This window comes from Nicotiana tabacum, chromosome 22 (genome assembly GCF_000715075.1).
Source record: "Nicotiana tabacum cultivar K326 chromosome 22, ASM71507v2, whole genome shotgun sequence".
NCBI lineage: Eukaryota > Viridiplantae > Streptophyta > Magnoliopsida > Solanales > Solanaceae > Nicotiana > Nicotiana tabacum.
In genome coordinates this window covers 129,186,893-129,258,981 of record NC_134101.1, presented here as the reverse complement: position 1 = coordinate 129,258,981, position 72,089 = coordinate 129,186,893, and the positions used below count along the sequence as shown (strand labels likewise).

The 72,089-nt window shown below is 40.2% G+C and overlaps 2 protein-coding genes and 1 non-coding gene across 3 annotated transcripts; 1 reads left to right on the top strand and 2 right to left on the bottom strand.

The window, feature by feature from the left end:
- Positions 1–538: 538 nt before the first annotated feature.
- On the bottom strand, positions 539–645 carry LOC142176952 (small nucleolar RNA R71). The gene has a single exon (XR_012705746.1). It is a non-coding gene; the product is annotated as a small nucleolar RNA R71 (small nucleolar RNA).
- Positions 646–64,164: 63,519 nt separating this feature from the next.
- Positions 64,165–67,122, top strand: LOC107818408 (uncharacterized). The gene is made up of 5 exons (XM_016644412.2): positions 64,165–64,406; positions 65,543–65,669; positions 66,195–66,316; positions 66,427–66,548; positions 66,680–67,122. The coding sequence occupies exons 2-5, from the start codon at positions 65,564–65,566 to the stop codon at positions 66,981–66,983; spliced, it is 654 nt and encodes a 217-aa protein (XP_016499898.2). The 5' UTR covers positions 64,165–64,406; positions 65,543–65,563; the 3' UTR covers positions 66,984–67,122.
- Positions 67,123–67,819: 697 nt separating this feature from the next.
- LOC107818407 (uncharacterized) lies at positions 67,820–71,089 on the bottom strand. The gene is made up of 2 exons (XM_016644411.2): positions 68,475–71,089; positions 67,820–68,327 (listed from the first exon to the last, which is right to left on the bottom strand). The coding sequence occupies exon 1, from the start codon at positions 70,830–70,832 to the stop codon at positions 68,487–68,489; it is 2,346 nt and encodes a 781-aa protein (XP_016499897.1). The 5' UTR covers positions 70,833–71,089; the 3' UTR covers positions 67,820–68,327; positions 68,475–68,486.
- Between the last annotated feature and the right edge of the window lie 1,000 nt (positions 71,090–72,089).

Below are 72,089 nucleotides of genomic sequence, written 5' to 3'. Positions count from 1 at the left end.
CTGAAATTGAAAGATATCTTCGATTGCGCAAGAACGAACAAACATCGTCTTCTCAAGGAGCAACTTGTGAAGAAATAGAAAACCAGGAAGCAGAGGACATTAATCCACTTGGGATTCCACCACCGGTCCATGTAGAGGAGCAATTTGATGAAGTGGCGCCAAGGCCAGCTAACAGAATCCTTAGGGATTATGCTAGACCTGATCGCTTCAACTGTGAATCTATGTCAGGAAGCCCCCAGTGGCAGCCAACAACTTTGAAATCAGGACTGGCCTAATTCAGACAATTCAACAATCTTGTATCTTCACTGGTGATACAAGTGAAGACCCACATAGTCATTTAATTGATTTTCTAGAACTTTTAGAAACTGCTAAGTATAATGGAGTACCTCATGAAGCTATCAAGTTAATGCTATTTCCTTTTTCTTTAAAAGGAGATGCCAAGACTTGGTTGCGAAGTTTGCCTCAAGGGTCCATTACGACATGGGACCAGATGACTCAGAAGTTTTTAAACAAATATTATTCCCCTGCTAAAACAACAAAGTTAAGACAAGACATATCTAATTTCTTGCAGACTGACACTGAGTCAGTTTATTAAGCTTGGGAAAGATTAAAAGCAATGTTAAGAAAATGCCCACACCATGACATTCCTGAACATATGCAATTGTACATTTTTTATCACGGGCTAAAACCCTCTGCTAGAAATGTGATAGATGCAGCTGCAGGAGGTTCTGTAATGGGAAAAACCACAGAGGAAGCATTGCAACTATTGAATGAAATTTCTGAGAATGCTATCCAATGGCCATCTGAGCGTGTAATCATTAAAAAGGATGCTACGGTAAATCAGGTTGATGCTTTAAATACACTAACACAACGAATTATTTCTTTGGCACAAAAGTTTGAATCTTTTTAGGTGAATACACAACAATCAAACCAATCTGAGGCTTGTGACATGTGCGGATGAAACCACCAGAACCATGAATGTCAAGAAACCAATCAAACGGATGAAAAAGTTAATGTCATCGGTTACAAGCCATATCCTTTTGGGACCAATGGCACAGAAGCATCCAGGATTTCAGTGGAGTACCTAAATGGTGCATAAAACTCTCAAAGCTTCCAGAAACAACAGGTACAAGGTCCGCCGGGATACCAGAGTCAAAATCATAGGCAACCGAGTTACAGACCTTATCAGCAAGCAGGATCATACCAGCAGAGGCCCCAACAAGATCATCCAAGTCTTGATGACCTTTTGTACAAGTATATTAAGGTCACTGATGAAAAGATGGAAAGCCAAAATTCATCCCTCAAAAATCTGGAAATTCAGTTAAGCCAATTGGCAGCTCTTGTGTCAGAAAAGATTCAAGGTCCCTTACCAAGCAATACAGAGAAAAATCCAAAGGAGCACCTTAAGGCAATCACTTTACGGTCAGGTAAGGAACTAGATGAACCTTATGCAGATAGACAAGAAAAGAACCAGACAGAACAACAGGTAGACATGGGTAAGAATTTTGAAAAACCATCCAAACCATCAAAGGAGAAAGAAATAAAGAAGAAGGAAGAAAAATTTTCTGAATAAATGGCTGCCCCACCTGTGATAATTTCTTTTCCACAAAAATTGAAATGAGAAAAGCTTGATGGTCAATTTGCAAAATTTTTGGAAATCTTAAAACATATTCTTATTAATATTCCTTTACTGATGCTTTGCTGCAAACACCTTCATATGCTAAATTTTTAAAAGAAATTTTGTCAAGTAAATGGAAATTGGAAGAAGTTTCTGTGGTAATGCTTACTGAAAAATACAGTGCTATACTTCAAAATAAGCTACCGCAAAAACTTGGTGATCCTGGCAATTTTACCATTCCATGCACTTTGGGAGGTGTATATTTTGAAAAGGCATTTTGCGATTCTGGAGCTTCAATAAATTTGATGCCACTTTCTATCTTTAGAAAATTGGATCTTGGTGAAATGAAGGACATAAGTGTTTCTCTTTAGTTTGTAGATCAAAGTACTAAGAAACCTAAGTGAATAATTGAAAATGTGCTTGTAAGAGTAGATAAGGTTTTTTTCCCTGTAGATTTTATAGTACTTGAAATGAAAGAATGTCCTGATGAACCGATAATTTTGGGTAGACCATTTCTTGCTACAGGAAGAGCAATCATAGATGTTCATCAAGGACAACTAATCTTGAGAGTTGATGAAGAAAGAGTCATTTTTGATATGCAAAAGATACTAAGATTTTCAGGAAATGAGGCACCATCTTTATGCTTTTCTATTGACATGCTTAGTGATCTTGCAGATGAATTCAAAGATGATCAATTAATTTCAGACTCAATGGAAAGATGTTTGACCAAATCAGGCACCGCACAATATGATGATCCCACAATTAAGAGAGAAGCTGAAATACTGGAAAAAGATTCTAAGGATAAGGAGATGCAATCAGAAGAAGTTCAACCAAAAATTGAACTCAAAGTTCTTCCCTCTCATTTAAAATATGTTTATCTTGAGCAAGAAATATTTCCAGTAATTATTTCATCTTCTTTGATTGCAGAACAAGAAAAAAAACTTATTCAAGTGTTAAAAGCACAAAAAGGAACTTTAGGGTGGACTGTAGAGGATATCAAAGGGATTAGTCCAACAATTTGTACGCATAGAATCCTCATGGAAGATAGCTACAAGCCAATAATCCAACCCCAAAGGAGATTGAATCCTGTAATGCAGGAAGTGGTGAAAAAAGGAGATTGTCAAGCTTCTAGCAGCAGGTATTATTTACCCAATTTCAGATAGCCCTTGGGTAAGTCCAGTTCAGGTAGTGCCAAAGAAAGGAGGTATGACAGTTATAAAGAATGAAAATAATGAACTCAATCCTACGAGGACTGTTACAGGATGATGAGTCTGTATTGATTATAGACGTCTCAATGATGCTACCAGAAAAGATCATTTTCCTTTACCATTTATTGATCAAATGTTAGAAAGAATTGCAGGATATGGTTTTTACTGTTTTCTTGATGGCTATTCAGGGTATAACCAAATACCAATTGCACCCATTGATCAGGATAAGACAACTTTCACATGTCCTCATGGAACATATGCATACAGGAGAATGCCATTTGGTCTGTGCAACACCCCTGCTACATTTCAGCGTTGCATGTCAGCAATTTTTTCTGACATGACTGAAAAATTTCTTGAAATTTTTATGGATGATTTCACACTCTTTGGCAAAACATTTGAAGATTATCTTTACCACTTGACTTTAGTTCTTAAGAGATGTGAAGAGACAAACTTGATTCTGAATTGGAAAAAATGTAATTTTATGGTTACAGAGGGAATAGTTTTAGGACATAAAATCACTGCTAATGGGATAGAAGTTGATAAGGCTAAAATTAATCTTATAGCAGGATTACCCCCTCACACAACTGTTAAAGGCATTAGAAGCTTTCTAGGTCATGCAGGTTTTTACAGATGGTTCATAAAGGATTTTTCAAAGATTTCAAAACCTCTGACTAACCTCTTGATGAAAGTGTTAAGTTTGATTTTTCAAGTGATTGTATGATAGCTTTTGACACCCTCAAGGAGAAATTATGAACTGCCCCTATAGTTGTGTCCCCTGATTGGAGTCAACCTTTTGAGGTTATGTGTGATACTAGTGATACGACAATTGGAGTTGTTTTAGGCCAAAGAAAGGATAGGATTTTTCGTCCCATTTACTATGCCAGTAGAACACTAAATGAGGCTCAACTGAATTATGCCACAACAGAAAAAGAGTTGCTGGCAGTAGTATTTGCATTTGATAAATTTCGTTCTTATTTGATAGGAACAAAGGTGACTATTTTTACTGACCATGCAGCTTTAAAATACCTCTTAGCCAAAAAAGATGCTCGACCTAGATTGTTAAGATGAATTTTACTTTTGCAAGAATTTGACCTTGAGATAAAAGATAAAAAAGGAACAGAGAATCAGGTAGCTGACCATTTTAGACTAGAAGACCCTTCCCTTGAGTTCAATGAGATAAAAGAAGAATTTCCTGATGAACACATTTTTTCAGTTGACTCTATTGTGACTCAACCACCCTGGTTCGCAGATATTGCTAACTACTTGGTTGGAAGATGGACACCCCAAGATCTCTCTTACCAGCAGAGAAAAAAGCTTATTTCTGATGCTAAGTATTATTTGTGGAATGAACCTTACTTTTTCAAAATTTGTGCAGATAATATCATTAGGAGGTGTGTACCTGAAGAAGAGATGACCAAAATTTTGTATCAATGCCATGATGGAGCAATTGGAGGTCATTATGCTGCAAACCGTACGACATTTAAAGTATTGGAGGCCAGATTTTTCTGGCCAACACTTTTCAAAGATGCCCGAGCATATGTTGCACAATGTGACATGTGTCAGAAAATAGGTAATATCACTAAGAGAGATGAGATGTCATTACAATCAATATAGGTATGTGAAATATTTGACGTTTGGGGAATAGATTTCATGGGTCCTTTTTCTTCTTCTCATTCATTTGAATATATCCTTGTGGCTGTAGATTATGTATCAAGATGGGTTGAGGTCATCCCCACAAGGAAGAATGATGCTCATACAGTGTGTAGTTTTCTTAGAAAATATATTTTTACTACATTTGGCATACCTCGAGTCATCATTAGTGATCAAGGAACTCATTTCATGAATAAGCAATTTTCTGCTTTGCTATCAAAATATGGGGTGAGTCATAAAACTGGAACACCATATCATGCTCAAACACAGGGGCAAGTTGAAGTTTCCAATTGCAAGTTAAAAAGAATTCTTGAAAAGACGATTGGAATTTCAAGAAAAGACTGGTCTTTAAAATTAGATGATGCATTATGGGCATACCGAACGGCGTTCAAAACGCCAATTGGAACATTCCCATATAAATTAGTCTTTGGAAAGGCTTGCCATTTGCCAGTTGAATTAGAACACAAAGCTTTTGGGGCACTGAAAGTATTAAACTTTGAATTAACCTCTGCTGGTAATAAGAGATTTTTTCAGGTTAATGAATTGGAAGAACTGAGGTTGGAAGCTTATGAAAATAGTAGAATATTCAAAGAAAAAACAAAAATATGGCATGACAATTTGATCCGACAAAAAAGTTTTAAAATTGGAGATCAAGTACTTCTTTATAATAGAAGGCTGAGGCTATTTCCAGAGATATTAAAATCCAGGTGGACAGGTCCTTATAATGTTATAGATGTTACTCCATATGGGGAATTGAAATTCAACAGATCAATGGAGGAGACAAATTTAAGGTAAATGGTCACAAGTTAAAGTTGTATTTTGGAGGCCATTTTGAGCAACAACCATCAATAACTTTGATTGCTTAATACACTCTGTTGTTAATAAGTCGAGCTGACGACATTAAACTCAGAACTACAATTTCCTTACCTGTAACCATTGAGGGTGAAGCAATGGAGCCTCATAAGCCCAATATAATTTGTATGAATAAATTCTTAACCAATTGATCTGGTTAATATCCAGATTATTATATAACCGGGACATCCCATGCAGGCCTCTACAAAAACAGAGCCATCTATATAGGAGTAATTCCATGGTGATCGATATGCCTAAGTTACTGGTTGGTTAACCCTCTAATTGTGTAAATTAATTATTGGCTCAGGTAAATTTTCTGGTTTATATCAAAACCCGGACCCCATAACTGATAAGGTCTAAAAGCTAGTCCAGTCTATTACACATAGAACATGTGTAGTTACAGTTTCTTTCAAGCTTTCTTCTGTGACTGTAAATTTAAAAGCTAAAAAGATTTTTAATTTATTTTTTCAAAAATTTCTTTAGTACTTTATGCATTTATAAATTATATATAATTTATATATTCTATACCGTTATGTAATGTTATAATAATTTTTTTTCTTTTTAAATGATTGTGTCGCTGTAGGTTTTTAATTAGTAAAATAAATTCTTTCTATTGTGCCCAAATATGAAGTTTTTTCATTATCATATCAGTTCCATGCCTATGACTTTAATTTGTGAAGGCAAAGCTAGCATCTCTAACTCACAAGATCAAGAGAATTGAGAAAAGTTATTATCACAGGAAGGTATACTCAATAATTTTTCTAGAACTTGCTCTGAATGTTCTTCGAGGCGAAATAATGGATGACACTGATTCTTGAAAAATGAAATTAGGCTTTCTTTGATACACCTTTTAGCCTCTTTTAGTTTATTCTCTCCAAGAAAAAAAAAAGTTTTTACCTCTTAGAACCTATCTTTGAGCCTTTATCCTATTTTTTTGCAAAACACCATGGTCTATAACCTCCCAAAAAGAAAAAGAAAAAAGAGATGTATATTACTATTATAGTTATTACTTCTTCCAGCCATGATAAGTATTGTTTGTTAGAAAAAGAAAAGAAAGATTGTGCAAGGCATGAAACAGGAAAAAAGAAGAAGAGAGATATGGTATATAAAAGTGTGTATATTCTTATATCTCTTTATGTTGATGAAAGCATATATACAAACAAAAAAACAAAAAAAAAATGAAATAATTAGTATCAAGGAACATTTGCTCCAAGTTGGAAGAAGAAAAGTCACTACAAAAATATTTTTATCCTACCAGCCTAAAGCCTGACATTATAAGCCAAGAAAAAGTCCTAAGTAGATTTCAAAAATCAGTGTTTAATCCATATTAGTGGAGATTAACATGAAGAATAAGCCTATGGAAGAAGAATTGTGATATTCAAAACGTGTGATAATAAAATTATCAATTCCGAAAGATACAAGAGAAAAAGAATGCAAATTTTGTTCTTTTCGAAAATAAAATCAGAAGTAAAAGATCTGGTGAAGCTTAAAAGATTAATCATTTGGCATGATGGAAGAAGTTATTTTGAATAAATTTTCTATCCTACAAAGACCAAAAGTTTTGAAGAAAATGTTTTATTTAAAAAAAATAAAAAAAAAATTATATGTATATATATTATCGTTAGAAATGTTTTTTCCTCGAGGACGAGCAAAGATTCAAGTATGGGGGAATTTGATGGGTATAATTTATTCATATATTTTTATATATTAAATATTAAAGATTTTAAATAAAACATGAATAAATATATCATATTCTCCCATATTTTCTAACATACTTCGCAGGAGAAAGAACATATGAAAATCGAAGAAAAGAAGCAAAAAAAAGTAGGAATTGAGTAGCCAACTGGGAATGAAGAGGCAAATGGACTAAAGCACCATAGTTTCAACGATAGCAATTGGGAATCATAAAGGAAATCACATAGTTGCAACTAGAGAACTATAGTTGAAACTATAGCCTTTCTCTTGCAAAAGGAAGCTCCATTGATAAGGCCATAGTTGCAACTACAATTTCCATAGTTGCAACTATGAAGAATCTTAGGCAAAAAAACTCTATAAATAGAGAGTGAATGTTAGAAAGAAGACATAGTATCTTACGGGAGAAAACTAATTTTTGGTCTCTCTCTTTGTCTTTAGTATTTTCTACTAGTTGTCTTTCTTTTAGAAGAATAATTTTCCTTCATAAGTTCTTTGTTCTAAATTAGTTTTTATTACTTAGTAATGGAGTAACTTCTTTGTTGGGATAGTTGATGAAGCTTGATATATATATATAATACTATCTCAGTTTAATACATCTTTGGCTTGAAACTTTCTTTTTATATTTTGTAATGTGCCGTAATAATAGTTTTAATTAAGGAGGTGTGACAACTTCTACATAGTTTTTATCTCTAAGTTATTTTTATACTGATTTTGTAATTCTCACGAAGCAAAATTGATATATAATAACCAATGGATAAAATAGTAGAGTGAGAGTAATTTTTAGTAAACTATTATTTCAAGTTCGTAATCTTGCTTGACTCAGTTTTAATTCTCACGGGGGAATTGTTGTAGGCAAGATTATTGATTTTTTTATTAAAAATATTCTCACGAAGTTTTACTACCTCTTAGTATAATTCAAGCAAGAAAAATATTTCGGTCTAATTGTCACTAGTTTTAACTTAATTAATCACATAACCTCACGGAGTGTTATTAATTGACTACTTCTTAGTGAGCTAAATAATTGTATTAGCAATAAACAATTATTTCTTAGAGAAATACATGTAAAAAATTGAGATTTTATTGTAATATATTATCAAGTGAATTCAACGATTCCCAACTCTTTTAAATTATAAATCTTCCGCAAGTTCTTGGTTTTTATTTAAGTAACTAACAAGTTTTAAACCTCACTCACTTTTCATTAAATTGATTATTTCAAATAGTAGTTGAAATATTAAAAGTCTGTAGCATAGATATTCCAATCTCTGTGGGACGATATCATAAACTATATTAGAATTTGACAAAGCACGAGCAGGAAAATCCTATACATGTTGGCCTCGTCACCGAGACAAATTTGTATTATTTTCCTTTAGACCACTGTTTGTAGTATTCGTAGATAGTCCGTGACATTGTGACACCAAATTCGGGGTAGAGTTGTATGTCGAATTCTGTACTAGTATATGGTTAAACTATTAGTTTTCGTTTTCCGTATTTCTGTTGTTATGATTATTCTGATGTTGATCACCTGTTATATTGAACTATTAAAAAGGCTAAGTAAAAGGGTTAATGAATCTATAATACTCGACTTGCCTAGCTTTCACGTGTAGGCACCATCACGACTCACGAGGATGGGAAATCCGGGTCGTGACAAGTTGGTATCAGAGCCATAGGTTGTTTAGGTCTCACAATTCACGGACAAGCTTAGTAGAGTCTGAGGGATCGGTACGAAGACGTCTGTATTTATTCCAGAGGCTACAGAGTTAGGAAAACCTTCACATCTATTCTTTCATGTCGTGCGACTTGATTTCTCAATGCCAATTGAACTTCCACTCTGTTTTTTCGCAGATGGTGAGGACACGTACCGCTTAATCAGCTGACTAGCAGCCCGAGCCCCCAGGGGAAGAGGCCAAGGCCATGCTAGGGCCCAAGGCAGAGGCAGGTCTCAACCTAGAGCTCGAGCAGCAGCACCAGCGGCAGAGCCTCAGGGTGAGTTTGACGATAAGGTTGCAGCCCAGATAGTTCCAGCAGGACCAACTCAGGTCCCAGAGGGATTCATCGCCACTCCGGTACTTTAGGATGCTCTGGTTCGTCTAGTGGGCCTTATGGAGAGTGTTGCCCAGGCAGGCTTGCTTCCTGTGGCACGAGCTGTCTCTCAGGCTGGAGGAGGAGCCCAGACTCCTACTACTCGCACTCCGGAGCAGATGGCTCCCCAGTTTCAGACTCCGGCAGCTCATCCAATTGGGATAGTTCAGCCTTGTATTGGGGCACAGACCGGTGAGGGGCCAGCTATGTCTGCTGATGCCTTGTAGATATTGGACAGGTTTACCAAGCGTTTTACTACTACTTTGGTGGTACATCTTCTAAGGATCCCCATAATTATTTGGACAACTGTCATGAGGTTCTACGGACCATGGGGATTGTGAACACCAATGGGGTCGACTTTGCTACTTTTTGTTTGTCTGGATCCGCCAAGACTTGGTGGAGAGATTATTGTTTGGCTAGACCAGCTGGGTCACCGGCTTTGACTTGGGATTAGTTCTCTCAGCTATTTCTAGAGAAGTTTCTTCCGATCACTCAGAGAGAGAACTATTGGAGGCAGTTTGAGCGTCTCCAGCGGGGTTCTATGACTGTTACTTAGTACGAAACCAGATTCATTGACTTGGCCCGTCATGCTCTTTTTATATTTTCCACTGAGAAAGAGAGAGAGTGAGGAGGTTCATTGAGGGACTCGTTCAGCCTATTCGACTGTAGATGGCTAAGGAGATGGGGAGCGAGATTTCTTTTCAGGATGCGGCCAATGTGGTCAGGAGAGTTGAGATGGTTCTATCACAAGGGAGTGGTCAGGGGTCTGACAAGAGGCCTCGTCATTCGGGCGGGTTCAGTGGTGCCTCATATGGAGGTAGAGATTCTTTTGGTAGGGGCCATTCTTCCAGGCCGTTTCATTCAGCGCTTCAGGCTTCTCACGGTGCTCTAGGTGGTCGTGGTTCTCATATACAGTATTTTGATCAGCTGCCCTACATTACACCGTCAGCTCCTATCAGTGCACCTCTACTTCAGAGTTTTCAGAGTGGTTATTCAGGCCATCGGGGTCAGCAGTCTCAGCAGCCGAGGGCTTGTTATACTTGTGGTGATACGAGGCATATTGCTAGATTTTTCCCTCGAGCACCGAGCAGCTCTCAGCATCAAGGTTCCCGTGCCATGGTTCTGGCACCGAGTGTTCCACCGCCCGCTCAGCCATCTAGAGGTGGAGGTAGAGGTGAAGGTAGAGATGCTAGAGGTGGAGGTAGAGGTGCTAGAGGTGGAGGTAGAGGTATTAGAGGTGGAGGTCAGGCCGCTAGAAGTGGAGGCCAACCAGCAGGAGGCCATCCCAGAGATGTGGTTCAGAGTGGTGGGGCCCAACCCCGATATTATGCTCTTCCAGCTAGGCCTGAGGCTGAGGCTTCCGATGTAGTTATCATAGGTACTGTTCTGGTCTGTAGTAGAGATGCTTCAGTTCTATTTGATCTAGGATCTATATACTCCTATGTGTCATCTTATTTTGCACCGTATCTGGTCATGCCTAGTGATTCCTTGAGTGCTCCTATATATGTTTCTACACCGGTGGGTGATTTTATTGTGGTAGATCATGTCCATCGTTCATGTATAGTTGTGATTGGGGGTCTTGAGACCCCGAGTAGATCTATTACTCTTGGATATGGTTGATTTTGATGTCATATTGAGGGTGGACTTGTTATCACCTTATCACGCTATCTTGGACTGCCATGCCAAGACTGTGACCTTAGCCTTATCGGGTTTACCTCGTTTAGAGTAGAGAGGGACTCCTGGTCATTCCACCCGTAGGGTAATCTCATATATGAATGCTTGATGTATGGCCGAGAAGGGGTGTTTGGCCTATTGGGCATATGTTCGTGATTCTAGTGATGAGGTTCCTTCTATGGATTTTGTGCCTATTGTTCGTGAGTTTCTTGAGGTATTTCCTTCAGACCTGCGGGGTATGCGACCCGACAGGGACATTGACTTCTGCATTGATTTAGCTCCGGGCACTCATCCTATTTCTATTCCGCCGTATCGTATAGCCCCGCCAGAGTTGAAAGAATTGAAGGAGTAGTTGCAAGACTTGCTTGATAAGGGCTTTATTAGACCAAGTGTCTCGCCTTGGGGTACGCCGATGTTGTTTGTTAAGAAGACGGACAGATTGATGAGGATATGTATAGATTATCGGCAGTTGAACAAGGTCACAATTAAGAATAAATATCCATTGCCGAGGATTGATGATTTGTTTGATCAGCTTCAGGGTGCCCAGGTATTTTCGAAGATTGACTTGAGATCTAGCAACTATTAGTTGAGGATCAGGGCATCCGATGTCCCTAAGACATCTTTTCGCACTCGGTACGGGCATTATGAGTTCTTGGTAATGTCATTCGGATTGACAAACGCCCCATCAGCTTTCATGGAATTGACGAACCGAGTATTCAAGCCTTACTTGGATTCATTCGTGATAGTCTTCATTGATGATATTTTGATCTATTCCCGCAGCCGGGAGAAACATGAGCAACATCTGAGAGTTGTTCTTCAGACTTTGAGAGATAGTCAGTTGTATGCTAAGTTTTTGAAGTGTGAGTTCTGGTTGAGTTCAGTTGCATTCTTGGGCCACGTTGTATTAGTGAGGGTATTCAGGTGGATCTGAAGAAGATAGAGGCAGTCAAGAACTGGCCTAGACCCGCGTTAGCTACAGAGATCCGGAGTTTCTTGGGTTTGACATGCTATTACTATCGGTTTGTGGAGGGGTTTTCATCTATTGCAGCCCCGATGACCAGGTTGGCCCATAAGGGTGCCCAGTTCAGGTGGTCGGACGAGTGTGAGGCGAGCTTTCAGAAGCTCAAGACAGCTTTGACTACGGCGCCGGTGTTGGTTTTGCCCACAGGTTCAGGGCCATATATAGTTTATTGTGACACATCTCGTATTGGACTTGGTGCGGTGTTGATGCAGGATGGCAAGGTCATTCCTTATTCTTCGCGACAGTTAAAGATTCATGAGAAGAATTATCCAGTTCTTGATTTGGATTTAGCAGCCATTGTTCACGCGCTGAAGATTTGAAGGAACTATTTATACGGCGTGTCATGTGAGGTGTTCATGGATCACAAGAGTCTACAGTATTTGTTCAAGCAGAAGGAGCTAAATTTGAGGCAGAGAAGGTGGTTGGAGTTATTGAAAGACTATGATATCACCATCTTATATCATCCGGAAAAGGTCAATATAGTGGCCGATGCTTTGAGTAGAAAGTCAGCCAGTATGGGTAGTCTTACGTATATTCCGATCGATGAGAGACCGCTTTCTTTGGATGTTCAGGCTTTGGCCAATCAGTTCATGAGGTTGGATGTTTCTAAGCCCAGTCATGTATTAGCTTGCACAGTCGCTCGTTCTTCATTATTTGAGCATATTCGAGATTAGCAGTATGATGATCCTCATTTGCTTGTCCTTAGAGACACAGTGCGACACAGGGGTGCCAAGTAGATTACAGTTGGAGATGATGGATTTTTGAGGATGCAGGGTCGAGTTTGTGTGCCTAATGTGGATGGGCTTTGAGAGTTGATTTTAGAGGAGGCCCATAGTTTTCGGTACTCTATTCATTCGGGCGCCGCTACAATGTATCAGGACTTGCGGCAACATTATTAGCGGAGGAGGATGAAAAAGGATATTGTTGCATATATAGCTCGGTGTTTGAATTGTCAGTAGGTAAAGTACGAGCATCAGAGACCTGGGTGTTTGTTCCAGAAGATTGAGATTCCTGAGTGGAAGTGAGAGCGTATCACTATGGACTTCGTTATTGGACTCCCACAGACTTAGAGGAAGTTCGATGCAGTGTGGGTTATTGTTGATAAGTTGACTAAGTCAGCACATTTCATTCTTGTGGCAGTTTCCTTCTTCTGAAAGGTTAGCCGAGATCTATATCCGGGAGATTGTTCGTCTTCATGGTGTGCCCGTGTATATCATTTCGGACCGAGGTACGCAATTTACCTCACATTTTTGAACGGCAGTTAAGCGTGAGTTGGGCACACGGGTCGAGTTGAGCACAACATTTCATCCTCAGACGGACGGGCAGTGCAAGCGTACTATTCAAATTTTGGAGGATATGCTCCGAGCTTGTGTTATTGACTTTGGAGACTCGTGGGATTAGCTTTTGCCTTTAGCGGAGTTTGCCTACAACAACAACTACTAGTCGAGCATCCAAATGGCTCTTTATGAGGCTTTATATAGTCGGCGGTGTCAGTCGCCGATTGGGTGGTTTGAACCTGGAGAGGCTCGGTTGTTGGGTATAGATCTAGTTCAGGATGCCTTGGACAAGGTCAGGATCATTCAGGATAGGCTTCGTACAGCTCAGTCCAGGCAAAAGAGTTATGCCAACCGTAAGGTTCGTGATGTGGCATTCATGGTCGGCGAGCGGGTGTTGCTTCGGGTGTCGCCTATGAAGGGCGTGATGAGATTTGGGAAGAGGGGCAAGCTTAGCCCTAGATTCATTGGCTTGTTTGAGATTCTTGATCGAGTGGGAGAGGTGGCTTACAAACTTGCGTTGCCAGCGAGTTTATCGGCCGTGCATCCAGTGTTTCATGTGTCCATACTTCGGAAGTATCACAGCGATCCATCCCACGTGTTAGACTTCAGCATTGTCCAGTTGGACAAGGACTTGTCCAATGAGGAGGAGCCGGTAGCTATTCTACACCGGCAGGTTCGTCAGTTGAGATCGAAGAGTTTCCCTTCTGTTCGTGTTCAGTAGAGAGGTTAGCCTGCCAAGGCAGCTACCTGGGAGTCCGAGTCCGATATGCGGAGCCGATATCCCCATCTTTTCTCCGACTCAGGTACTTTTCTTATGTCCGTTTGAGGATGAACGGTTGTTTTAGAGGTGGAAAATGTGATGACCTTTTGTGTTGAAAGTAAATTCTATGTTCTAAGACCTTAAAATCCTCTTTTTCTTACCACAATTTGCGTGCAAAGTTCGAGCACTTTTCCGGAAAGTTTTTATGTGAAAACTAAGTAAAATAAGGAAATGGGCTTTTAAAATTGATTAAAGTTGACTTTGGTCAACATTCTTAGTAAACGGACCTGGACCCATGATCCGACGGTCTCGTAGGGTTCGTAGTAAAATATGGGACTTGGGCGTAATCCCGGAATAGAATTCCGAGGTCCCAATCCCGAGAAATAAATTTTTGAAAGAAATTGTCTAACTGAAATTATAAGAGTTTTAGGAAAAGAAAATATGTTTGAAATTGATGGTATCGGGTCCGTATTTTGGTTCCGGAGCCCGGTACAGGTCTTATATAATAATTAAGTAGAATCTGTGAAGTTTGGTAATAATCGGAGTTCGTTTAGTATAAGTCGAACCTTTATTTGAGAAAAATGAAAATTTTGATGTTCTTGAGTGATTTCATGAATTTGAGGTTTAATTCATAATTGTTGATATTATTTTGATAATTTGATCGCACGTGCAAGTCCGTATGATGTTTTTGGACTTTCGTGCATGTTTAGTTTGGAGCCCTGAGGGCTCGGGTGAGTTTTGGATAGGCCACGGTGTGAATTTTGACTTAGGAAAGATTGCTGATATCTGGTATTTTTGCCCAGGCCCCTGATCTCGCAATTGCGAGACTAGGCTTCGCAATTGCGAAGTTCTCAGGCTTGATAATTGCGGCCCAGGCGTCACAAATGAGATCCAAGCCTGGGCAGGCCTTGATCGCAAATGCGACCCTTTTATCGCAAATGCGACTGATTCTTCGCAAATGCGAAGATAGCAGGTTCCAAAGGGGTTCGCAATTGCGAACCTTGGTCGCAATTGTGACATCTGAGACCAGTTAATAGGGATTTTGGCGGAATTTCATTCATTTTTACAACTCTTCAAACCCTAAAAACGTCTTGGGCGATCTTTTAAAGACATCAACTTCTCCAAATCATTAGTAAGTCATTTCCAACTCATTTTCTTCAATCCATAACATCTTTTCACATGATTTCAATTCAAAATCAAGGGTTTTTCATGGGAAACTGGGTGATTTTGGATAGAACTTAGAATTTTCAAATTTTTGGGATTTGGACCTCGATTCGAGGTCCGATTTCAAAATAAATTATAAATTTCAGTTCGTGGGGGAATGTGTGATCGGGTTTTGGTTCGAACCTCGGGTTTTGACCATGTGGGCCCAGGTTCGATTTTTGATTTTTTGGGGGAAATCATTAGAAAACCTATTTTTATGCATTAGAATTGATTCATTTAGCATTTATTGATATCGTTAAGTAAATTATGGCTAGATACAAGCGAATTGGTAGTGGAATCGAGGGGTAAAGCGATAGTTGAGGCTTGATTGTGTTCGTGGTATTGAGGTAAGTGCTTGATCTAACCTTAGCTTGAGGGATTAGGAGTTGTGTCTTATTTGCTATGTATTAATTATTGAATACAACGTATAGGTGTGGTGACGAGTATCTATACGTCGGTGTCAAGCATGCCCGTGAATCTTATACTACGATTGATGTGACTCCGTTTTGTATTGTCCATGCTTAATATGATGATTTCTAATGTTGGACAAGGCTTATGGAAGTATTCTTGGTAATTGAACATTGTAGAGCATTGGCTCAAGTTGAGAATTGAGTTGTGAAGTAATTGTGGAAAAGAAAAAAGGTTTATGATATTGCCTCCCTTGTCGGGATGTTGTTGATTTTGATGTCATTTTCCTTGCCGGGATGTTATTGCTCATGATATTGTTTCCCTTGCGGGGATATTATTGATATACTATTGTTCTCTTGCCGGGATTCTATTGTGATTTTGTTGATTTCCTTGCTCGAATTGCTTTGTGATTGTTGCTTGGGTAAGGAAGAGTGTAAAAGCACGAAGGGTGATGCCGTGCCTATATTATGAATGTAAAAGCACGAAGGGTGATGCCATTCCATTATATGAGTGATAATGCACGAAGGATAATTCCATGCCATGATTTTGTGAGGTAAAAGCACGAAGGGTGATGCCGTGCCGATTATATTGATTCTTATGGTGAGAACGAGAGTAAAAGCACGAAGGGTGATGCCGTGCATTTGTCATTGATTTCCTTATTCTTGCTTATAGTTGAATTTTGGTATTCCGTATGTTTCTTTACTGAATTTCTGTTTGTACATGATATTTCCCCGAGCATGTTTCCCTTTCCCATATTTAGCTGCTAGTTTCTGTCGTTATTATCTGCTGTATACGATATAACTGCACGGGTTTATTTGGTAGTCTTGTCCTAGCCTCGTCACTACTTCGCCGAGGTTAGTCTAGACACTTACCAGCACATGGGGTCGGTTGTGCTGATACTACACTTTGCACTGTGTGCAGATCCCGGTGCTGGAGCTTTTGGACCATAGTGAGGTTGTTGCCTTCATTCCATCAGGAGACTTGAGGTAGTCCTGCAGGCGTCCGCAGGCCTTGGTGTCCCCTTCGATCTATTCATTCTGTTTTTATGTATTTCAGAGACAGATTTGTATTATTTTCCTTCAGACCACTGTTTGTAGTATTCGTAGACAGTCCGTAACATTGCGACATCAAATTTTGGGTAGCGTTGTATGTTGAATTCTGTACTAGTATTTGGTTAACTATTAGTTTTCGGCTTCCGCATTTCTGTTAATATAATTATTCCGTTGTTGATCAACTGTTATATTGAGCTGTTAAAATGGCTAAGTAAAAGGGTTAATGAATCTATAGTACTCGGCTTACCTAGCTTTCACGAGTAGGTGCCATCACGACTCCCGAGGGTGAGAAATCCGAATCGTGACAGGTTATGTGTGTACATACATAAGGTTGTTGTTATAATACCTTTGTAAATTGAGACTCTAACATCATAAAAGTCAAGATTTGGTTCTTCGTCCTTTCCTGTTTCAAAAATTTGACCGTATAATAGCAGTTATATGACCATGCCTATATTTTGAATTTATAAATTGCATAAATTACACATTAACATATCTTTCTATATATTATCCATGATATAAACATTTTTTCATAAAACCTTGTGTAATTTTAACTTGTCTTTTATTTGTAACTATGATCTCTCTCCTTTCGCTCCATCCTTTTTTTAATAAATGGTTTCACTGTTACTAACATGCAAACTATATTTGAAAAATATGAGATTAAGTTGGTGATAAGTATCATGAAACTATGCATGCGAACATTTCATAAATTCCTTTCATGGCTGTGATTTGATTATCGTAAAAAGAGGCGGACCAAAGTTGATGGTTGATGGGTTACAGGACCTCGTTAGCCTTGGCAAAACTTCTGTATATATATCTCTGCATACAACTGGACCCCTTAAATATTTTTCGTGTGCCCCAGACAAAAGAGGCGAACTGGAGGGGTGATTTTGAGGGGGCGTTTAAGTTTCCAAGTCGCGGGTTCAAAACCCAGTTTCACCACCTTCTCCTGCTTAAATTTTTTACTTTTATCTTTTTTTGAATTCAATTATAGTTTAGTTTTAATATATAATAGTCAACTTACTTTATCTTTATTCTTTTTCAAATCCCTCCTTTAAAATTAAAAGCCTCAAATTGCAATTTATCGCGCTTCAGAAGTAGAAAAATACAAATCCTAGTTTAGTTTTAATATATAATAGTCAACTTACTAAATTTTATTCTTTTTCAAATCCCTCCCTTAAAATTAAAAGCCTCAAATCCAATCTATCGGGCTTCAAAAATAGAAAAATGCAAATCCTTCTTCCACAACTTTCTTCAACAATCACTTTGACAAAGTAGCGAATATCCGTCAACTCTGGCTCGGCAATGATAACTAATTAAGAGTTTGAAGCTTTTCTTAAGTTTTTTAACTATTAGTACACCCTTAATCTTGATATGTTTAGTAAGTTTTTTTTATATAATTTTTGAAGTTTGAACACTTTTTGATCATAGACCCCTTTATTAATTGACAAAAAGCTAGAAATTTTAAAGTTTGAAACAGTCTTAAATCAAATACCTTCCCCTTCCGTAACACCTATTTTGCGAAGAAATCTCTCTCTTTGTTCTATGATTTTCATTTCTTTAGAACTTTTTATTTGTACTTGAATGATAAGTCATCATAATCATTGAGTTTTCAAAGAGTTGCCCGCTAAATTTTATCGCTAGTAATTAACATACAATGGTGTCCCCGTCGTGCTCAAATCCTGGTTCCTGACTCTGACTGTAAATGCAGATGATTATGTCATTTTACCGTAAAATTGCTTTCTTTTGGTTACTGAGTATGACTGGTTCATCAGTTCTTTCTAAATGTTGACATATAGTTGTCGTTCTTTGGTAATTCAATTACAATAAGACTTGCTCCGCGTAAGTGATATTTCCATTTAGCCGCCGGCTGATACTTCGATATCCATGACAAAATATCCATTCTTACATGCATGTTATCAATTCCGCAACAAAATTCATTTGGCTAAACTGCCATCCGGACAAGATTCATGAATCAGACGACATAATTTATAACTTCAAAAGTTGTCTCTGTTTCCAAAGCATGACTCTGAAGAAAGTAAGAGTATGGCTATTATACTAGTTTGAGCAAAAAGCGTAAAACCCTTTTTTGTCGAACTAATTATTAATAATAAAGAAGGTAAATCTTAGCCAAACATAATTAATTTCAGATCCAAATATATAGAGTGTAAAATAAAAGAGGAATAAGAACGCATAAAATTTCTTAATGTCATAATCGTATATCAAACATGAGATATGAGCTTACATCTAGGGTGGATATGCATCATAATCATGGGAGCAAGAAAGGGGAAGAGGTGATTGTTGATGATGAAGAGATTCCTCTTGTTTACTCTCTTGTGGTAGCTCTCTTCCAGAATCTCCTTCCTTTATCTAGGCTTTTTCCCCATATATATTGTAACGACCCGACCGGTCGTTTTGAGCTCTAACGCGCCGTTCAACAGTTTGAGGTCATGAGCAGCTTCACTTTAGGTATTATGACTTGTACACATGGTCGGAATTGAATTCCGGGAAATTCAGAGTTGATTTGGAAAGAGAATTCTCATTTCGGAAGCTTTAAGTTGGAAGAATTGACTATGATTGAATTTTTGAGTAAACGACCTCAGATTCGGGATTTGAAGGTTCCAGCAGGTTCGTATGATAATTTCGGACTTGGACGTATGTCCGGATCGGGTTTTAGAAGACCCGGGAGTGTTTCAGCACCTATTGTAGAAGTTAGCATTTTTGGAAGATTTCATAAGTTTGGGTTGAAGTGCATTTCAATGTTATCAATGTTCGTTTGGGATTCCGAGTCTGGGAGTAACTCCGTATGGTGATTTTGGTGTTGGGAGCGCGATCGGAAGTAAATTCGGAGGTCCGTGGGTCATTTTGGAGTCATTTGGCTAAAGATAGAAATTTGAAGGTTTTTGAGAAGTTTGACCGGAAGTGGACTTTTTGATATCGAGGTCGGAATCTGATTCCGGAAGTTGGAGTAGGTACATAACTTCAAATATAACTGGTGTGCAAAATTTGAGGTCAATCGGATGTGATTTGATAGGTTTCGATATCGGATGTTGAAGTTTGAAATTCTAAAGTTCATTAAGCTTGGATTGGAGGTCGATTCATGATTTTAGCGTTGTTTGATATGATTTGAGGCCTCGAGCAAGTCCGTAATATGTCTTGGTACTGATTGGTATGATTGGTTGGGGACCCGGGGGCCTCGGGTGGATTTCGGGTGATTAACGGATCAAATTTGGAAGTTAAAGAAGAAATGATCAGCTGCCTTCTGGTGTAACCGCACCTGCGAAGCTTGGGCCGCAGGTGCGGAGCTGCAGAAGCGGCCTAGGAGGCGCAGAAGCGGAACATGACCGCCCAAGTGAAGGGCCGCAGGTGCGGGGCATTGACCGCATCTGCGCAAGCGCAGAAGCGAGATGGAAGACCACTGAAGCGGTTATTGGCGCAGGTGCGATGGGGCATCGGCAGAAGCAGCGATGAGTTCACAAGTGCGGAAATGCTGGAGGCAGTGTATGCTTTTAAAATAGGGGGTTGGTCATTTTTCCCCCATTTTTCATTTGGTATGGGCGATTTTGGAGAGTTTCAAGAGGGGGTTTTCATCATTAACGACAAGGTAAGCTATCCTACCTATCTTGAGTTAAATACATTGATTATGTACGGATTTGAGCATGAAAATTGGTAGAAATTTAGGATTTTGGTGGAAAGATCTATAAATTGTATTTTGGATTTTGACCACGATTTTGGGTATGAAATTGAGAGTAATATATATATGAGTTCGTGAGGTTGTGGGTAAACATTATCTTCGAAAATTTTTGGAATCCAGGCACGTGGGCCCGATGGCAATTTTGTCAACTTTTCGATCGGGGTTAGGAATTGTTATAAATTGGATTGTAATGAGTAATTGAGCATATATTAATGGATTTGCATAATTATTGGCTAGTTTTGGAATATTGTACATCGATTCGAGTCTTCGGAAGAGCGTGAAATGCCGGTTATGGATCTTCGGAGCGATGTGAGTCTCCTTTCTAACCTTGTAAGAGGGAATTGTCCCCATAGGTGAAATAATTGGTTATGTGCTCCTATTTGTGGGGGATACTTACACACGAGGTGACAAGAGGTCGTACATAGCTACTATTATGTTTAAGTCTGGGTAGTCTAGGAGCCAAAAGCATACTATACTTGGAATAGTTCTAATTTTATTGACAGTTTGATTGCTTAAATCACATCGAATTAGTAAACGAATTTCTAAAAAAAGATTAAACTTCATTTTCTAAAATCTTTAAAAGAGAATTGGTTTTTCTTTGGATAATTGTTCCATGTTGACTTCTTAATTGACTGTTTGTGTGCGTTTAATTTCGGAACGGGCTAAACGCCTCGGTAGATTAAATAGATGCATCTGTGGTTCGCGCCATTCGACCCTCTGGCAGTGCACAGTTTAAATATTATTGGATCGGATTGTACGACCTCGGCATGATATGCGCATGCTTGTATTGCTTGCCTTGAGATTTATTGATATCGATATTTGCTCTCCCTGACTTGAGATAATTGAAAATTAATAGATTATGAATCTGCAGACTTTATAATATAAAAAGGAATGTTTACATGTTTCGTGACTTATTTGAATTTACTGTTGTTTTTAATAAATCCATGATTATTCGTATTAATGATATATTTACCATTTGACCACTAGTAAGTGTCGAAATCAGCCTCTCGTCTCTTCTCATTGGGTATACGTAGTTTTCGTACTCATACTACACTTGCTGTGCATTTTTGTTGCACATGTTTATGTGTGGCCAGTGGCTTAGTGGCATGGTTGATACGGAGACTTAGGTGAGCTACATTATCGAGACGCTCCGCAGTCAGTAGAGTCTCCTTCAGAGTATTGTATTGCATTTTCATTTCTGTCCACTTGTATTCCGGACAGTTACTGTATTTTATTTCATTCACTAGTAAATGCTCATGCACTTGTGACACCGGGTTCTGGGATGATCATGGGATTTTTCAGTAGCTAAATTTTTTAAAGACGTCCTCATTTATTCAGTGGAGTTTATTATTTGTTTGTTTAAAGGAAATATTTTCAAAATAAATTAAATGAGAAATTTCTAGTAAATTGTTGTTGGCTTGCCTGACAGTGGTGTCTGGCGCCATCACGACCCTTAGTGGACTCTGGGTCGTGACAACATGGTATTAGAGCACTAGATTCCCTTAGGTCTCACGAGTCATGAACGAACCTAGTAGAGTCTTGCGGATTGGTACGGAGACGTCTGTACTTATCTTCGAGAGGCTACAGGACTGTTAGGAGAACTTCCTTTCTTGATTCCTCATTGTGCGATTTGATTCCTTGAGGTTTATGCTCTTGTTTCCTTCCTACTCAATCTTACGCGACGCGAACCGCTTGTTATAAATTGAGAATTGAAGAATTGTAATGGTACTACAGATGTGGTGCAGGATGTTCCTCCCGGTATAGTTTGTTGGGCTATTGTTGTCGTCTTGCAGAAGGATTTTTTCTATCGTTTTGGCTCGGTAGTTGTGCTTCTAAGAGCTTGGAGGCATGCACAGGTTGCTATGATGCTCACGATTATCGCACAATATTGACTTGATGGTAGGATACTTGCCTATGTGTTGGGGCGGTGAATGATTTGAAAGGAAGTCCACTCAGTGCACGATTCAGAGATATGATATTTCATTTCCGGCGGAGGAAAGCAATTGGCCTATGAATGTCTAGATTTGGGGTGATGGAGTAACGAGACTTGGTATTTTCGAGCGTGGTGGAATTTTCATCTGCAATGTGGTATTGTCGTCCTCCATTGGATGTGTTAAGTTCGCCGGTGTTATGATCTTCTACTATTCGCCTTTGGGGCATGTTATTGTGCAAAAGTACTGGAGAAGCGGCCATTAGAGATCACGGGGTGCGGTGGTTCAGGATTGAATAGGTGTTTCTAATGTTAACGGCTCGAGAAAGATGATCTTCGGAAAGGTTTAAAGTTAGTAGCGATTTGTGGGTTCAAGTGATATGAAGATAGATTTTATTTAAGGCAACAACTGAGCAACAAAGGATGAAGAAGGATATGTGGGGAGTGTCAGGTGGTGGTTAAAATTTCTAGAAGGCTAGGTATAAGAAGCGAAGGTCGAGTAGTTGATTAAAGGGGTGAGTTCCGCCAAAGTGGGAGGCTGGCGGAGTTCCATGTGGGTTTTGTGGTAGGATGACTACGCACCTTAATGAGAGTTTGGAATGATTTGGGAATTTTAGTGATTGGTGATTGGGGTCTATGGATTTAATTTGAAGTATTAGCTATTACGTGGCAGGAGATTTGATATAATGAAAAAGAGCTGCTTGATATGAAGAGGGATACAACATAACTTTGAATTTGAAGGATATTGTCGCACATTTAATTGATATCCACGAGGGGTGAATGGACTTGTGCAGCTAGAGAGTGAGCTCGGACTCAGGATGGGTTATTGATGTCATAGTGATAGTACCCCGTGCAACAGCGTTGGAAGATGTCGGCACGTAAATTCCATAGGTGGGTTATCTCTAGTGAGCAGATCGGCGGTCTCATGGTTGGCGAAGCTTCTGCGAAGAATTCTATTTGTTATACAACATAGAGATCGGTCATGTGAATGCGGTTGATGATTCAGAGTATAAAAGGTGTTTTACAGAAAGATTCCGAGAATTTTGGCGGTTGATTACGCAAGGTTATGTCAACAAGAGATAAAGAATCTTGGTGGATTCCAGAGTTGTATAATAGTGGCTTCGAGCTAAATGGGAGAGTCCCATCGCCTATGATTTGGGTTGCAGGGTTAACTACTTGCGAGGTTTCTGGTTATTAGCATATTGATGGGTTATTTCAACTATAGGAAAAGAACATAAGTGGCAATTTGAGCAAAAGGATTGTTAACGGTGTGGTATGGTTGGCCTTATTGGCTCATGTTCAGACTTGGGGAAGGGTTCAGGATTTATGCTTTATTTAGATACGGGTTTCAAGGGAAGTGATTATGCCGGATGCTTCGTCGAGAGGGTTTTCATGTGCTAGAATATTCATGGAGTTGATTATATTCGGGGCCAAGTCAAAGGTGGTGGGTCTCAACGATGGTCCTAGTGGATTCAAAGGGGTAAAATGTGGTGCCTAATGATTTCGAGCCTATAGGTACGGTTAAGAATCAAGCTTTGTAGCAGCTTATGAGAAGAGGCCCAGAATGTTCTATGATGTTTTGACTTGCAGTGTAGCGTTTGGGAGGTATGAAATGGTTTATGGGATTTGAGACAACATGGTCTCGTTATTCAAGGTCACTCGGGATGAGTGCAGATGGAGTGTGTTATGTGTTGAATGGAGTTATTATTATTTCTAAGGAAATCAGGGATAAATTGGAAGAAGATAGATTGGTTAGCCATAGTTGAATTGGCGTATTGGTGGTAGTGATTAGTTCCTTCAGCGTGATCAAGTTATGCAAGTGATTGTGATGGTATGCGTGAGGCTTGTCGGCCGCCGTAATTGATGTTATTCAGAAGTATTCTATTGTTATGGCCTGATATGTGTAGGCACATCCCGGAAGGGCTATGGTGGCTTAGACCACTACTTAGAGATTTGCATATTCTACGGTTATGAGAACCCATCTGTGTGTTGATATGGTTCTCCTGAAGTTAGATAAGTGAAAAGTTTTTATATAATGAAGTGTTAATCTGTTAGTGGTTCCGGAGTTATGATGAAAATTGTGTTCTATCGTATATTGGAATGTTGGGTGCAGTGGGTGGTATGGAATTTGAAGTGAGGATCAAGGTTGCAGTTCGGTGTTGCTAAGGATGTCACGAGCTCGGATAAGCAGGAAAGAAGTTTCGATGTCTAAAGTAAGTTGGTATTGTCTTCAGCGTTACCTGAGATCGGTGTTTTATGAAAAAGGATTTGCATACTGTTAAGAATTCTTGATTGCTTTTTAGCATTAGTGCGGCTGGTGGTTTGGAGGTACAGACATGTTATCTATTACGGAAGGTTGTGGGAGCGTGCCCCACAGGAAGGTTGTATAAGTGTGGCATGTAGTCACTTGATTGATTGAAGAGTTAAACCAAGTATGAAGATTGTAGTGATGTCGTTAAATTGAGAATTGATGCTTGGAGGGCACTCGGTTTATTGGGTTGTGGTATGTGGAGGATTACTCCGGTTATGATGGTTGTTCTTGTGTGTTATGAGAAAAATGGGGTGATTATGAACCTTTGAAAGGTTATTAGCTTAGTTCAGTGCGATCAGAATCAGCTTGATGTCTGTGGATGGATTTAAATGTGAATATGGACTCTATATCAGGCCAGATGTGTTCATTTCAGCAATGCGCTCCTTATGGAAGAGTAGTCAGGGGGTTATTTCGTCGTCAGCTATTTTATGTAATGATATATTGCCCCGTGTGAGTTGCGAAACGGCTTGATAAATTTCTTATGTGTTGAGGTTCCGCATAGCGATGGTGTTATGTGAGAAGGATGGCTCTCGAGATTCAGATCATATATCGCACCTTAGTTGTGCTTGAGTTTTGTAGCGTATGGCGCTGTCGGTCCTTCCCAGGGATGGTATTATGCACTTAGTGTGCTTGTGACCGATATTCGGTATTTTGTAATTAATGAGAAATTTAGCTTAGTGTGTTTCTCCTTATGTAAATTTTATGTGTGGAACGGGTGGCATGCCGCCACGGGCATGTTATTTGGATCGGGTTGCACGCCGCAACAGTATGATGTTGAGTACAGTTTTCTGTATTCTAATTTTTGTGTGTTTTGTTTTCCATTTTATGAGGAAAGTCCATATTAGCAGCATGAGGTGAGTAGTCCCTTCCAGAGTTCGTTTTCCTTATGTATCGCGTTCGAGTTTGTAGCTTATTGGCACATTGTGGCATCATATGAGACTTTGGTCATGTCTGCGGTGACTGTTACCTGAGCAACTCGTACTGGGTTAGACGAGATTATTGGATCTAGGATCGGTGCAATCGGGATATATGAAGTATATTAAAGAGCAAAGATCATTATTTGGTTCAGATTGAGGTAATAGTTCTTGTCAGGAGTATAGACTCAAGGATTTGTTGACTTGGCAGTTGGTTATGGAATTCTACACATCTCTTCCGTCGTGGTAGGCATGCAAAGGTCGGGACAAGAGGTATATAGGTAATGAGATGTATTGGGAGCATCAGATTCGTGGAATTTCGGCTATTATGATCAGATAATGTTATTGTGGTTCTGTGAATGATGTGGCACAAGGTGAGAATTCAACAAAGGCATGCAGTTATAGTATGGTACCTCGTGTAGTGATTGATACGGTGTTCGTATGTTGGGATACGCCTGGCAGAGAAATTCGGATGCTGGAATTGGGATCTAAGGCTTATTTGCTTAAGTGAAAAAGGATATCTTCAGATTGATCAATCTAAGGTGCCTAGCCGAGTTGTGGTAGCACGGGTAGGTGCTCGAGGTATTAAACAGTGATTTCGGATAACTCCAGCGAGTTCTTAGCACGTTTGAGGATGAACGTATGTTTAAGTGGGAGAGAATGTAACAACCCGACCAATCGTTTTGAGCTCTAGCGTGTCGTTGAGCAGTTTGAGGCCATGGGCAGCTTCACTTCAGGTATTATGACTTGTACGTATGGTCGGAATTGAATTCCAGGGAAATCAGAGTTGATTTGGAAAGAGAATTCTCATTTCAGAAGCTTTAAGTTGGAAGAATTTACTAAGATTGAATTTTTGAGTAAACGACCTTAGATTCGGTATTTGAAGGTTCCAGCAGGTTCGTATAATAATTTCGGACTTGGGCGTATGTCCGGATCGGGTTTTGGAAGACCCGGTAACGTTTCAACACCTATTGTAGAAGTTAGCATTTTTGGAAGATTTCGTAAGTTTGGGTTGAAGTGCATTTCAGTGTTATCAATGTTTGTTTCGGATTCCGAGTTTGGGAGTAGCTCCGTATGGTAATTCTGGTGTTGAGAGCGCGATTAGAAGTAAATTCGGAGGTCTGTGGGTCATTTTGGAGTCATTTGGGTAAAGATAGAAATTTGAAGGTTTTTGAGAAGTTTGATCGGAAGTGGACTTTTTGATATCGGGGTCGGAATCTGATTCCAGAAGTTGGTCCGTAACGTCAAATATAACTGGTGTGCAAAATTTGAGGTCAATCGGATGTGATTTGATAGGTTTCGACATCGAATGTTGAAGTTTGAAATTCTAAAGTTTATTAAGCTTGGATTGGAGGTCGATTCATGATTTTAGCATTGTTTGATATGATTTGAGGCCTCGAGCAAGTCTGTAATATGTCTTGGTACTGGTTGGTATGATTGGTTGGGGTCCTGGGGGCCTCGGGTGGATTTCGGGTGATTAACGGATCAAATTTGGAAGTTAAAGAAGAAATGATCAGCTGCCTTCTGGTGTAACCGCACCTGCGAAGCTTGGACCGCAGGTGCGGAGCTGCAGAAGCGGCCTAGGAGGCACAGAAGCGGAACATGACCGCCCAAGTGAAGGGCCGCAGGTGCGGGGCATTGACCGCATCTGCGCAAGCGCAGAAGCGAGATGGAAGACCACTGAAGCGGTTATTGGCGCAGGTGCGATGGGCATCCGCAGAAGCGGCGAGGATTCCGCAGGTGCGGAAATGCTGGAGGCAGTGTATTCTTTTAAAATCGGGAGTTGGTCATTTTCCCCCATTTTTCATTTGGTGTGGGTGATTTTGGAGAGTTTCAAGAGGGGGTTTTCATCATCAACGACAAGGTAAGCTATCCCACCTATCTTGAGTTAAATACATTAATTATGTACGGATTTGAGCATGAAAATTGGTAGAAATTTGGGGTTTTGGTGGAAAGACCTAGAAATTTTATTTCGGATTTTGACCACGATTTTGGGTATGAAATTGAGAGTAAATTATATATTTGAGTTCGTGAGGTTGTGGGTTAAACGTTATCTTCGAAAAATTTCGGAATCCGAGCACGTGAGCCCGAGGGCAATTTTGTCAACTTTTTGATCGGGATTAGGAATTATTATAAATTGGATTGTAATGAGTAATTGAGCATATATTAATGGATTTTCATAATTATTGGCTAGTTTTGGAACGTTGTGCATCGATTCGAGTCTTCGGAAGGGCGTGGAATGCCGGTTATGGATCTTCGGAGCAAGGTGAGTCTCCTTTCTAATCTTGTAAGAGGGAATTATCCTCATAGGTGAAATAATTGGTTATGTGCTCCTATTTATGGGGTCTACGTACGCACGAGGTGATGAGAGTTCGTGCATAGCTACTATTATGTTTAAGTCTGGGTAGTCTAGGACCCAAAAACATGCTATACTTGGAATAGTTCTAATCTTATTGACAATTTGAATTGCTTAAATCACATCGAATTAGTAAACGAATTTCTAAAAAAAGATTAAACTTCATTTTCTAAAATCTTTAAAAGAGAATTGGCTTTTCTTTGGATAATTGTTCCCTGTTGACTTCTTAATTTACTGTCTGTGTGCGTTTAATTTCGGAACGGGCCGAACGCATCGGTAGATTAAATAGATGCATCTGTGGTTCGCGCCATTCAACCCTTTGGCAATGTACAGTTTAAATATTATTGGATCGGATTGTACGACCTTGGCATGATATGCGCATGCTTGTATTGCTTGCCTTGAGATTTATTGATATCGATATTTGCTCTCCCTGACTTGAGATAATTGAAAATTAATAGATTATAAATCCAGAGACTTTATAATATAAAACAGAATGTTCACATGTTTCATGACTTATTTGAATTTACTGCCGTTTTTAATAAATCCATGATTTATTCGTATTAATGATATATTTACCATTGGACCACTAGTAAGTGTCGAAATCGGCCTCTCATCTCTACTTCTTCGAGATTAGATGGGATACTCACTGTGTACACATTGTTTTCGTACTCATACTACACTTGCTGTGCATTTTTATTGCACATGTTTATGTGTGGCCAGTGGCTTAGTGGCATGGTTGGTACGGAGACTTGGGTGAGCTACATTATCGAGACGCTCCGCAGTCAGCAGAGTCTCCTTCAGAGTATTGTATTGCATTTTCATTTCTATCCACTTGTATTCCGGTCAGTTACTGTATTTTATTTCATTCACTAGTAAATGCTCAAACACTTGTGACACCGAGTTCTGGGATGATCAAGGGATTTTTCAGTAGCAAAATTTGTAAAGACGTCCTCATTTATTCAATGGAGTTTATTATTTAAAGGAAATGTTTTCAAAATAAATAAAATCAGAAATTACTATTAAATTGTTGTTGGCTTGCCTGACAGTAGTGTCTGGCGCCATCACGACCCTTAGTGTCCTGACAATGTTACGCATTGAGCGAGATCATTCGGTCGAGGTGGCGACATGACTCTTCAATGGTACAATTGGTCCGTTACGTCCGTCCGGAGTCGAATCGTTGTATTGATTCGATGCATCATGAATAGCCACTATCATTATGGCGCACGTTTCCCAGGCATCGTATCGTTTCTTGTGCCCTATTATTTTTGATCGACAGCTCTTGGGTTTTTCGCTCAGGACATTTGTGTTCCTATAAATAGGGGAAACCACCATTCTATGCTACACTTTTCGATTTATCTGAAGAATTTTGCAAACCTTCACCTTTTTCAATATTTCAAACTTCTGAGTTCATTCTCCTACTAGTCAGAACTTGACGCTACCATCTTCTCTTTTCCTTCCTCATACTCATTTATTCCGATCAATCCAGACAAATGGCTGGTACTTCTTCCCATACTGACATACTTGTCAAAGCACTGGTGCCGGAAAATGACACACATGTTTTCGGAGAAGATGTGGCGGCGGCGGAAGATGAGGGGCTTCCAACAGCGGCTGAAATACTGCCCCGTCCGGGGAAACTATGGACCAATTTCAACAGCCCCGCCATAGAAGAACCGGATCCTTCGTCCTCTACCATGGATGAAGCAGCGATTGCGGCGCTCAAGACCAAGTGGGGAATTCCAAATCACATTGAAATGGTGCCAGCGACGGGGACAGACATTGTACATCTGCACCGCCCAGGGTACTGCGCATTCTACGCATACCTTTTTGTTGTCGGGTATACGCTTCCTGTCCCCTCCCTAGTGATAGACTTCTGCCACTTCTATGAAGTGTGCCCGGCTCATCTTTCACCGTACGTGTACAAACTCTTCCTCATGCTGCTCAAGTACGCAGAGCTCGTCGGTCGAGAGGTCACTTTAGGGCATATGCTTAATATTTTTGCCCCTCAACTTATTTGAGGCACGATGATCCACATGCGCCACTGAGGAACAAAGAGGTTGGTGGTGAAGATGGACGACAAGGCTAATCATCATTCTAGGAGTGCTATTTTTACGTACGGACCGAGCACCTTTTGTCAGAACTGCAGGGTTTCCTGAGACGTGGAACTACCCCCGTAAGTTTTCCTTTGTTTATTTTGTGACTCCTCTCAAGGTGGTGGCCGACCGTTCTTCTTTAGGTGGCATTGCTAATTTGTTTTTTGCTTTTGCAGCTAAGAGATTGCCTCCCCTGCCAGTTGACGACATCCTCGAGTGGGTAAATGCTATTCTTCCCCATACAATGGGGGTTCGCAAATGGGCATCCTTCTACAAGAGATACGAGCGTAAGCCTATCACTAGTGAGTCGGCCCGTTGCGATTTCCTTGTTCTTTGCCTTTTAATTTGATCTTGTCACTTATATGATCATTTTTCTCTGTTGACAGGGAGAGTGCGAAGGGCGTGGGCTCCTCCGCTCATGTTCCGTCAACTGGCGCCTTCTACTTAGCCCGCACCGAAGTCTGCTGCCCGACCTACATCTAGAGCTACTCAATCTTCACCCACGGCCGGGGCCGTCTGCATGGAAATTACTTCTAAACCTAAGACTCCGGCTCCTGCCGTCCGCTCAACAGGTGAATCTTCCCGTGCTAGTAACGGAGAGGGCCCGTCGAAGAGATGGAGAGTGGAGTCTGAAGTGGCTCCTTCAACCAAAGCATCTTCGAGGGGTGACCCTCCCTTGGCGGAGTCTGAAGTTAGCAGTGGTGCTAACTCGACCGTAGAGGCAAACCCGGTGGCAGAGGCAAACTCGTTGGTAGAGGCTTCGGCCATTGTGAACGATAAACATGCTATTAAGACATACAGACGGGTCCCGAGGCTATTGTTGTCGTTTGGGGCGGCCCTTCATCATTCGGACTGAATCGTGCTTCTTCTTCAGTCGTAGAGAGGGGAAATGGTGTCATGGTTGATGACCGCGAGTCAGACTCCAACCTCGATCCTGATAATGTTTGGATGTTCCATGAGGGCTTTACCCATACTGTGGTAAAAGCGGAGGTCCTTCCCGAATACTTGAGATTCCATCGGATCTCAATCTTCTATGGGATACGGAGAGTTTGGTGCCACAGTTCGACCTCTTATGCTCTGCTGCCGCAGAGTGTGAGGCTTTTCGTGACATTAGCGACGTTGAATTATTGCATGAAATTGCCGCCATGGACCTAAGGGTAAGTTTGTTCTCTTTTGTTTTTTTTGGTCCCCCTATTGTTTTTGGCAGCCTCGGCCTTCACTGACTTTTTTCTTTGTTCAGTCTTACATGATGGAGATCGAGAGTGCTCTTAGGGCCGAGACTCGGGCCAAGATTTTCTAATGCTGGAAAAGTATCGGCTCTACCGCAACAAATGTCGTGAGATGCACGAGCGGCTCAGGGTGAGCACTGTCAATCAATGTCTCGTGGAGGAGCTGGAGAAAAGGGATCATGAGCTGATACAGTCTATTCACAGGAATAGTGAGCTCGAGGAGTTACTTCATGCAAAGGACGAAGAACTTGAGTTAGAAAAAGGGGTCGCTGCAGAGTGTGAGCATCTTCAGACGAAGGTGTTGTTGTTGCAATCCGAACTTGATCAAAATGCCGTCAGAGTTGAAGCTTTGAGTGCAGAATGGATGGGGAAGTTAGTCGAGCTGGAGAGGAAAGTGTCCAAGTTGGAGAACGCTGAGAATGCTCGGGCGTCAGCCTCAGTAAGGGCGGCGGTGTTGGAGGACACTATCTGTGTCCTTCAATCCGAGAAGGAATCTCAGAGGGAAATGACCACACTAAGGTAGGCGAGGCTCGAAGAGCGCATTGGAAAAATTGACCGGGAAGCTTCAAACTTGGGAGATCGGGTCGTTGTACTCGAGGAGGAAAAGGCGCAATTGTTGGCCCAAGTTGAATTTGCCTCTACCGATGTTCCTTGCTACTCGCATGAGCTTTGGGTTCATGCCGAGGCCCAACGAGACATATACAAGATTTTTTGGGAGGCGGGAAATGTTTCTGAAGCTGCTTATGAAGGAGCCTGGATGAAGTCACAAGAGGCTCATGTCAACTGCGGCTACGACCCTGCGATACCGGAGGCTGGCGAGGATGCTAAAAAGTTGTTGTTGCCTTAGTATATGTTTTTTTTGGTTCGTTTTCGTCTTTCTCTTTTTTTTATTGGGTCTATTTTGGCCATGTGTAAGGTGCGGCTGTTGTGCACGTGTATAAATAAAAGAGTTGTTTCGTCATTGTACGTCCTTTGAATTTATCTCCCTTCCCCTTGCTTGTTACATTTTATGTTTTGGCATAGACCTTCAGATTTTTGTATGGTGAATCCCTGATTTCTCGATTTGGGAATCTGACCTTGATCGGGCCGAGTAGGGTCTCATCGTGTTAGTTCGAATGGAGTTTCTTCGGCATATTTGGGCGAGATTGACTTTTTATTTGTCACTTTAGGCAGAACCATCTTTGATTCAAATGAGGTTCAATTCGGATTCGTCTTTTCGGACGAAGTCGGTTTCGACTTGAACATTTGAGGGGGATTGAATTCACTTGCCGATTTAGGCGAAGTTGACTTTTTCATATGTATTCGAGCGGGGTCGAACTTAGAATTCGGAGCAAAGTCAATTTCTGACTTATTTGAACAAGTTCGAAAAACAAAAATTGTTGTTTGACGATAACCGGTGGCCGCAAAGGCGTTATTTTTTGAGTAAGATCGAAATGTTAACTCGTGTAATTCGAGCGAGGTTGAATTTTTCTTTTGGCGATGGCCTTTGGCCACAGGTGTATCATTTCAAACTAAGGTCAAATTGTTGACTCGTTGTGATTCGAGCGAGGTCGAATCCTTCTTTAGGCGATGGCCTTTGGCTGTAGGGGTGTTATTTCGAACTAAGGTCGAAATGTTAGCCCATTGTGATTCGAGCGAGGTCAAATCCTTCTTTTGGCAATGGCCCTTGGCCGTAAGGGTGTTATTTCAAGCTAAGGTCGAAATGTTAACCCGTTTTGATTCGAGCGAGGTCGAATCCTTTTTTTTGGCGATGGCCCTTGGCCATAGGGGTGTTATTTCGAACTAAGGTCGAAAAGTTAACCTGTAGTGATTCGAGCGAGGTCAAATTTTTCATTTGGGGATGGCCCTTGGCTGTAGAGGTGTTATTTCGAGCTAAGGTCGAAATGTTAACCCGTTGTGATTCGAGCGAGGTCAAATTTTTCTTTTGGCGATGGCCCTTGGCCGTATGGCTGTTATTTCGAGCTAAGGTCGAAATGTTAACCCGTTGTGATTCGAGCGAGGTCGAATCCTTCTTTTGGCGATGGACCTTAGCCGTAGGGGTATTATTTCGAACTATGGTCGAAAAGTTAGCTTGTAGTGATTTGAGCGACGTCGAATCCTTCTTTTGGCGATGGCCCTTGGCCGTAGGGGTGTTATTTCGAGCTAAGGTCGAAATGTTAACCAGTTGTGATTCGAGCAAGGTCGAATCCTTCTTTTGGCGATGGTCCTTGGCCGTAGGGGTGTTATTTCGAGCTAAGGTAGAAATGTTAACCCGTTGTGATTCGAGCGAGGTCGAATCCTTCTTTTGGTGATGGCCCTTGGCCGTAGGGGTATTATTTCGAGCTAAGGTCGAAAAGTTAACCCGTAGTAATTCGAGCGAGGTTGAATCCTTCTTTTGGCGATGGACCTTGGCTGTGGGGTTGTTATTTCGAGCTAAGGTCAAAATTTTAACCCATTGTGTCACTGGTAGATTTTGGAGAATTTCACAGGTCACCGTACTATTTGTACATACGTCGGGGTGAATCCTGGCGTACTCGGTTACTTTTTACTGGAGAATATTGGGTGTTCCCTGGGGGAGTCCCACTTTTGCTTAGCTTCTATGTTTTCTTGGTGAGTCCCAATTTTCTTAATTTTGCTTGCATTGGAGAATACGATGCATTTCCTGGGTGAGTCCCAGTTTGCTTAATTTTGCTTGCATTGGAGAACACGATGCGTTTCCTAGGTGATTCCCAATTTGCTTAATTTTGCTTGCATTGGAGAACACGATGCATTTCCTGGGTGAGTCTCAGTTTGCTTAATTTTTCTTGCATTGTAGACTACCTTGATGGCGAGTACAACATGTTGTTCTGTTTCAGTCACTGGAGAATGTTATACATGTTCGTTTCATACATATATTGGAGAAGTTTCCATGTATCTAGTCCCTTCATCGCCCGGTCTGGGGAAGTAGTCAACATGCGGGGTGATGAATCATACTTGAACTTCGAGATGCCCCTTTCGTCGCCTTGTTAGAAATCTTCCCGAGAGGACCCGACTGGGACAAGACCTGGGTGAAGGAAAAAAAGATACGACTTGAGGGGTATCCTTTCTCAAGGGTTGAAGTATTGGAGGTGGGCGACATTCCAATTATTTTGTAGTAGTTTTCCTTCCATTGTTTCTAGTTGGAATGCTCCTTTATTCGCTTGATCATGCGAGTGCTCGCACCTGTTTAAATCAACAATAGAGGATAAACCAAAATGAAGTTTTACGTACCTCAATCCAACGGGTCAGCGAAAAGAGCAGCGTTGTAGTGTTACTCGCTCTGCCTAATGTTCGAATGGTAGTTTTAGGTGTGGCGGCCATGTTCAGCTCCATTTTTAACAGCATCTAAGCTTCGCACGGGTTGGGCCTACCTCACTTGCTAAAGTGTTGAAATCGAATCCTGGCCCGATCTCATTCAATTTGTACCCACAAAAAAGGAAACATGTCATACTTCGTTCATGGATCATCTGATACGTGGGGGGATGTGAAAGTAGGGCAGGATGTGACCATTCTTTCAAAGGACCATGCAACAAGCTATCGTCCTCTCATGAAGGGTGGGAATGCGGGTTAATATATAAGGTAAATGCGTCAAATGGGGATGTGGTCACGCCAGATGACCATAATCCTATTTTGAACGTGCTTACGTCGTGCTAAACCTATCTCTACTGGCGAGATGTGGGTTTTGCATAGATATTGGTTATAACTTCTACTTTTATGTAGCAGCCTGACCTAGATTAGTACGGTTGTCTCGAAGGTTTATTTACCGCTCTTTCGAGTGGGTGGTGACATTTCGCCGGTTTTAGATCTGAAGGAAACTAAGAAATTTGTCTAAGAAATCCCCACAGACGATGCCAAATTGTTTGAGCAAAAAGAGTAAAACCCTTTTTTGTCGAACTAATTATTAATAATAAAGAAGGTAAATCTTAGACAAACATAATTAATTCTAGATCCAAACATACAGAGTGCAAAATAGAAGAGGAATACCAACGCGTAAGATTTCTTAATGTCATAATCGTATATCAAACATGAGATATGAGCTTACATCTAGGGTAGATATGCATCATAATCATGGGAGCAAGGAAGGGGGAGAGAGGTGATTGTTGATGATGAAGAGGTTCCTCTTGTTTACTCTCTTGTGGTAGCTCTCTTCCAGAATCTCCTTCCTTTATCTAGGCTTTTTCTCCATATATATAGTTCCTTTTCCTTTTATCCAATGGTCTTTGACCGGCATATTTTCTTACGACTGTACCTTTTATCCAATGGTCTTTGATCGACATACTTTCTTGCGACTATACCCCTGGGCATGATTACAGCTTGATCGACCACTTATCATTCCTCTTAAGGACGACCATTCTAGTCAGATTTTGACCCATACAATATTGTTACTATGGTTAATTATCATTTTCGAAAGTTTCATTTTCCTGTTAATGACCCAAGAAGCACGAACCTTCTAATATGTATCTTTAAGGGTGCAAAAGAAATCAAAGGGACGTGTCTTCTCAGAAAATTATGGGATATTTTATAATTGGGGGTATCCTGCGTATTGCATAAATTAACTTAAATAATCTGAAGAATTGCATCCTTTCAAATAATTTTATTTATTTATTTAATTTAGATTATTAAAAGGGTATTTAAGTAATTTGACTTTTCAGTTTAAAGGTTCCTATTTTTAATATAGATATAGATATAGATATAGATATAGATATATATTAAAAGGAATAAGACCCTTATCGAAATATTGTTCGCATTTTTTACCCTTTAAAAATAAATTTCGCATGTAACAAAATTGTAATTTAAGTTATATTCCTAAAATTTAGGACTTTGAAATCAATTACAAGTTTGATTATCAAATCTTTCTTTGTTTAAAATATTTAGGACCTTAAAATCGATTAAGATTTACCTTACATAAATTCTTTCCTAATTGAAATATGTAACATGAGTAGAATTAGTAGTACTAAAAGTTGGGGGAAAAACTAAGACTAAACGTTGGTTGCCACTACTTGTCAAGAAGACGGGTAAAAAGTAGTCCTGGGACATACAATTTTCATCGCAAACTAAGTATAACTCTTTAATTATTATAAAACAATAAAAATAGAAGCATAGAGAGAATTCTTATTGATTTTGGGATGATTTACAATGGAATAGGACCCCTTTATTTATAGGAAAGAGTGACTTAGCCATCAAGTAAGATCCCTAAAATCTCTCTAAAATATAGACATTCACCTTAAATACAATTCTATTTATAACACTCCCCTTTGAATGTCTATTCAACAGATAATGTACCTCATTAAAACCTTAACTAAAATAAAATCCCGTGGGAAAAATTTCTAGTGAAGGAAAAAGAGTACGCATGTTTAGAAATACGTCTTTTGGTTGCCTCGTTAAAAACCTTGCAAAGAAAATCCAATGGGACAAAACCTTGTAAGGAAAAAAGAGTACAACACGTATTAACTCTCCCTGATGAGAGCATCAATCTTGAGTCTTCGCACCATCTTCAAAAGATCGTTGATAGAGATTTGATAAACAAATCAGCCATATTAACTTTAATGAATATGTTGCACCTTGAAATCATCAATATTGATAGATATGCACTGTATTCATATAATGCCGTGGGATGGCCTTTTCAATATCTTCATAGAGATAAAAATTCTCGCTATCACATTATCAAGCTTATAGTTATAACAAGATACATATGTGCACAAATTGCACTTAGGATATAGTACTTCAGGACCAAAATTTGTATATGCTTCAAGCGATTTAAATCCTTCAGGATTGTCATATAAGTTAAGTCATATAAGTCATATAATTGACTTTAATTTATATGCATATCAAGTTTCCATGTCATGCTAGACATATAAGATAGAGAAATGTGATTGCACACACCATTGAATTTATATTTTCAAGTGTTTTAACTACATGTCCAAAACTCCATGCCTTTCATATGAAACCAATTCTATTTGAATTGTTTCTCCTCCACTTGGCAATATTTTTGTGTTTGTATTCGACATACTTAAGATCCTCATCTATACTTTACACTATCATAGATGTCGTCGATGAACATTTTGTATCGGTTCCCACCTCCTTTTCTTTCATAAAGACATAACATAGAGACCTCTTCATTCATATTTTCAGGTACCTGAACCTCTCTTGAGATTTTATGAAATGTTATGTCATGTGATTTTCTAGATCACTTGCCTCCTTATTATGATCATTTGATCATCTTCTTTATCAAGAATTTATCTAAAACTGATTTGTCTATACATTTTAAACGTACCATAGACTAATTCTAATAGGAGCATTTGTAATAAGAATATAGTTACTTTCTTTGGGCCAGCAAATGCGTTTGGCATGATTTACAATATAGTGCAGCTGAATTATATTTTTGTGAACTTCAAGTTCATATTATCTTCGAGGATCTAGAGGTACGAATGATAATTCATTCCACGTAACGTTTTCTGAATTGTTTATCCTATCTTCCCCTCATGTTAGAAAAACTAACTTACTTTCTGAACTTTGAAAACCCACCTTTGTGCGTTATGGTGTCAATCAAAATATACACCACATATCAATAATAATAAGATAAAATTATTTGGTTCCTGACCCGAACCACTTGTGAGGGGAGAATGTAACATAGTTTCGTATATAACGTGTATCAAACTGATATACATAACTTTGTTCTCATAAGTAATAGTTTAGCTATTAAGTGAAGGCACTCAATAATTATTTTTCTAAACTAATTGTGATGTAAACCAACTTATTAAGATGAACCGTCTTGAATAGAAAATCTAGAAATTATGCTTTAATTTAAATTATTGAGCAAGTTACCTCGTAAACACCAAGTTGCGAGTTAATAATAATCGCACATGTAGCCATCTCATATATGCATCTTATGTGGTATACATGGCAAGTGAATGGGCCCATATTCACCTTTGATATTTCCAGCATTCATGAGATTCAATCACAATTTTAATTGGTCTGTTAGTTAATGAGAACAAGCAACATACGAGAATTCGTAAAGAACTTTCTAGTTCTTTAATATTTACCCATGTGAATTCTCTTTTATTTTTGCACATAATACTTAAATTAACATGTCTAAACTAATTATGCCAACTGAATAAATTATCAATATCAATAAACTTCAGGTTTACACCGTGACGAGTGCAATTATGAATAAATTCCTAGTTTATTATGATATGAGTTTTTATATCAATAAACTTATACTTTATTGTGGCATTCTTTTATTTGTGTAGTACAAACTTGAGAATAAAGAGGGTAGCTTTTCACATACATATCATCTCGCTACAAGTTGTAATAATATAAGATATTAAATCTTTTCTTTATTTATAGTCTCAATAAAACCAATCGCTTTCGCGAATACTTTAGAAACTAAATAAGTTTCTTTGAGACTTACTACAACATAATGGTTTATTGATAATCAATTTTGTTCCTCCAAAATAATAATAATTGGCTCTTCCAGAGCTCTCAATTAATTTTGTACTACCACATATTCATCAACATCCATATGGTGAATATCTCTTTTAAAGAGAAAGTTATACCATTATGGTTATGGTCAAAATTATATGCAAGATATGTTTCTTGCATTACCGTTGTCTTTTAATAATCACATTGCCAAAATATTTTGGCGTAAAATAAGTACGTGACCAATGACCATTTATGCCATAATAATGATATATTTTCTTATTTATTCTCAAACCTCCTTCTAGAGGTGAGTGTGGTACATACCACTAGCACGCTCATATTCTTCCATGAATGAATATATATTCATAAATCACATGTTGTCACATTCACATCATGAATGAACCATAATTATCTATATGTGTATTACAAAATCTCATGTCAAATCGATGACAAATATTACTTTCACATAGTGAAGGATTATTTTGAGAATACTTATTGTTCTCATTACCACAATGATGACGATTATAATTTCGTCTATTGCCACGTCCACATCCATTGATACATTCATGGTAATAATTTTGTCTTCTTTCAGACGTATCACATAATACTATCACATTCTCTTAAGGGAATGAGAATGAAGCAAATTCAATGGGACGGGTTTTCTCTTCTTGTGCTCACAATCATACATGAATTTGATTATGCAAGACATAGAAATTTTATCACTTCGCATGGTTTTAGTTTCTTACAAACTCTATTAGGTTTATAATCAAATTTTATTATCTTTGCTTGTATTTAAAATCAAATTATAGAATTTCAAGAATTTAAAAGAGAAAAATACGGTAAAATACTTACCTTAAATCCAGAATTTAATCATGAAGGAAGTTCATGGAACAATTGACAATCATTATGCTTAATCCCAAAGCTTCTACTCAATTGGTTATTGTCTCGTGTCGAAAACATGTTATAAAATAATAAAAGAAGAAGAAGAGTATTACAGAGAAAAGTAGAGAGATAATTCTTATTGATTTTGGGATGATTTACAATGGAATAGGACCCCTTAATTTATAAAGAAAGAATGACTTAGCCACCAAGTAAGATCACTAAAATCTCTATAAAATATAGACATTCACCTTCAATACAATTCTATTTATAACATTAATGTTGTTTTTTCTAATATGGTATTTTGAGATCAACTAAATTTTTTTAAATTAAATTCTCCTTATTTGATCTTAGTTCTTACATTTTAAGATTTTGAAATCAATTAAATATAACCAAAATTAACTAAGCTTTAACCTTATATATATTATGTTCTTATATGAATAATGTATAATAACCTTATATGAAGTAAATTTTGTGTTCCGAGACCTTGAAAACCTCTTTTTGTCTTACCTCGATTTGCGTGCGCAATCAGAGCGCATTTTCGGAAAGCTTCTTATGTGAAGTCTAAGTAAAATAAGGAAAACATTCTTGGTAAACCCGTGATCCGACGGTCTCTTAGGGTCTGTAGTAAAATATGAGACTTGGGCGTATTCCCGGAATCAAATTCCGAGGTCCCAAGCCCGAGAAAGAATTTTTTCAAGAACATTATTTGCTGGAAAATATAAAGGCTTTTAGAAGTGAAATAATGTAATTTCTTGATAGTATCGGGCCCGTATCTTGGTTTCGGAGCACAATACAAGTTTAAAATAATAATTTTGTTGAAGCTGTGGAATTTGGTAATAATCAGAATTGATTTGGTATAAATCAGACGTATAGTTGAGAAAATAGAAATCTCAATGTTCTTGAGTAATTGTATGAATCTGAGGTTGAATTCGTAGTTGTTGATATTATTTTGGTGATTTGATTGAACGAGCAAGTCTGTATGATGATTTTAGACTTGCATGCATGATTAGTTTGGAGCTCCGAGGGCTCGGGTGAGTTTTGGATAGGCCACGGTGTGAATTTAGACTTAGAAAATAATTGTTGCTGGTTCAGAGAAGTTGCAGGTCTCTGAACCAGGCTTCATGGTCCGTGGTGAATCTTCGCGACCGCGGTGGGATTTTCGCGGTCAGCGGTGGGCAAGGCTATATCTTTGTGGTCGCGCTCGATATTTCACGGTCCGCGGTGGAGATCCGCGGCGGCGGTCCTTTTTATGCGGTAAGCGGTGAGGGTCTGAAAGGGGTATATATAAACGAGACTTTTCAGCCATTTTACATTTTTCAAAACCATAAAACATAATAGGCGATTTTTCAAGACACTCTTTCTTCCCCAAAACACAAGTAAATGATTTTCAACTCATTTCTTTCGCTCCTTAACTTCTTTTTACAAGGTTTCATCCTAGAATCTAGGGTTTTCATGGTGGAATTGAGAATTTTGGATAAAACTTAGGAATATCGAAATTTGAGGATTTAGACCTCAAATTGAGGTCGGATTCCAAAACTAATTGTATATCCGGGCTCGGGGGTGAATGGGTAATCGGGTTTTGATCCGAATTTCGGTTTTGGACTAAGCGGGTCCAGGGTCGATTTTTGACTTTTTGGGGAAATCACTAGAAAACCTATTTTCATGCATTAGAATTGGTTTATTTAGCATGTATTAACGTTATTAAGTAAATATTGGCTAGATACAAGCGAATTGGAAATGGAATCGAGAGGTAAAGCGGTAGTTGAGGCTTGATTGTGTTCGTAGCATTGAGTTAAGTGTTTGGTCTAACCTTAGCTTGAGGGAATAAGAGTTGTAGTCTTATTTGTTATGTGTTAATTGTTGAGTATGACGTATAGGTGTGGTGACGAGTATCTATACGTTGGAGTCAAGCATGCCCGTGAGTCTTATACTATGATTGAGTCTTACACTATGATTGTTGTGACTCCGTTATGTATTGTCCAGGATTAATATGATAATTTCTAATGTTGAACAAGGCTTATGGAAATATTCTTGGTAATTGAACGTTGTAGAGCATTGGCTCAAGTTGGGAATTGAGTTGTGAAGCAATTGTCAAAAAGAGAAGAGGTTTATGATATTTTTTCCCTTGCCGGGATGTTATGGCTTATGATATTATTTTCCCTTGCTGGGATATTATTGTTATACTATTTTTTCCTTGTTGGGATTCTATTGTGATTTTATTGATTCCCTTGCCCGAATTGCTTTGTGATTGTTTCTTGGGTAAGAAAGAGTGTAAAAGCACGAAGGGTGATGCCGTGCGTGATATTTGTGAGTGAGTGTAAAAGCACGAAGTGTGATGTTGTGTCGATATTGTAAATGTAAAAGTACGAAGGGTGATGTCGTGCCATGATATGAGTGATAATGCACGAAGGATAATGCCCTGCCATGATTGTGAAGTAAAAGCACGAAGGATGATGTCGTGCCGAATATATTGATTCTTATGGTGAGAACGAGAGTAAAAGCACGAAGGGTGATGTCGTTCACTTGTTATTGTCTTTCCTTATTGTTGCTCATAATTGATTTATGGTGTTCCTTATGCTTCTTTACTGAAATTCTGTTTGTACATGATATTCCCCGCAGCATGTTCCCCCTTCCCATCTTTAACTACTAGTTTCTGTTGTTATTATTTGTTGTATATGATATAACTGCAAAAGTTTATTTGGTAGTCTTGTGCTAGCCTTGTCACTACTTTGCCGAGGTTAGGCACGACACTTACCAGCATATGGGGTCGGTTGTGCTGATACTATACTCTGCACTGTGTGTAGATCCCGTTTTGGAGCATTTGGACAATAGAGAGGTTGCTGCCTTTAGTCCAGCGGAGACCCAAGGTAGACCTGCAGATATTCGCAGGCCTTGGCGTCCCCTTCTATCTTTCCATTCTGTTTTTATGTATTTTAGTGATAGATTTGTATTTTCATTCAGACCGCTGTTTGTAGTATTCGTAGATGGTCTGTGGCTTTGTGACACCAATTCTGGGTAGAGTTGTATGTAGGATTCTGTATTAGTATTTGGTTAAATTATTGGTTTTTGTCTTTTGTATTTCTGTTTATTATAATTATTCCGTTGTTGATCAAATGTTAATTCGTAAATGTTAAAAGGTTAAGGAAAAAGGGTAATGAATCTATAATACTCGGCTTGCCTAGCTTTCATGAGTACGTGCCATCACGACTCTCGAGGGTGGGAAATTCGGGTCGTGACAAGTTGGTATCAGAGCCCTAGGTTACTTAGGTCACACAACTCACGGACAAGCTTAGTAGAGTCTGAGGGATCGGTACAGAGACGTCTGTATTTATCCCCAGAGGCTATAGCGTTAGGAAAAACTTCACATCTATTCTTTTCAATCGTGCGACTTGATTTCTCAATACTAATTGAACTTCCACTCTATTCTTTCGTAGATGGTGAGAACATGTACCGGCTTCATCAGCTGACCAGCAGCCCGAGCCCCTAGTAGCAGCTCCTGCGAGGGGCAGAGGTCGAGGCCGTTGTTAGGGCCCGAGGCAGAGGTAGGGCTCAGCCCAGAGCTCGAGCAGCAGCACCAGCGGCGGAGCCTCAGGTTGAGTTTGACGATAAGGTTCCAACCCAGACAGTTCCAGCGGGACTAGCTTAGGTCCTAGAGGGGTTCATCGCCACCCCGGTACTTCAGGATACTCTGGTTCGTCTAGTGGGCCTTATGGAGAGTGTCGCCCAGGCAGGCTTGCTTCTTGTAGCACGAGCTGTCTCTCAGGCTGGAGGAGGAGCTCAGACTCCTACTACTCGCACTCCAAAGTAGATGGCTCCCCAGTTTCAGACTCCAGCAGCTTATCCAGTTGGGGTAGTTCAGCCTGGTATTGGGGCACAGATCGGTGAGGGGCCAACTATATCTGCTGATGCCTTGTAGAGATTGGACAGGTTCACCATGCTTTTTACTCCTACTTTTGGTGGTATATCTTCTAAGGATCCCTAGGATTATTTGGACAGCTGTCATGAGGTTCTACAAAACATGGGGATTGTAAAGACCAATGGGGTCGATTTTGCTGCTTTTCGTCTGTTTAGATTTGCCAAGACTTGGTGGAGAGATTATTGTTTGGCTAGACCATCTGGGTCACCGGCTTTGATTTGGGATAAGTTCTCTCAGCTATTTTTGGAGAAGTTTCTTCCTATCACTCAGAGGGAGAACTATCGGAGGCAGTTTGAGTGTTTTCAGTAGGGTTCTATGACTGTCACTCACTACGAGACTAGATTTATTGACTTGGCATGTCATGCTCTTCTTATACTTCCCACTAAGAAAGAGAGGGTAAAGAGTTTCATTGAGGGACTCGTTCAGCCTATTCGATTGTAGATGGCTAAGGAGATGGGGAGCGAGATTTCTTTTCAGGATGCGGCCAATGTGGCCATGAGAGTTGAGATGGTTCTATCACAGGGGAGTGGTTAGGGGTCTGGCAAGAGGCCTCGTCATTCGGGCAGGTTCAGTTGTGCCTCATCTGGAGGCAGAGATTGTTTTGGTAGGGGCCATCCTTCCAGGCCGTTTCATTCAGAACTTCAGGCTTCTCAATTTAACACTTAACACAATTATCAATCACATATCAAAAATATAAAAATAGGTTAAATCACACCTTAGAATAAAAGACGCATATTTTGTGAATTTTCTTTTACTAACCGAATTATAGTTTAATTATACATGACATACATATTTGGTACTTTGTTTGATAAGATTAAATAAATAAAATAAAAGATGGATAGAACCACAAACGACTACCAGCACATGTCACGTAAAAATCGAAAAAATTGTACAGTGAGGCCATTTGTTATTATTTTTTGATTTCTTTTGGAGTGATTGTCCATGAAGCAAAAATCACGTGCTTACAGCTGCCCCTTTTTGCCCGAAGACACGAAGGGTTTTCGCGCAAAGATAAAACGGGTGAGTTTTGCTCCACCGAGTACTCCGTGTGAAGCATTTTTTGAGAGAGAAAAAAAAAGATTTTGACCGAACCGTTGCTTCAGAGGTTTCCTACAAATCCTGGGCTGAACAAGAATCAGGTCAATGTAGTTCGGGAAGTTTCGGTAGCTGGGACTGCCGTGTGACTGTCATGTTTGATGTTGTTGTGTGTTGTTACGTGCTGATATATGTCGTTATTGCTTACTGATCCCCTCGTTACATTGTGCTGAAAAGAAAACAAGAAGCTAGGCTAGCCTATGGATCATAAGATCTCATCTATCTTCAACTTGTTCTTGTCGCCTTGCTTTCTCGTCGGCTTGCGTTTTCCTCCGGTGCTTTTCTTCTGTGAATTTGGGGATGACACTGGTCCTTTGCCTTTCTGAATGCCAGCTTTCATCATTTGGCTTGGTCCGCTGGGGACATGGCCTTCTTCATTAAGCTTTTCAGCGGTTTCTTCGGTGGTATGGCTCTCTTCATCAGATTTGTTATGCTGGGCATGATCTAACGTTCCCAAGCCGCTTCTTTCAAACCGCGTCTTTTCTTCCTTTTGACGCATGCACTTGAGTTAGCAACCTTTTGCTTCCCGGTGCTGGGGATTTTTATTGTTTTCCTGCTGGGCATTCCTGTTGTAACCTTCCGCCTTCTGGTGAGGTTACTGCTCTCAAAACCTGAAATATTTAAACTAAAACATGAAAAGTATTCCTCTTGTTATACAGGTGGGCGCCTATTTGAACTACGACTGAAAATTATTCCTCTCATTATACAGGTGGGCGCCTATTTAAACTAAGACATGAAAATTATTCCTCTCGTTATACAGGTGGGAGCCTATTTGAACTACGACTGAAAACTATTCCTCTCATTATACAGGTGGGCGCCTATTTAAACTAAGACATGAAAATTATTCCTCTCGTTATACAGGTAGGCGCCTATTTAAACTAAGACATGAAAAGTATTCCTCTCGTTATACAGGTGGGTGCCTATTTAAACTAAGACATGAAAATTATTCCTCTCGTTATACAGGTGGGCGCCTATTTAAACTAAGACTGAAAATTATTCCTCTCGTTATACAGGTGGGCGCCTATTTAAACTAAGACATGAAAAGTATTCCTCTCGTTATACAGGTGGGCGCCTACTAAGACTGAAAAGTATTCCTCTCGTTATACAGGTGGGCGCCTATTTAAACTAAGACTGAAAATTATTCCTCTCGTTATACAGGTGGGCGCCTATTTAAACTAAGACTGAAAAGTATTCCTCTCATTATACAGGTGGACGCCTATTTAAACTAAGACTGAAAAGTATTCCTCTCATTATACAGGTGGGCGCCTAGTTAAACTACGACTGAAAATTATTCCTCTCATTATACAGGTGGGCGCCTATTTAAACTAAGACATGAAAATTATTCCTCTCGTTATACAGGTGGGCGCCTATTTAAACTAAGACATGAAAATTATTCCTCTCGTTATACAGGTGGGCGCCTATTTAAACTAAGACTGAAAATTATTCCTCTCGTTATACAGGTGGGCGCCTATTTAAACTAAGACTGAAAATTATTCCTCTCGTTATACAGGTGGGCGCCTATTTAAACTAAGACTGAAAATTATTCCTCTCGTTATACAGGTGGGCGCCTATTTAAACTAAGACTGAAAATTATTCCTCTCGTTATACAGGTGGGCGCCTATTTAAACTAAGACATGAAAATTATTCCTCTCGTTATACAGGTGGGCGCCTATTTAAACTAAGACTGAAAAGTATTCCTCTCGTTATACAGGTGGGCGCCTATTTAAACTAAGACTGAAAATTATTCCTCTCGTTATACAGGTGGGCGCCTATTTAAACTAAGACTGAAAAGTATTCCTCTCGTTATACAGGTGGGCGCCTATTTAAACTAAGACTGAAAAGTATTCCTCTCGTTATACAGGTGGGCGCCTATTTAAACTAAGACTGAAAAGTATTCCTCTCGTTATACAGGTGGGCGCCTATTTAAACTAAGACTGAAAATTATTCCTCTCGTTATACAGGTGGGCGCCTATTTAAACTAAGACTGAAAAGTATTCCTCTCGTTATACAGGTGGGCGCCTATTTAAACTAAGACTGAAAAGTATTCCTCTCATTATACAGGTGGGCGCCTAGTTAAACTACGACTGAAAATTATTCCTCTCATTATACAGGTGGGCGCCTATTTAAACTAAGACATGAAAATTATTCCTCTCGTTATACAGGTGGGCGCCTATTTAAACTAAGACATGAAAATTATTCCTCTCGTTATACAGGTGGGCGCCTATTTAAACTAAAACTGAAAATTATTTCTCTCGCTTTACAGGTGGGCGCTTATTTAAACTAAGACTGAAAATTATTCCTCTCGTTATACAGGTGGGCGCCTATTAAGACATGAAAATTATTCCTCTCATTATACAGGTGGGCGCCTATTTAAACTAAGACATGAAAAGTATTCCTCTCGTTATACAGGTGGGCGCCTATTTAAACTAAGACTGAAAATTATTCCTCTCGTTATACAGGTGGGCGCCTATTTAAACTAAGACTGAAAATTATTCCTCTCGTTATACAGGTGGGCGCCTATTTAAACTAAGACTGAAAATTATTCCTCTCGTTATACAGGTGGGCGCCTATTTAAACTAAGACTAAAAAGTATTCCTCTCATTATACATGTGGGCGCCTATTTAAACTAAGACTGAAAAGTATTCCTCTCATTATACAGGTGGGCGCCTAGTTAAACTAAGACTGAAAATTATTCCTCTCGTTATACAGGTGGGCGCCTATTTAAACTACGACTGAAAATTATTCCTCTCATTATACAGGTGGGCGCCTATTTATACTAAGACATATTTGATTTTGTTTTCTCGTTCTTCCGAGAAAATATTTGGCAATGGCAGAAAATTTTCCTGCAGGCTTTGGTGACCCTTCTGGTATCGCGTCCTTCTGCCATCATCAATTTTTGTTTTCCTGCAGCATACAAAAGGGTTTAGTTAGCTTTAATCATGGTGGGGCAACGGTGACCTTTCCGATGGGTGACGATTTTTCCCTTTTCTTTTCCTTGCTATATGTTCCAACAACTGGTTGGTGGACGACGTTGCTTGCTGGGGGTGGTTTTCCATTTATCCCCCTTTGTGCTTTCTCTTTTCAGGACATGCTGTGGGAGTCTGCTTTTAGTCCCGAAACTAACTCCCTTCAGGAGTTTACTTCCTCCCGGAACTGCAAGGCATAGAATTGCATTGCCTGGGGATATCTTGCACCGGATTGATTTCCCTTTCTTGTGGCGTCTGACCACTTCGGAGTTGGGTCTGGGATTTATCAACATTCTGCGGGGAAACCTTCTCGGAACTTTTTCCGCTCTCTTTACGTCACCCTTCTTTCTACTCAATTCGTCTTTCGGTTTTGCAGCCAATGCCTTTTGTCTTATTGCCTCGGCTCCTGGCCTACTCTTATCGTATTTTGCTTTTGTGCCCCTTCGGACTCTGGTAGTAAACTTTGAAAAATCTTTTCCAAAACGAATTCTTAGAAAAAAAAATGAAAAAGATAGAAAGGAGGAAAATCTTTCTGAACCAATACTTGGTGGAAAAAGGAAAAGAGAAGAACTTATCTGGATAACATGACTGGACCTTGTGATCATGACGTGCACCATAGATTCCCGACCCAGTCTATTTGTATCAATCAACTTGCCTGATGACCTTACTTGTTGGGGATAAATGGGCGTCCATTTCTTTGTGAACGTGGATCCTTTTGTTGATCTGTCTTGTCGCCTCATAGTGCCCTTCGAGGGGTTTTCACTAATGAGACTCTCTCTTTCTCTCAGCTCCCGGCGCCTTATGGTGCCTGTGAAGGTTTTCACCAATAAGACTCTCTCATTTTATATCCCTCATCTTTCGTCGCCTTGTGGTGCCTGCGAAGGTTTTCACCGCCAAGACTCTCTCATTTTATTTTTCAACGGAGGATTGTAGTGCTGTCGATATGACCCTCCCTTCTGGAGATTCCTTTGGAATATCAATTCATTTCCCGTTTTATGCTCCTCTTCTTTGCCGGGAATCAGTGTATTACTCTCGGCTTTATTTGCCTGACTTGGCACCTCTTGGATATTGATCGGGAGGTCTTTTGGACGTCGATGTTGGTTTCGGTGTGGGGCTAAAAGAAAGGCTATCAAAATGAAATAACTTGATGGGTGATACGCTACAACTTTTGGAATCAAACCTTTGTTGGAACCTTAAAACATAACCTCTGCCCCAGTTTTCTTGCTTGGGGGATTTTATTTTTACACTATGTTGAGCTATGTGCGTTATGCACACTATGCCTATTATGCACACTTATGGATATTATGCACACTATGACCGAGCCGTGAGGCGCCTACGTATCCTCTTTGAGGAATCAGGTCAAACGTAGTTCCCACTGCTTTGTTTTTCTTGTGATTTTTGTCTCTCTTTTTTTTTCTTTTCTTTTTTTTTTCTTTTTCTTTTCTTTTAAAAATTTTCTTTTCTTTTCTTTCTCCTTTTCATATCTTTCCATTAGCGATTCCAAAAGAGGGGTATGAAAGAATAAACTAAGGCTCAAAAAGGGGGAAACAAAGGTTAACAGCGTTTGGATAGAAGAAAGAATCGCCTCCATCATTTCATTATCCAATAAGTACCAAGTACAAACAAACGAACCAATAATTTCCATAATCAAAGAAATTACGTATAATATCTTTTGACTGCATCCGAATTGATAGCCATGTCAACACATCTCCCCTCGATATCCGTCAAACACAAAGCACCGTTGGACAACACTCTGGTCACGATATAAGGCCCTTGCCAATTTGGGGCGAACTTGCCTTTTGCTTCGACCTGATGCGGGAGGATCCTCTTCAATACCTGATGCCCTACTTCAAACTTCCTGGGGCGTACCTTATTATTATATGTCCTTGCCATTCTCTTCTGATACAGCTTACCATGGCATACTGCTGCTAATCTTTTCTCGTCTATCAAGCTCAACTATTCCAATCGAGCTTTGACCCATTCATTATCATCAGTCTCGGCTTCAGCGACAATCCGGAGGGACGGAATTTCGATCTCCGCTGGTATTACGGCCTCGGTTCCGTATACCAACAAATAGGGAGTCGCACCTATGGAAGTCCGGACGGTAGTGCGATAACCCAACAAAGCAAAGGGTAATCTCTCGTGCCATTGTCTAGATCCTTCCACCATCTTTCGCAGTATCTTCTTGATGTTTTTATTGGCTGCTTCGACCGCTCCATTCGCCTTGGGGCGATATGGGGTGGAATTGCGGTGTGTAATCTTGAATTGTTGGCATACATCTCTCATCAAACTGTTGTTAAGGTTTGCACCGTTGTCCGTAATGATCACTTTTGGGATCCCAAATCTGCAGATGATATGGGAGTGCACAAAATCCACCACTGCCTTTTTAGTTACCGACTTGAAGGTTTTAGCCTCAACCCATTTGGTGAAGTAGTCAATGGTTACTAGAATGAACCTATGACCGTTGGATGTTGCCGGCTCGATAGGTCCAATGACATCCATGCCCCATGCAACAAACGGCCAGGGTGCTGACATCGTGTGTAACTCTGTTGGCGGAGAATGAATCAGATCTCCATGTATCTGACACTGATGGCATTTTCTCACTAAAGAGATACAGTCATGCTCCATGGTAAGCCAATAATACCCTGCTCGAAGGATCTTCCTTGCCAATACATATCCGCTCATATGTGGCCCGCAAACTCCAGCATGTACCTCTGCCATGACTGTCGTGGCTTGACCGGCGTCTATACATCTTAACAATCCCAAATCCGGGGTTCTTTTGTACAAAACTCCTCCGCTGAGGAAGAAACCATTCGACAGACGCCGAAGGGCTCTTTTTTGGTCTCCAGTGGCCTGTTCCGGATATATCCCCATTTTGAGGTACTCCTTGATATCATGAAACCAAGGTTCACCATCTACTTCCCCTTCTACCGTGTTGCAATAAGCGTGCTGGTCACGAACCTAGATGTACAGAGGGTCAACATACATTTTGTCAGGGTGGTGCAACATTGATGCTAAGGTGGCCAATGCATCCGCAACCTCGTTATGAACTCTCAGGATATGTTTGAATTTCACCGATCGAAATTGCTTGCTCAAATCGTGCAGGCATTGTCGATAAGGTATGAGTTTCAAGTCCTGTGTTTCCCATTCGCCCTGAATCTGATGCACCAAGAGGTCCGAGTCTCCTAAGACCAAAACGTCTTGGACATCCATGTCCGCAGCCAACCGCAGACCCAAAATGCAAGCTTCATACTCGGCCATATTATTGGTGCAATAGAAGCGTAGTTGAGCCGTAACAGGATAATGGCGTCCTATTTCAGAAATGAGTACTGTTCCTATTCCAACCCCTTTCGCGTTTGCGGCTCCGTCGAAGAAAAGCTTCCACCCTGGTTCCTCGGGTAACTCCAGCTCATTTGTATGCATTACCTCTTCGTCGGGAAAATACGTTCTTAAAGGCTCGTATTTTTCATCAACGGGATTCTCTGCCAAATGGTCGGCCAGCGCCTGGGCTTTCATGGCTGTCCTCGTCACATAGACGATATCAAACTCTGTGAGCAGAATTTGCCATTTTGCCAACCTCCCTGTGGGCATAGGTTTCTGAAAGATATACTTCAATGGGTCCAAACGAGATATGAGATAAGTAGTATACGAGGACAGGTAGTGTTTCAACTTCAGAGCTACCCAAGTTAGGGCGCAGCATGTTTTCTCGAGTTGAGTGTACTTGACCTTATATACTGTGAATTTCTTGCTAAGATAGTAAATGGTCTGCTCCTTCCTTCCTGTGTCATCATGTTGCCCTAGTACACAACCAAATGAATTTTCCAGGACCGTCAGATAGAGAATTAAGGGCTTCCCTGGCTTAGGCGGGACCAACACGGGTGGATTAGACAGATACCCTTTGATTTGGTCGAAAGCCTCTTGACACTCTGCCGTCCACCTTACCGCAGCATCCTTTTTCAGCAACCGAAATATGGGCTCACAAGTCGCCATAAGTTGAGAGATGAACCTGCTGATGTAATTGAGTCTACCCAACAGACTCATTACTTCTGTTTTGTTCTTTGGCGGTGGCAAATCTCGGATGGATTCGATCTTAGATGGGTCCAGCTCAATACCCCATCGACTGACGATGAATCCTAACAGCTTTCCTGATGGAACTCCGAATGCGCATTTGGCCGGGTTAAGCTTGATATCATACCTTCGGAGTCTTTGGAAGAATCTCCTTAGGTCTGCTACATGGTCCTCCTGACGCCAAGACTTTATGATCACATCATCGACGTACACCTCAATTTCTTTGTGTATCATGTCATGAAACACAGCAGTCATTGCTCGCATGTACGTTGCCCCGGCATTCTTCAGTCCGAACGGCATTACCCGATAGCAGTAAGTTCCCCATGGCGTGATAAATGCTGTCTTTTTCGCATCTTCTTCGTCCATTAGGATCTGATGATAACCCGCATAACAATCCACAAAGGATCCGATCTCGCGCCCAGCGCAATTATCGATCAAGATATAGATGTTGGGCAATGGAAAATTGTCCTTGGGACTTGCTTTGTTGAGGTTGCGGTAGTCGACGCACACCTTGATTTTCCCGTCCTTCTTTGGAACTGGTACCACATTGGCCAACCACTCGGGATATCGAGTGACCCGAATGACCTTCGCCTGCAACTGCTTAATCACCTCTTCTTTGATCTTTACACTCATTTCTGTCTTAAATTTCCTTAGCTTTTGCTTGACCGGAGGGTATGCCGGGTCAGTGGGCAATTTGTGAACCACTAAATTGGTGCTTAATCCCGGTATATCATCATATGACCATGCAAAAACATCTTTGAATTCCACGAGGGTTTTGATCAATTCTTCCCTAACATTCGGCTCAATATGGATGCTGATTTTGGTTTCTCGGACATTATCAGCATCCCCTAGATTCACAGCCTCAGTGTCATTTAGGTTAGGTTTGGGTTTTTCTTCAAATTGGCACAGTTCTCGGTTTATCTCTTCGAAGGCTTTATCTTCGTCATATTCAGATTCATCGTCGCAAACGACCTCTTGTGTCATTAAGTCGGATTCAGATTGATTTATTAGACTAGGTCGAAGATCCGTTGTGCATACCATGTCGTTAGAACCAATAAAAAGAGAACTGTTCAGAAAGAAAAAGAACAAAACAAAATTAAAATGGGACAAAAGAAGAGAACTTTATTAAACTTGCGGGATAAAAGGGTTCACACTTTTACAAAACAAAAGTAAAATTTGGATTACACCCTAGAATAATCCGAACAAAACAAAACAAACAAAACATAAATCAAAGCCTACTACCAAGACTCCCCTCGGACAGGAAGAGGAGTAACCGTCCAATTGTTGGTTTTGGCCTCAGGCCCCACAAACTGTATCTCTGCTCTGCTGGAACCTTCTCCAGCCTCTACCATACTGACATCAGCGAATAGCCTCTCAAAACTCTGATTCAAGTCCCCATCCATACCAATCAATGGTCCTAGAATCTTTGGGACCGGTGGCCCTTTGGCGCTTGCTCTGACAAAAGATCTTGAAAGACGTGGCACGGGTTTGGGAAGATACCAGACTTTCTTCTTCATTTTCCGCGCTTGCTTTACATCTGCTGCGGTTGGTTTGAACCCCAATCCGAAAGTTTCCAGATTTTTAGGCAGGGAGACAGTTTGGACAATCCCCTGAAGCTCGACTCCCAGGCCCTTTCCCGGCACGAATCCATTACCCAGCATTTCCGAGACCATCATGACTGTCGCGGCAGATACCCTAGGGTGCGGGATGATTTCTCCTTCAGAAATTTTGTTTGCCGACACTGTATCGAAAATCTGGTAGACCCAAGGACCTTTGTCATCATCGGTCTCTATGAAAGGTACAATGGCGCCACCCATGGTGTACGCCGTGTCCTCGCCGTGTAGCACGACCTCTTATCTTTCCCACTCGAACTTCACCATCTGATGTAGGGTGGAGGGCACTGCTTTGGCTGCATGAATCCATGGTCGTCCTAACAGAAGGTTATAAGATATTGTGGCATGTAACACCTGGAACTCCATGGTGAACAGGACTAGACCGATGGTCAATTCAAGTACAACATCCCCTACAGTGGTTGTTCCATTTCCGTCAAATCCTCGAACACAGATGCTATTCTTGCGGATTTTTCCGTGGTCGATCTTTAACTGGTTCAGAGTGGATAATGGGCAGATATTGGCACTTGAACCGTTATCCACCAATACCCGAGTAACTACCGAGTTTTCACATTTGACAGTTAGGTAGAGAGCTTTATTATGCTCTGTACCTTCCATCGGCAGGTCATCATCTGAGAATGTTACCCTGTTCACCTCGAAAATCTTGTTGGCAATGGTTTCCAGGTGGTTTACAGAAATCTCGTTGGGCACATGAGCTTCGTTCAATATCTTCATCAAGGCCCGACGATGCTCCTCAGAATGGATCAGTAATGACAGCAGCGAGATCTGGGCCGGTGTTTTCCTCAGCTGTTCGACCACGGAGTAGTCCTGCACTTTCATCTTTCTCAGGAACTCCTCAGCCTCTTCTTCGGATACAGGTTCCTTGGTTGCAGCTGGGTTGGTTCTTCTTGACTCCACCGGAGCAAAACACCGACCTGATCGAGTCAGCCCTTGTGCTTCGCAACTAACTTCCTCCACCTGTTTTCCTTTGTACATCACTACTGCCTTCTCGTATTTCCAAGGCACAGCCTTTCTATCAATCATTGGCTGCTGGACTACGGGCTTTATGGTGACTAGTTCTCTGTATACCCCCTTCAGCACAACTGCGAGTGTGGGCGGAGTTCCCAACTTGTTTGGCTCAGGTTTGCTTGTTTTAGCGGACGGGCTCTTTCCCAATATTACTACTGGCTTGACGCCTTCTCCCTGCGACTGTACCCCCACTCCTCCACTGGTCGATCATTCTCTCGGAGCGGCCTGGATCATCATCACCGTTTGCGAGGGCTTTCTCAACTCTCCTTCCTCATACACCAACTCGATCATGTGCGTCTCGTGGTGCGCTGGCAGTGGGTTCTGATTGATGTTAGGTGCCTCCGGTGTCTGGACCTCGATTTTGTTAGTATCAATGAGGTCTTGTATCGCCTGCTTCAGTCTCCAACATTTTTCAGTTTCATGTCCCAGCATCCCTGAGCAATATTCACAGCTTATCGTCCTGTTCACATTTTGAGGCGGGGGGTTTTGCTCTCTGGGTTCGACAGGACTTACCAAACCCAACCGTCTCAATTTGTGGAATACGGCGGTATAGGATTCTTCCAGCTCAGTAAAGGCTCTATGTTTCTGTAGCCTATCATTTTTAGCAGCTTGACTCCCTCGAAAACCTGTCCCTGGAGGGTTCCTGTATGCTCTGGGTGGAGGGTAGGTATTTTGCGGTGGTGGGTAGGTATTATGTGGAGCTGGGTATGTATTGTGGGGAGCTGGCGCACGCCATTGTGGGCAAACCGGAGGTTGGGTGTATGTCTGGGCTTGATGGACGGTGAAATGCGGTTCTTGGGGTGGATAGTAGTGATGTGGTGGGTTGTATGGGTAATTTGTCCTGTGAGGTCTGGGTTGGTTGTAGTATGGCCTGCCAGATCCGGACCAACTGCCTGCCTCGATCGTGGCAACTTCTTCTTTCTTTCTCCTCAACGTACCTCCCGTGCCGTTCTGAATGGCCTGGGTCGTTGCCTTGAGTGCTGAGTAATTCAGGATTTTGTCAGACCCCAGACCCTCTTCTATCATGACCCCTATCTTCACCACCTCGTTGAAGGATTTTCCAACCGTCGTCACCAAGTGACCAAAGTAGGTTGGATCCAATGTTTGCAAGAAATAGTCCACCATATCTCCCTCTCTCATGGGAGGATCGACTCTGGCCGCTTGCTCTCTCCAGCGGAACCCGAACTCGCGAAAACTTTCCCCGAGTTTCTTCCCAGTTCTCAATAATGTGAGACGGTTAGGGACTATCTCGATATTGTACTGGAAATGACCTGCGAAAGCCTGCACCAGATCATCCCAAGTGTACCACCTACTGGAATCCTGCCTGGTATACCATTCTAGTGCAGATCCGCTCAGACTTTGGCCGAAATAAGCTATTAACAGCTCATCTTTGCCGCCTGCCCCTCTCATTTTGCTACAGAATCCCCGCAAATGTGCCATGGGATCACTGTGCCCTTCATATAAATCAAACTTAGGCATTTTGAACCCAGCCGGGAGTTGGACGTCCGAGAAAGGGCATAGATCTTTGTAAGCTACGCTGACTTGGTTGCCCAATCCGTGCAGGTTCCTGAAGGACTGCTCCAGGCTTTTGAACTTTCTCAATACCTCATCCTGTTCAGGGGCTTTAACCGGCTTTTCAATCTCTGCCGGTACCTCCAAGTGCGGATGGTAGGCCTGTGGTTCGGGGGCAAGGAATGTAGGCTCAAGGGGGTAGTACTGCGTATCGTGAGCCTGAAACAATGGCTCACTGGTCGTTCTTTGCAAGGTGGCTGATGTAGGTCCCACAAAAGTGGAAATATTGGGTGTTGGTAGAGGTTGATGGGGTGGTGGAGCTTGGGAATCATGAGGGCTTCTTTCTTGATGATAACGGGGATTTGGGAGGCTTGTGGAAGGGCTGGAATGAGGGTATTCCGGTATGTGCCCCAGCGGTTCAGGGCTCTTTTGTGCTTTGGCTAAAGCTAGTTGTATTGCATTCATCTCTAGTCTCATCCTTTCAATCTTTTCCATCGCTTCTTTTAACAACTGGCTCATCGGCCTTTCTTCCTCGTTACTATTCTCTGAAGTAGTCATGCTTATTGCTACCGGTCCTTTGGATCTGGTTTGGTAAGGGTGTGTTGCCAGAATTCTTGAACAACTAACTGTCTGGATCAGACAACAACAAACTTTGTTAGCATTAGAGTTTAACAAATTTGATCACAACACATAGAGGATGCAATGTTCCTAGGCAGTTAACCGTTTCTACGTGCTTTGTTTCAAACAACATGCGTCATCCTGGCTTGCTCATTTGTCCCCTTTTTAAAGCACTTTGGGAAACTCTGTATTTCATTTTATTTTTGTATTTTCTTTTCTTTCTTTATCAAAAGCGGTCGAATCTTATGGGGATTGCCTACGTATCACGTCCCCGCGCGAATCAGACCAGGCGTAGTTCTGCCTCAAAGTAAAGACAAATAAAAATTCTTCTGGAGTCACTTAATTTCATTATCAAAATTTGCTATTACACATTACTTCAAATAAAAATAGCAACAGTACAGACTCCACAGTTTTTAACTTGATTTGACTAAAAGAAAAGAAAACAAAATATGGGAAAGCAACGAAGCCAAATAAACAGGACTCGACCAAAGATTAATTTTCCAACTTAAGGGCCCGCGAGGCATCATTCGGCCTTTTCGCGGCCCTTGGTGTGAGGTCCCTCTGCAGGCTTTTCAATTCATTCATGATTCGGTGGACGCAGCCCATGATGGAAACAAGGAGGGTCTTCCGAGGCATTTGCTCGCATGCCAGGCATCTCATGTAGATTTAATGCTCAATCTCGTCGATCCTTCCTCGAATGTTGTCCCTTTCCGCGAACAACTGCCTTATCTGTTGGTTCTTTAATCCTAGTGTTTGCGCATTGTTGGCAAGTTGATCCTGGAACATCTCCATTTGCCTTTCCATTCTGGTCATTGCATCGTAACAGCGCCTTCTGTCGGCTTGGGCATCTCGTGTTTGCTTGAAGATCCGCTCTTGAAGAGTGGAATTCGTTTCCCTTAATGTCCCGATGCTCAGTTCATAATCCCTTATGACCTGTTGCAGACGCTGCTTCCGGGCCATTGTGCATTTTGCCCATTTGTCCTTCATCCTTGCTATGCGGGCTTCTGATTGTTCTAATTCTTCTTGGCTTTGGACGACCTGATTTTTCAAACTTGCTATCAACCTTTCGTCGGAGCGACGTTTCTGTCGGTCAATGTTACTTTTGTTGGCTTGGCGTAGGCGGGCCTTTAGTATCTGGTTCTCTTGGGCTAGCTTGTTCTTTTCGCCCTGCCCCGAGGCGACTTGCACGTTGTTCTCAAATACAAGCCTCTCGACTTGTTGCTTTAGCCTCCCGATTTCAGCCCGGTAGCCTTCTTCCCTTTTTAACCAGCTCCACTCTGCCTGTGAAGATTCCTCAAAGCCTTGGATGTGAGCTCTCTTAGTTGGTCTCTGATGTTCAAGCTCTCTTCTGTACCACGGGAGGTATTTCGGAGACACTTCGCCCTTAGCCCGATCTCGTACACAGGTATCTAACTTCAGGGTTCGACATTCATTCCAGATTCTCCGAATGAATGCTTCAGGGAACTGCCCACCAGGTCCAATTTCAATCACCTGGCTACTGAGATCTTCTTCCTTCGGGATTACTTGGTATCATCCCAACTGCCTCAACACCCTGCATGGTGCGTAAGGCTGGATACTTTGGAGACCCATCAACAGCAAATAAGATTCGGTGGCCACCATGTGTATGACCTCATCTAGGGGTAGCCACTCGAACGCCCACTCTATCTGGTTTGCTGAAACAGAGCGCAGTAGCGTGACCCATTCGGCGACCCCTTCCGGCAATCTGAACCCGTCGATCCTGGTGGGAAATTCTTCTATACAAGTCTTTTGTGATGACCCATACTTCAGAGATTGAGGGCGATGACATAGATGCTCTATCATCCACATTTGTAGCAGTATATTACATCCTTCAAAGAAATTTCCTCCGGTTTTGCAAAAGGTGAGCGCGCGGAAAATTTCCGCAATTATCAGTGGTGCCAGAGTGCTATTTTCTTGTCTGATCAAAGTATTGACGACCCCAGCAATTTGTATGTTAATTTTTCCGTCTCTTTTAGGGAATACCAAAAAATCCAGAAAGGCTATCATAAACGCAATACATCTGTGCCTCTCCCATTCCAACCGGTTCTCCCCACTGCAGATCTTACTCTCGGGATTGTTGAACCCTCCCAGATGACCGTACCTGTCGTACAGAAATGCAAAACTACAAAACCCTTTTGATAACTCTGGGTTATGTACCGTTCTGCGGATCTTTACGATATCCAGGAACTTGTGTATGGTTACGGCCCTTGGCGCAATGAGATACTGTTCTTTCATAGGGATGTTAGGACATCCAATGTACCCTGCCAACTCCTCCAGTGTCGGGGTGAGCTCGAAATTTGAGAAGTGAAATACGTTGTGGGCCGAGTCCCAAAATGAAATTAGAGCCCTGATAACGTCCCCTCGCGGATCGATATCCAGCAATCCGACCAAATTTCCCAAGTATATTTTGACCGTATCTTGCCCTGATCTTCCCAAGTCGCTCCACCACATGCGTAAGCCCAGAGGAACTTTGTTTATAATGGCCTCAGATGAACTCCTATTTGTGCTCATTCTGCACATTTATTAAGGTGTTTTTAGACAAGAAATAATATGTGTATATACATACATGGGTATCTATAATTTTTGGTAAACAGAATCGGGGAGTTGGACCCGATAAGGGTTGCCTACGTATACCACATCTGGTGGGAATCAAACCGACGTAGTTCGGGTAAGAAGTTTATCACGGTTTTCAAAAACATTTGGACACTGCCTCTCAAGCGAGAAATTTTGAAATTCCCTTTTTTCATTTTTTTTTATTATTTATTTATTTATCTATTTATTTATTTCAAAATTCCCGTTACCACCTACCGGTCAACATGCAAATTTGAAGCAAATTAATGCGATAACAGACAAAATGCCACATGATGGTCTCCCTCTTGTTTTGTTTCAGGTTGCTATTCCTGGACGGGCCCAACCCCTGTGTTGAGCCCCCTAAGTCAAATGCAACGTGATGCAAATAAGCGTTTTCCTACTAGGGATTCGGCATGAAGTTATGTTTTACTAAGCTCCAAACTGGGCTTTGTTCTAAACCTGGCATACACGAGCGGACAACTCGAGTCGAGGAGGGGGTTACGTACCGAGGACCCGCGGGGTCGTCCGGCTTTGTAACTTATCCGAGCCTCTTTCTACTTGGGCATTGATACTAACAGAATAGGGAGTCTCGACCAGCGAGCTTCTCCCCGGAGGTAAGAAGAGAAGGTTTCGGCACAGTTTATATGTACAGTTCAAATAATATCAAAGCAGTAAAGCAGCATTTAGCACATTAGGCTCAAACATGTAAAAATCAGATAAAACCAAATATAACAATTTATCTAAGCTCGAATTTCTAACCCTGAACCGGTGGTTCTGGGTTTTTGGTCCCCAGCGGAGTCGCCAGAGCTGTCACACCTCCTTTTTACGTACCCGCGAGGGTACAAGGGAGTTTTTTCCAATTAAAGGACAATCGAAACGGGATTGGTTTGTTTATTTCAGAGTCGCCACTAGGGAGATTTAGGGTGTCCCAAGTCACCAATTTTAATCCCGGATCGAGGAAAAGAATGACTCCATATTACAGTATGCGTACCAGAAATCCGGATAAGGAATTCTGTTAACCCGAGAGAAGGTGTTAGGCATTCCCGAGTTCCGTGGTTCTAGCACGGTTGTTCAACTGTTATATTCGGCTTGATTATCTGATTTTTATACAAATAGGAACTTATGTGCAAATTTTATCTTTTAACCGCTTTTGTCATTTACTATTATTTTTATCAAGAATTACAACATCGTGGAAAACACATCTCGAACCACGTCACAATCAATGTACCCGTGGTTAAAGCTATATTTCAACTCTGTTGAGATGGGGATTTGGGTCACATAAATGTGCACCCGAGTTTAGGAAGATAACATTATTAAATACGCGCCTAAAGTAACTAGCGTATTGTTATTTTGGGAAAGGCCGTGAAATTCGCTAAACAGCCTGTCCCGAATTCTAAGTATTTTAATATACACATTTAGAGGGCCCCGCAGCTTGTACATTTGTTTATCGAGGCTCATCTCATTTATTATTAAAAGAATTTGCAACGTCATGGAAATGCACCTCGGACCACGCCATAATCAATATACTCGTGATTAGAGACACATTTCGATTCCGTTGAGATTTGGACTTGGGTCACATAAATATACACCCGAGTTTAAGGAGATAATATTATTAATACGCGCCTAAAGCGACTAGCGTATTGTTGTTTTGGGTATGGCCATGGAATTTGCTAAACGGTCCGCCCCGAAAACTGAATGCTTTGACATATACATTTAACGAAGGCCCCGCAGCTTGTGCGTTCTTTATTTGTCGAGGCTCATCTCGTCTTTATTTTAAAAGGATATCCTATAGCATCTAAATTTTCTATTAAGTTTGTCTCTAAAAAACAAAAAGAAAATACCTCGATTAATTACATGCTGAAAAGGCGTAACTTATTAGTTATTGGTTTACGACTGACACAAACGAGAAGTTGCAGTAGAGTTCGTACAAGGAGGGATTGCTCGTGTTCTATATTCTATTATTCGAGAAAACTGAAACATGAGATTGGCGCACAATAGTATCGAAGCAGATTATTTTTAGGCGAAGAAACTAGACATATTCGACCTTATTTATTGACGGGCATACGTATAAGGTTCAGTTAATTATTCCTTACATGTTTGACACTAAAAAACGAAGCGACTGAATGCTGACCCTATCTAACTTAAGTGGTGTTATCACGTGTTTAGCTACACGATTTTTATCTTTTGGCTATAATCCAGATTGCCTAGGGTGCCTTCAAAATACACATTATCTACTGATGAATTAGGGCGAAACAAATGTGATTACTGCGTTCATTTTAACAGACCCTATGTGACGCCATTGTTGGCCGAGTATTACTACTATCCAGCTAGCTTCTTACTGATTTACATGCAACAATAGACTGCCAGACCAAACTCTTTATGGACTGAAAAAATGTCTTATTACATAGTTTGAAAGCTAAACTTTACTTGTTAGACACACAAATATTCTAAACTACAAGCAGCAGAATAAAGGTAATCATGCTCATGTTTGGACTGCAACAACCTTGTGCTTCTTATTCAGCTCCAAACCCATCATTACATCAGTGAATTTAGAATGTGTACCTGGATGTTTGGACAATAAGAAGGAGAAGAAGAAAAGTATCAACAGCAGGCAACCAAACAGCCACAACACAACAACAACAATCAGCAACAATGTCGCCAATAGTCCACAAACGACCAACAGCAGTTTCAAACGATGAAACCCACAGTGGTCGAGTACCAAACAATCGATCCCAGAAGCAGAATAGTGAGACAGTCGAGAAAACCAGAATATTTTGATGCAATAGCAACAGAAATTCAATAGTCACACAAGCTCAGCAAATAACCAACACAACTTCGATAATCAGTAAGACCAAAACTCAATCCACAACATATAGAAGCTCAGAATAGCAGTAATCCCAGCAGAAAACAAACAGAATCTCCTAATGGAATAGTAACAGCCCCAGTTAGGATAACTGGCTTGATTTCTTGTGCAGTTTTTGGACAGTGTTCAGTTACAGTATTTCTGGAAATTTCTTTCTGTTTTTTTTTTCTTTCAGTTTTCTCCAACTCACCAAACCTCTCTGAAGACTAAATTTTCCAGCCCCTTCTTAGCTAAAAATAGCTCTATTTATAACCTAAAAGAGAACCCCCTCAGGTCTGCCTAGAATTTCCAGCCTAAGGTCTGCCCATCCCCTTCATTCCCCATGCCTAAGCATCTTCTTGATGCAAGTCATTTGGTTCCCCACGCCTGGCCTATTGCTCTATTCAAGAGTCATGGGTTTAGTTAAGTATTCATTTAATTCCCATACTCTTATATTTTGTTCTCCATTGTCATTAGGCTAATAGTATTTTAATTACCACTTGACATGTTCTTAAGTTACTGCCTGACCAAACTCTGTTAAATGCCAAAACTACCCTTAAACCTTGCATATTACTGTATTACCCTAACTCCTAATATTCAGTATATAAACCCTTCTGATTTTAGCCAATACTTGACTACTAGCTAATTAAACTCAATACTGCTTTCAGGCTGATCTGTTAGATTCCTAAAGCTAATAGCCAATTTTCTGCCTAAGTTCAGGCCATGATTCAAACTTAAACACACAGGGGTGCCAATCAAATGGTATGAGTTGGCCACATTGGGAGCCAAACCTGACCAACTCAAAACCAATTGATCCAATATGCAGTTAAGGATGCAAACTATGATCGAAGTGCTACTATATCAGGACCTACAAGTATCATCATAAAATAAAAGAAACAGACACAGTAATCATACTGAAATGTAGGCTCCTGATTTTTCAATCTTTCAAGTGAATTCAGTTGACGACACTTATTTAGATGACTACACAAACTATAATATACATCAAACAAACAATAAAACCAACAAACAAGCTCAACATTAACTCAAAACTTACACACATGGACGGACAAGTCAGAAACCAAGACACCAGAACATGAAAGACAGATAGAATTTAAGAGGACAAAAGAAGAGGAAAAATACCTCAGGGAAAGGAAACTAAGACTAAAAATGCTCGGACTCGGGCCAGATCATTTTGGGGTCGAATGGACTTTAATCGAAGTGTTCTCAACTGAGAACACCTCGGCAAAAGTCTATTAGACCCTGATCTTGTTGTTGATTCGGACAGAACCCATAGATCCTAGTCCTAGGGTTCTTGAGGTTCGAGTTAGGGGCTCGAGCCTCTTTGGTTAGATTTGAACGGAACCAAAGCCGTTCAGGGGGTGAGGGAGGTCAGGAGATGCTGTGGTGTGAGTTTGGGGTCAAGGGGTGCAGGTCTGGTTTTTGCTCGAATCTTCGATCGAAGATTCGAGAAGCTACGGGGTGATTCGAGGTGAAAGGTTAACGGATCCGTGTTCAGGATGGTTGGGTGCATCGGGGGTGTTATTTTGGTGGTCATCGGAGTCCGGGGGGGCCGGGTTTACGGCGGGGAAATCCTAGGGTTGCTAGGGTTTGAGGGGAAGGGGTTCTGGAAGATGGTGAACAGTGGGGTGAGAGGTGGGGTTTGGTTTGGGGGGCGTGGGGTGTGATGTGGAGATTATATACGGGGTAGGGGATTAGATCTGGGCCGTTAGATCAGATGATCTCAACGGCTTGGATCCGCTGGTGAGAGACGGGACGGGGTCGTTTAGTATAGAAACGGGGTCGTTTGGTTTAAGTGAGGGGTTGGGTTGAATCGGTTACTGGGTCGGGTTTGGAAACGGGTTGCTAAAAGGGGTCTTGGGCCGTTGGATTGGCCTGGACGGACGGCTCAGATCAAACGCCTTCATACGACGTCGTTTGGGGGGGTCTGCCTGAGGCCTGGTTTGGACTGGGTCGAAAATTGGTTTGGGCCTATTTTTGGTTTCATTTCTTGGCCCAAACGGATTTTCTTCATTCTTTTCTTTTGTTTTCTAAATTTTTTAAAAATAAATAAAAAAACGAAATTAAAACAACCATTAATTTAACACTTAACACAATTATCACTCACATATCAAAAATATAAAAATAGGTTAAATCACACCTTAGAATAAAAGACGCATATTTTGTGAATTTTCTTTTACTAACCGAATTATGGTTTAATTATACATGACATACATATTTGGTACTTTGTTTGATAAGATTAAATAAATCAAAATAAAAGATGGATAGAACCACAAACGACTACCAGCACATGTCACGTAAAAATCGAAAAAATTGTACAGTGAGGCCATTTGTTATTATTTTTTTGATTTCTTTTGGAGTGATTGTCCGTGAAGCAAAAATCACGTGCTTACAATAGGGTACACGCGTAACGTACGAATCCAAAAACTAGTTTATATTAAAATGATTGTATGCAAATTAAAGATTAGAATCCATAGTTCTAGGGTTGCTTGTGGAGAAAATGACATTAATAGCTCGTAGATGTAAAATGGTCCTTCAAATATAGTTTGAGCATATTTAATCCTTCACCTTTATAAGAAATGAACAGTTTAGTCTCCGTTAACAAATACCCTAACACCGTTAGTTAGAACTAACAGATTGTATCCCATGAGATGAAATTCAGGTGAGCAAATATGGGTGACGACCCCAATCGGTTTCTTCTCCACGCTAATGCTCAAGCTCAAGAGTATATTTTTGTGGACAAAAGGAGTTGTAGCTTAGTACAGGAAAGAAGGGGGCAAAGAAACAAAGGAAGGTAGGCTCCATAATTCGAAAGCTTCAAATTAAGGTAAGAAGATCCTCTTATTCAAAAAGCTCAATCTATAAGTATTGAAACTTGAAACTGATGTAAAAATCATGATTTTTTAATGAGATATATAAGTATTAATCTGGGGGAAAAGATTAAAATCCATTAGGAGAAGCTCGTACGTTGGCAATAGGGTTTTTCTTGGGCAAATCTATCGGCAAATCTTCCTTTAAATTGAAATCCTACTGCTGTAGGAAGGATGAAACCTATTAGAGAAGGATTAATTTTTTGCTAATGTTAAGGAATGATTTCTTCCTTGTGTTATCACAATTACTGTGATTCGGTTATTGTGTGATATTCATCTACTTCATATGCCTTTTCAGTTTGAGATATCAGTATCAGTTCATAGTAAAAACAATGCCATCTTGATTTTGTATGGTATAGATAAGTTTTAATCTGGCGAAAAGATTTTAATTTATAGGAGAAGCTCATAGGCTGGGAATAGGTTTTCTTTCCTGGCACATTGTTCTTTTTGGTTGCATATTATACAATTTCTGTTTGATAGTAGACCTTTATTTTATTGTTTTTTATTTTATTTTTCTGTAGTATCAAAAGCTGCAAAAAAAAATTCCCGATAAATTATCAAAAGCTACAAATTTTGGGTTAAAACTTTATTTATCAGTGCCTGTATTCCAACCAGAGGATACTTGATCCGAACTCGGTAAGCTGAACTATTTATCTATTACGGTAAAGAGGTAATATAACCAAACAGGACTGAAGATGGTATAAATGTATTCAATAATTATTGGAATGAAATATTTTATTGTGTTGCAATGAATGGCATTCTTGGAAGCTATTGTGTATGAAATGGTATAAATGGATGACCCATTGCATCAATCATTTTATAAGTTTTCTGTTTTTTTTTTATCAAGAAGCATGCCAGCTACAGTGATATGTATTCTGGTACAATTAGCTTCCATTGAGCACCCAAATGCTTCTATTAGTAAAATACAGTTTGTGCAAACATGTGGAAATTTTTGGCTTAAAAGTTATTTGTAATTTTTCACAACAGGACAAAGGCTATTGGTATAATTGTGACTCAATTCTTTACTTATTGGTTTCCTTTTGGCTTATGATATTTGAATTGACTTCATTTCTTCTCTTTGTACTATTTTCAGCTGATTGTCCTAGGTTTGGAGATGGAAAGCAGTATAAAGCATGAACTCTACTCTGACATTTTTGATATGTCAAATCTTCAATCAAGTCTTAGGTCGACTACCGATACCGGAAACAATGATTCACATGGTATGAACTTTAGCTGATTGCTTCAACTGATAATTAAAATTAGAAATGCATTTGGTATTAAGATTTGAATATCAAATAGATTGCCGTTAATAAAAGAGGTATGATACGGTGCTCTTATTACTGGGATTGCATCTTTATTTGAATAACCATCGAAGTGGAAAACTGAAGGTCTTCATTGGCATTTTAAAGAGTAGTATTCTAAAAAGGTCTTCTTTGCTGGCTACTCTCAGCAGATTTGGATGATAGCAAATTTGAGCTTCTGTTGATTAACCAATGCTTTTTTCTCTCTTTTCCTTTCTTTGTTTGCCTAAGATTAATTAAAATTGAAAGAACTGTATCTCTCCTGTCCTTTCCTATTCTTTCATTTCAAACATTTTAAAACGTTATCGCGATTTGTGAATAATTATGTTAGTTAAATGCTGCTAAGTGGAGATATTCCCATATTTATGTCTGGTTTACTTTGTTGGCTCTCTCCAGCACATAGTTGTGTTAAGTGCACTGACTGTGATTAACATCTAATTCCAGACAGCGATTGGGACGACGTGTGGAATGATGATGGAGATTTGTGTCATGCTTCTACTGATAAATTGGATAAAACATCTGAAATGGACAGGGAATGGCAGAGGCGGCATGACCAATTTCATACTGTATCCTTACAAGTTTAATCTGATTGAGAGTATCCAGAAAAACAAAACTAGATGTATTCCTTTTGGTTGCAAATTCAATTTGTATTTGGTAATTCCTGATGAATTATCAGATTGGATACCGTGATGGTCTTATGGAAGGGAAAGAAACTTCAGCACAAGAGGGATTTAACATCGGTTTTAGGGACTCTGTATATGTTGGATACAACTGGGGTCTTGTCAGAGGTATCACTAGGTGAGTATGAGCATCTCTTTGATGGAATTTGTGGAGATTTGAGTTTGTATTACCAACTAGAAAGTTTCTTCATGCTGCGTTGGATTTAAATTTGATCTTCTCTCTTTTTGTTTTCTTCCTCTTTGTTGAAGTGCTTTTGCCTCTCTTCCTGATGACTTGAAAGAAAGAATGGTTGATACTAAGGAAATCCAGAACAAGTTCCAACATTTACACGAGTCTGTGCAATCTCTTTCAACAACGGAAGTGCTTAAGGTGTTCCATGATTATCTGTCAAAGAAATCGGAAGAGAGTGGTAAAGATGATAAATCCAGCTCCTGCTTGGCCGATGCCAATGACCTCAGCCCCGATGACCATCTTCTGGACCATTACCAGAAAGAGCTACAATCACTTATTGATGAATCAGGGCTCAAATTGCACTTAGACGCAAAGCAATAGCTTTTCCTTCAGAAGTGATGTGTTTCCATCATACTCCATGAAAATTGCATTCAGAAGAAAAAAGATAGTATACTTGAATGCATAGTTTGTATGTGGAATATTTCCATTTTCTAATATTATATGCAAGGTTTAAGTTAAAGTTGTGTGGCATTTTGAAGAGAAATAAAAAATTACTTTTTGACATGTTTGAGCTTGGCCCCATGAGGTAACTAATACTGAAGGAAAAAAGGTAACTAATACTGCTAAAATTTTAGAAATTGGAAGTTTTAGATTCAAGAGAAAAGATATCAGTGTATTGCTATTGTTACTGCATAGGAGAATAGCCTGTTGAAAAGAGTTGAAATCACAGGTCTCATAAAGAAAGTCCAGCACCTTATATTCATGGCTAAATTGTCTGATGTTAGCAGCTCAGCATTTCAGCCTTATGATTATACTATTAATAAAAAAATTGTGAAAGGAATGTAGCAAAGAATTAATATGAAGTGGAAATTGTGAAATAATACCCTAAAAACCATGGCCTAAATATTGAAATGGAAAAAGGTGCTGCATTTGGGTAGATTAGTGGATACTTAAAGTTATGTCTAATGTCATCGATAAAGAATGATCAGTTGAAACATGATAGAGCAGTATCTGAAATTAGGTAATCTTTAGGAGAAATGACTAAAAGTTTATGATAGAGGTGACTTGGCTGAGCTGCAGTTCTTTCCTCTATACACGTGAAGCGACATTAAGTGTGCTGCTCATAGTGTTTAAATCGTTCCTAGCGCGCAGTTACGACCATTTTGTTGCTTACCTTACTTTGCAGTTAACTCTTTGAACACTAGTAATAACCAATGTTTGAGCCGTTAAATTCAATTTGCTCATTTGTGATTACTGGTACCATGCATGTTAAAGCATTTTATTGGCATTATTCAGATTGTAGCCGAGATGACAGATGAAGATCATGGTATCATAACATTTCATGGATACATACATGAAATATTAGCCTACTGTAGCTAAAGCCATAGATGAAAATACATAAAACCCTTAACAACACTAAAGCATGGATAGGCATCATCCTCGACAAATAAGCATAATAGCAGGTTCTATCGAATTATCGAGAATCCATGATGATGGTTTCCATCATTCAATCCCAATCAACTCCCTTAATGCCATTAAGCTGAAATCTTTGCACACGCTGGAGGGTTGTGACTTGTGAGCAGCAAGCCAGTTGTTCCTGGACCCAAACAAACAGTTGCTCCTGGACCTAAGATTCTTGTTTGCTCCTAGAAATGTATTTTGTCTTGGGCTTTCTTGGTCTGACAGGCTTAATTTATAAAGAACTTGCTCCCCGCTGATGTCCACCTGTGCCACAATGGAAACATGTGTTCCGATCTGTAACTCATCTATGGAAACAACTTTATGTAATTCAAGATTTGATCCTTATCATACTAGTTTGAATATGAGCTACAAGGACAGGATTGTATCAAATTCTACGAGTTTGTAACTGACCTTGAACTGGCATCAGCGACAAGCTTGAATTGGTCTAGAATGTGCAAATCCTGCTGCGCTGCGCCTGAGGTGAGGTTCCCATTTAGATGTTGGCGTGACTGTTTCAAAAGCTTCCACGAGCAATGCTACCTTTCTCTTGCGATCTGGTGCAAGTTTGTCCACTGCTCGTCGGAGTGCAAAATCAACCATCCAGTCCTCTGCATTTTTCCTGTCATCCATCATCTGATGCTTGAGATCAACTTTCTCTGCTTCTGGATCTGGCTCCACTGGCAGGAAATTTGGGGCTCGTGGATTGAATTCTTTTGATTCCCCTGGCTCCTCAATGTCAATGCGCCTGGCTATGCCTCTCAGGTTTGTGTAGCTCTCAGACAGTTCTACACTCGAATCATATTTATGTGTCTTCTTATCTTTAAATCTTGGTGCATCTTTGATTTGGTTCAGCTTTTCCTCACATGCCTCAGTTGTTGAATCTGCTTTGACACCAGAAGCGCTTTCAGTTCTCTTGAGATCTGCATCCACTACCAATTGTTTATCATTACTGCCATGATCATTTTCATTTCCTTGTTCACAGCAATCTATTTTTGTTTTCGCGTCTTCCATCTTGACAGCAATGTTTTCATCAGAACTTTTTTGATTGTCCTTGCATGTTTCATCTTGTACTTCATTGAAATTGCAAACATCTAGCTCTTGATACCCCATAAGTGTAGTTGCATCATCATCTTGAAGAGTTGTATCGTCCTCGCAAGAAGCTGAAATTTCATCTTCTAGACAGAAGGTAACAGCAACCTGATTATCCATTGTTGCTGCCTCGCCATCTGCTAGACAGGGACCGCGCTCATCTTCTGGCTTCTCAGCTATTTCCTGTTCCAGAAAGAAAGTGGCATCCAGAGAGTTATTTGAGGTGTCCACAGACGCTTCAACACACTCATCTATGTCAAATTCTGTGTGCGAACAGGCAGATTGTGAGTCATCATAATCATAACTTATTCCAGAGATGATACTTCCGTTATCCAAGGTCTCTTCCAGAATAGATGATTTTTCCATAAACTCGCCGCTGCCAACTGAATCATCAACCAGTGTGATGGGCTTTATATCATTTGAGATTGAACCTGTTTCGCCTTTGCTGTTTGCATAGTACTTCTCTACATCCCAGTCCATATCGGAAGCTTCAGGCTCTTCTATATCTAATTCACTATGCATACTCAAGGATTCACAATCTGCCTCTTCAGTAGCACCTTCATTTAGATTCTCTGCAAGAGAGAAGCCAAGGATGTTAATTTCTGCTGAAATATCTTCTCTCTTTTGATCAAGATTGCCCTCTGTATCATCTGCTGCCACTTCACTGCCTTCATTCGAAGTTACTAGATCATCTGCCGAGTTTGTGTTTTTACTAATGGTATCAGCCATCTCTTCCCTTTCTTTGTTATAAATTTCGATAAAAAAATCTCTGTCGTCGTCTTCATTTGTCAGAGGAGCTACCTCTGTAGGATTCACTATTGATTTTGGTACATTAGCATTCAAGCCTAATCCATGGGGATTAGCTCGACGGGGAGATAGGCATCCCAACTTGAAGTTCCTCTGAGTCTTTAATGCACGCCTTTTAGCTGACAAGAAACACTTTAATGGAGGCAAAGGAGGGTGATGATGGCCATTAAGAGAGCAATATGTGTAGGGGCAGACCTTAAAAACAGAAGTTCCATCTGATTCTGTTGCTCCGGGACTAAGTTCAAGGTATGAAGGAAACTTAGCTTCTTTCAAAGTTGACGAACATGTTGCTCTTTCAACGTGGAAGTTTTCACACAGAACAACAGCTGGGGAACATGATTTCTTGGTTGAAGCTCTTACTGGTTTAAAACTGGGAGTTTTTGTCAGGGTGGTCCTCACTAGTTTCAAACTAGAAGTTCTAGCTAAACTTCTTGTTGGTTTATTAACAGAAGAACCTGAGCTTAACTTTGAGTTATTTGAATTCTTTCTGCTAGAACTTTGAGAATAAGTTTGAGGGCTCCTTGAACTAACCTGAGACTGCTCTTTCCTTGCAACAGAACTGCTGGTGGACTTCATATAATTTGGAGTTGACTTCTTTGGTGTTGATGAATTAGTAGTGCTATGGACAAGAGGTGGTGGCTTTCCTGGCTGAGGAACATGCCTTCTGAATTTGGGTGAGTGACGGATTTCATATTTTGAGAGCTTGGTTTTGCCTGATTTCTTCATCATCTTTGTCTTGAGGTCAGCTCCTCTGTTCTTGATATCATGTTTTGGTGATGTTGGTAAAGATGGTTTGAGGTTCATCATTTGTTTGTTGGCTTTAATATGATCAGCTTTGATATCAAGCTTGTTTGGAACCTTTCTTTGCACCATCTTAGTTGGTTGGAATAGGATATATCCTTTTCAAAGGAAAACCACAAGGATTTTTGGTTATGAGGTGAGGTTTTCTTGGGTGTTGCTTCTTCTTGAGATAGAGGACTTTGAGATCATGAAGAAAGGCAGTTTTTGAAATCTCAACTACCAGAGATTCCAAGTTTATTTCCTTTGGTTTGTAGCCTTCTTTTTATTTTCTTGTCTTGTTTTCGTGTGTGGGTGGTGGGGGGGGGGGCGCTTATTGCTTTTTGGTGTTTGATTTGTCATGTGGGAAATTATTAATAATATTAAGGTTAAGATAAGAATTAGATGCTGACCTGCACTAATTGGGAGGTCATGGGGCCCTGTGTGCTTTTTGGCTTCTTTTATGCTCATTCCTTTTTCTTTTTTTCATTTACTGTCGTGGACTACGATTAATTTGGATTTGTACCAGAAAATTTTACTTTGGAGACAAAATATTTTCTACCAAAGGCGATTCTATATCTAGAGCTCGAACCCAAAGCGTCTAGTTAAGGCCGGAGAAGTATTTATTAAACCACTCCAACCTTTGATGATTCTTTTATGCTCGTCCTGGTATTTGGATTATTGTGATATGTGACAAGGAAAGGGAACTCAAACATATGTGATATGGCACCGCGGAGATTTAATTTCTTAAAAGTATCAAGTGATGAGTCATTACATATTTCCAGTGTAATGTATTTATGAAATGACTGAAGTATCCTCAATTTTTATACAGTAAAGGATGGCTTTTTTTTCAGCAAAATAACTTGCCATTTTGGGATGAGATTTGTTAGTTCTGTAAGTAAATAATTCACGATATATTGAAGCTTAAATAAATTACAAGTTATAAACAAAATCATCTTTTTTTTAAAAAAGAAAAATGACAATGATAGGAGTAACGAATTTAGTTAAAGATCAACTTTGTTGGCCAACCATAATGGCATAAAATAAGGGAGCATAATGTATACTTTAGCTGATGATGCAGATTTTTAATATACCCAAATCGTTTATTTTCAAGTATTAGACCGTATAAAAAATTGTTTTTCTAATTAGAAAGCTAAAACATGTAGAAGAACTTTTTGAAAATATAATATTAGGGATGATGTTGATGGTGGATGAGTCTTCTTTTTGCTTTATTTATTAGATAAAGGAAAGTAAAGAAATGAGAATATGGAGAAGACAAATCTTGTATTCTAGGGTGATTTAGTTGACCATAGAAAATCCAAGGGGTCTTTTAATATATTTTACTTTTTTGAA

Bases quoted from the DNA above. Each gene is read 5' to 3' on its own strand.
- LOC107818408 (XM_016644412.2), top strand. From the start codon at position 65,564: ATGGAAAGCAGTATAAAGCATGAACTCTACTCTGACATTTTTGATATG. The intron at 66,317-66,426 runs GTATCCTTACAA...ATGAATTATCAG, and splicing joins GGCATGACCAATTTCATACT to ATTGGATACCGTGATGGTCT. The intron at 66,549-66,679 runs GTGAGTATGAGC...TCTTTGTTGAAG, and splicing joins CTTGTCAGAGGTATCACTAG to TGCTTTTGCCTCTCTTCCTG.
- LOC107818407 (XM_016644411.2), bottom strand. From the start codon at position 70,832: ATGGTGCAAAGAAAGGTTCCAAACAAGCTTGATATCAAAGCTGATCAT.